Raw genomic sequence first — 72089 nt, 5'->3', positions numbered from 1 at the left:
CAACCCACAGACCTTTGGGACAATCAGTGACCCCCATCTTGACCAGTTTTCTCACCTTAGCAAAGATACAGGTCAAACGGTTCAAGAGTTTTTTTCCCCCTCAACCTTATTGGAATGGAGGTAAGAGAGGAAAAATGAGTGCTAGAGGGCTAAAAATAAAAAATTCTTTCCCAGACCCTGTCAGACCTTGTATAATTGTGATGAGCTGCAGGTGAGAGTGGTCTGCAGGGGGAAAAACCTTTCCCCTTCTTGTCACGACTGACTTGGTTTCGTGCCCTCCATGCCTTCAGGATCTGCTCCATCATTAATGCCTGTGATGAGAAGAACACTGGTTATCTTTGGCTAGTCAGCTGTTTTGTAAACACTTGGGCATGGACCCCTCATACAGGGTCACATTCAAAACAACTGCTCACGTTCTCTTAATATAACATCTGTTATTAAAATGAAAAACAGGACATGCATTTTTAATATCACCACTCCATGTCAAAAAAAAATGTGTAGCAGTGCATGATTTAATGGGATGTCATGCTTTCCACTTCTGCATAAAAAAGATTATAGGTAGTGTAGCATTTCAAATCTCAAGCCAACCAAATTCTCGAAAATGATATTTTCTACATAGCTGTAGGATCGTGATGATTTATGATTCTTGACATGTGCTTCTAATAATCATTCCATGATGTATATTGAAATGTCAGGTTATTTATTGTGTTTTTGAATGAACTTTTATGAAATCATACATCATATAACATACGTGGCATCAGTGTTTTGAATGAATTTAATGATTTAACTCATTCAAAAAGACTCAATCAGAAGGCTGCATCCTATAAGGCTGAATATCTCAGTTGCCATGTCATCAAAACCTGTTGAAGGACGTCTCATATTGAAGGATCCTCGGAAGGCAGTCTTTATTTTGTGTCCTTCCTTTGGCCTATTTTGAAGGATGCATCAGGTGTATCCTTTGTGTCCTTCAGTCACCCACAATCCTTTGCACTCATGCCAATTCACAAAAAAGAATGTGGAAACAGAATCAGCAGTTAGCTCGTTTAATTTCATTAAGTAATGCAAGGCAAAAACAAAATGATTTTTGAGGTGAACGGATTGTGTTTTCTTTTGTTTAGTTGTAAATGAATCACACAATGCTAAACTGTGCATAATGTAAACCACTGGGAAACCACAGACAGTTATTACATGTACTGGACTAATAGAAAATCACTTAATATAAAGATTATTAATATAAAGTATTTTTGAAATTGTAATTCTAATAGCACTTTTGTGCTATGACTGGCCAGGCGTAAACATTTATGACATAGCCATTCATACTTAAAGGCATAGTTCACCCAAAAATGAAAATTGCCTCATTATTTACTCACCCTCAAGTCATCCTAAATGTATATGCCTTTCTTCTTTCAAACAAATACAATCTGTGTTTTTATATTAAAAATGTCCTGGCTCTTCCAAGCTTAATAATGACAGTGAATGGCTGTTGAGATTTTGAAGTCCAATAAAGTGCATCATCCATCATAAAAAAAAAAAAAACAACACATGGCTCTGGGGGGTTAATAAAGGCATTCTGAAATGAACTGATGTGTTTGTGTAATAAAAATACCCATATTTAAAATCCATATTTATGTAAGCTCTGGTGAGAATATGCCAGCCTTGCCAGTCTTTTTTTTTTTTTTTTTTTTTTTTTTTTTTTTTTTTACAGCACAGGAAAACTTGGCTTATATTGAAATCCTCCGACATTTTCATTTTATTTATTTATTTATTTATTTATTGTACTTCTAATTAGGGGCAGAATGTTTTTATTACCATGTCTTGTGTAATAAATTGTGTAATTTATATTAAAAAAGCACTTAAACAACAAAAAGCAGCTGTTTCAGGGTATCTTACTGTATAATCTCATTATCTGTCTAAATTAAGTTACTGTTACTGTAGAAACAAATTACTAGACATTCTAGGACACATGATTATATGTATGGTTAGCATTTTGCACAGTCAATGGCAGACTTTACTTTAAGTCTCAGGGCAAGAATTCAATAAAAAAGAAGTTCAATCATTATTAAGTGATTTAAATCGTAGAGAAAATATTGTCTTTTTGCTCTAGTTCTAAGCAAAGCAATGTTGTGCCTCTCTGCACACTGCAATGTTGCGTTACTGAATGAATTTGCATTTTGTGAATGCGCTTTTTAATCAATGATTCACTGACCCATTCATAAAAACGGTTTCTTACTTAGTTTTTGAATCAATCAGCCGTTTTGAAGTAATTGAATTAATAAATGTGACCCTGGACTACACAACCAGTCATAAGGGTCAATTTTTTGAAACAAAGATTTATACATCATCTGAAAGCTGGATAAATAAGCTTTCCATTGATGTATGGTTTGTTAAGATAAGACAATATTTGACTGAAAATTGCCTTTAAATTTGTCCAAATAAAGTACTTAGCAATGCACATTACTAATCAAAAACTTTTAATATATTTACGGTAGGAAATTTACAAAATATCCTCATGGAACATGATCTTAATATCCTAATGATTTTTGACATAAAAGAAAAATCGATACAATTTTGACCCATACAATGTATTTTTGGCTATTGGCCAAATATACCTATGCTACTTATGACTGGTTTTGTGGTCCAGGGTCACAAATGACAACGACTCAGTCATGAAGACAGTGGCTTACTGCCACCTTCTCACAATTTGAGTCTCACATTTAAAAGTGTCATTCCATTTTTTCTATTTCATATTTCTGTGTTCTAAACTTTATATTTAAAACTTTAATCTCATGATATTATTTATGCAATTTGTAAGTGCAATGTAAATGCATGCAAGAGCTGTTTAGAAATATGTGTAGGCTTTTTTAAAAATGAAGCCACTTAACCTATATAACTTTTAAACTTTTTATTTGAAGGACGTCTGGGCTAAGCCCCAGATATCCACTCACCCTAGAACCGTCCCTGCTTCTAATTAGTGATCGGTGATTTATTTTGCTTTCTCCACTGCACTTCCGCATTTGTAACAGTGTTTGCCTACATCCTACACTGTAAAAAACAATTTGTTGAGTCAACTTAAAATAATTTGTAAACTGGCTGCCTTAAAATTTTAAATTCAGTCAACTCAAGAAAAGTTTATGCAACTTGAAATGTCAAATTATACTAAGTGACAACTTAGATATTTGAGTTGAATCAACTTAAAATTTTAAGGCAGCAGGGTAACAAATTATTTTAAGCTGACTCAACAAATTGTGTTTTTTATTTTTTACAGTCAACCGCTGGAACACCACTCTCTTGTGAACGTGCATAAAGTGGTAAGCGAAAGCTATAGCGACTACAGTTTTGGTTTAAGTTTTAAATATGGATATTTTTCTTACACAAATGCATCGATTTGCTTCAGAAGCCCTTTACTACCCCACAGAGCCATGTGGAATACTTTTATGATAAAAAGATGCACTTTATTGGACTTCAAAATCTCAACAGCCATTCACTGCCATTATAAAGCTTGGAAGAACCATTTTTTAATATAACTCCGATTGTATTAATCTGAAAGAAGAAAGTCGTATACACCTAGGATGATTTGAGGGTAAGTAAATCATGAGAATTTTCATTTTTTAGTAAACTATCCCTAAGAAAATGTCTAATTCTAGTGTATAATGCTGAACAGGACTCTACCTTTAAGCCTCAGAAGGACTAGACTAAGAAGGATGTGTCCTCACAAGGACGCAACCTTCCATTTGAGATGCACCCAGTCACTTGTTACAGATTTCTATCCCTCCACTGAACTGAGATGGCATGAGGCAGAGTAATAAACTCAGAGCAGTAATATACAATCTGAATCAATCACCTCAAAAAAATTATACATGAACACCTAATTCAAAACACTCTTTTGACAAATGTGTTTAAGTGATGTACAGTACCATAAAGCCTAGAAAAAGTTTTATATTTGTTGTCACCATATGGTGGCTACAATTTACATATAAAAATCAACATGATTTTTTGGCCTCATTCTGAAAATACGAACTGGAAAAAAGAGGATTGCGAATACTACAGTGCAACAGTGGCATATGCATCCCTATCTACCAATGCAAGGCATCAAAAAACTTGGAGTGTGAACATGTAGAACCATCTGTACTTGCCTGTGGAAGTGCTTAAAGTCATAATGTGCATTTACATCCTGGATCCCGGGAAACGTCATCTCTATAGCGCTCACTAGAGACTACGCTTTTAATTATGCATGTGTCCACTGCCAACATTTGTTTACACTTCTTTGTAAACAGCAGGTTGACTGAATTTATGAAAATGTGAAACACAAAAATTGCATGCTGCACAAGCTACTCAGTGCCAGACAAGAGCTCCTGTGATTGGCTCCAATCTTAATCAAATGCAGCACTGAAAACCCACAGTAATTTCCAAACTGTCCAGTAAAATCAAATTCAAAAAGCCATAGAAAGTCCAGAGAGACCACATCTAGAGACGGCTTCCCTGCCTTATATTTATTGAAATTTCCCAATTACAGAAAATGTCCTTTTTGCTCATTATGAAGATCTTCCGGACAAAAATTTGGAACACTGTGTGTCCAAATGCTCTGTTGAGAACATTTGAGGCTTTATGACATTTCAAATGGATTACAATATCAAAGATGACAAGACGGGCCCTATTGTTTTTACCACTAAACCAGTGGAATACACTTTGTGTGGTGTCAATTAAATTAAAAATGGAACAACTGTAGCTTCATACATTTGAAGTTACTGTGTGAGGGGAATGGTATCTAGCCAGGAATATAGTTTTCGTCTTTTTTGGTCGGCGAAAGCACAACACAGTTCTAGCAACAGAACTATACTATGTATATGTTCCTTAGAATAACATGGGTTTATCCATTACTATTCCACGATTTTATTGCTAATTTTTGTTTGTAATTTGACTAACATGTTTCACGCCCAAAATAGAATCAGTGACAATTTACAAACATATTTTGAAAAATAACTTGGCTTGTTGTGCACTGGCAAAGCTGCAGATTTTTGGGATGAAATGCTGCATGAATTTGATTGTAGTGGTTTGACTATACAGTTATTACATTATTTATTTGGGGCAAGTGAGTGTGGGGGGAGCCTTCCTTCCAAGCCAGGATAATGAATGGTAAAATAAACACTTTACTCAAGTATATACTTTCATATTGCCTGTCTGCAAAAACAGTTTGTTTCCAATGCATTGAGTTCACAAAACACTGTTATTTCACGCCATTCCAAATGAAAAATCACTTTAAATGGTGATTATATAGCAGTGTTTTGTATATTCTCAAGGATTACTTGCAAGATGGAGCACCTACATTTTTTACCTTGTAGGAGAAGAGACACTGTAGGCTGTAAAACATTTTACACATGCAAGCTTTCCTTATATTTAATTAAATTGCTAAATAGATTCTAATCCAGCAGGGCTCCAGTCATTTACCTATAGTTCCTGCTAATAGCTCTACAAGACTATTGGGCCATACTGAGGGGACAGATGCTATATGTTTGTCACGGATCATGGGGCTGGATTTAGTTCTGCTACTGAGCAGTTTTATTCTCATTCCATAAAGCTACAGAAAATACATTCATTCTCAGCTCGAGGTCACACTGGTGCATGCAGAGTGCATATGGAGGAAAATTTCTATATATGCCACAGGTCCATAAACAGTTCCAAATTCTACATAGTTGTTCCTAACTAAACATAAAAATTATGTTTCCTTAATTAAAATGAAGTATTCAATTTTAGCCATTCAGTAGACAAATATTGTGTAGAATTTATCTATATACAGTACTTTTGATCTTTCATTAAAAAAAAAAAAAAAAAAAAAAAAAAAAAATTTAACCTATAATTGAAGTAAAAAGTGGAGGGGAAACTCTCATTATAAAATAAATGTTTTTCTCTAGTTCACGTTGGCCACAACTATTGGCACCAATTATTGCAACATCCTTTTCCCAAGATAACAGTTTGGAGAACACCTGACAAGAGATCAGAGACCATTCCTTCAAACAGAATCTCTCCAGATTCCCTGTTCCATGCTGGTGCTTTTTCTCTTCAGTTCACCCCACTCATTTTCTATAGGGTTCAGGTGAAAAAACTGGGACGGCCATGACAGAAGCTTCATTTTGTGCTCAGTGAAACATTTTTGTGTTGTTTCTGGATCACTGTCCTGATGAAGATCCAAACACAGCCCATTATAAGATTTCTAACAGAAGCAGTCAAGTTTAGATTATTTTATCTGGTATTTGATAGAATTCATGATGCCATGTACTGTATCTGAACAAGATGTTCAGAACCTCCGGCAGAAAAATAGTCCCACAACATTAAGGATCCAGCAGCATATTTAACCGTAGGCATGGGGTACTTTTATTCCTGTTTGTTGCAAACCCATCTGGTGAGTTTGCTACCAAAAAGCTATTTTTTTTAGTTTCATCTGACCATAGAAGCCAGTCCCATCTGAAGTTCTAGTCACGTCTGACAACTGAATATGCTGGAGTTTGTTTTTGGATGAGCGAGGAGGATTTTTCTTAAAACCTTCCCGAACAACATGTGGTAATGTAAGAGATATTTGATACTTTTTTAGGGCTTCAAGCACGTAACACCGATTTGATCGTGAGCATGGCAAAATTTTCAGGTATTCTGGATTTTTAAAAAAAATTACTTATGCAAACTAATCCTAGTTTTTCGCCCGATCGGAACCAAATCAGTGCAGGAAGATTCTCTGGAGAGTGAATATCAATAATTATCAAAAAAAAAAAAAAAAAAAAAAAAATTGCCACAATTGTCTATAAGGGCATTTGCGTATCTTAAAAAACATGGCCGCCACTCGGTGGGCCTGTTTGACTCATGGCCCCAGAGGTCTGTGAGAAATTAACTGGCCACTGGGGGCCCCCGCGCCCCCCTTAAAGGTCAAGTTAAATTTATTTAATCTTATTTTCTATATAAAGCCAGATAACAACAAGTCATTTAAGGTTACATTTCCTACAGAACAGGTCTATACTTTGTTCTTTTATTAAACAAACTAAATGGTCTTATGTTATTTATCTTATTTACACGATGGCATGTCATTTCTGTCTCTACATGGACGGGCGTCTACAATTTCAATTTAATTTACAATTTAAAAGTATGGTTTAACGCATAACAGAAATATATTACTCTTGTATCACTTTTGTACAGTATAATGTACGTCTCTATATATTTCTATTTCTGACCAGTTAAAAAAAAAAATTAAATGATAAAAAAAATATATATTACAACCAGATTAACCACTTAATAGTAGAAAAAATATATATTTATATATATAATTATTATTACAACTTTTGTAACAGAATATAGACCTCAGTTTGTTTGCTAAAATAAAAGGGTTAAATTTTCATTTGATTAAAAATAAATAAATGTTTAATGCCTTCATTTGATTATCAGAAAAATTAAAACAAAAATTTCTGAAAAAAAAAGAAGATTGTAGGGCCCTATTGTTAAAAATGTTGAAACTGAGAGTTTTGGACTTTTTTTTTTTTTTTCACTGAAATACATGTTTCTGTTGTGTTTTTATATAGAGAGAAAGTACAGAGAAAACAAAAAATACTGTTGGATACCGGCACCCCTGCCCCATCCATCCCCCCTCCCCTCACCACCCCAAAGCTGTGAACCTAGGGGAAACACCATAATATTTCTATGGTAAATTACCTGGGTTTGCCAAAAATGCAAAATTTTTAATTATTTAAATAATTAATTTAGGTGATTACAGGCTTGCTAAATATTGTATTTTTTCATATGTGCTTAAATGCCTTAAAGCGCTTGAACCCCACTGCTTTCAGCTATATTTTTTAGGCTTTCTGACCCCAAGACCTCAATTAATCGCTGCCATTCTCCAGCTGTGAAACTCTCTTCCTCACCGTGCATTAGAATGATATATTAGAATGATATGTCCTCTTTCAGGCAAATTTGTACCATCTATAGTTGATTGGAACTTTTTAATTATTGCCCTGATGGTGGAAATGGGGATTTTCAATGCTTTAGCTCTTTTCTTACAGGCACTTTCTATTTTGTGTAACTCAAAATAGGTTTTACTCCTTGTGATGGATGATAAAGAGAATTTGGCCTTTGTGTTCCTCATATTTATAATCCTGTGGAACAGCAAGTCATGGCTGGACAATTTCATGCTCCTTTTCACCCTGGTGTGCTAAAAAAAAAAAAAAAAATGTGAATATGAATAGGAGTATACTTTAGAGATATTGTACTCATAAGAATTCCTAGGGGTGCCAATACTTATGGCCAACATGCATTGGAGAAAAACAATTTCACAATGTGAGTTCCCCACACTTTCCGTTGGTTTACTTCAATAAATGGTTTGAATTTTGTGATTTTTTTGTTTTTTTTTTGAATGAAAGACCAGTTGGGAAAAATAATAAAGAAAACACTAGGCCTACTGCACAATGTATTACTTCCACAACTGGTAGCATAGCTTTGTCCTCCTCAATGGAAGACAGGAAAGAGAAGCCGTATTTAATTACCATCACAGGGCACAACACCATCTGTGCTCAGACAATGATTGACTCTTAGCCTCGAGTCTCTTCCATCAAACATTCAAAAGCACTCCAATAGCACCAACCAGGCAGACCCCAGTGCACCCATGTCGCCCAAACCGGCTTTCAGACAAAGCTGACCATTATTAATGACACCAGTTATTAACTATTATGGAGACGGAGGAGAAAGTTTAAGGGAGAGTAACATGAGTTCACTCACCATAGCCTCAAAACATTGACTAAACTCCCACCTCATATGATTTCACCTGTCCTGCATTCAGATTGGTGCGGTGTTAAAAGTCATTTCCATTTAGATGGCTCAGGTTATGGTGCATTTGAGAAACAAGATCCTGGTGGAAAGCCAGGATGAATGTGCCTGACGTGTCTGCGCTGGCATGGGCTGACGTACACTGGTTATTCACAGGCAGTGGGTTAATGCATAGCTAGAGAGAGCATAACCGCACATCATGACTTTGAGAGAAAATACACGATCTCTGCTGAATAAAATGGACATGTTTCATACCAGCTCACTCTCCCCCACAGATTAACTGCTCTTGTCAAAGGTTTGGCCGTCTTGCAGGGCTTTCCTCAGAGCCCTATCGCATTCGCAGCTTCAAATGTCACAGTACTGATGTTTTGGTCTTTTGCTTTAAGGGATGAATGAAGTCTTTTTAAATGCTTGGTGTAAACCACGAATAGCGGGTCTATATGTCACTGGCTATTTCATGGCATGTCTTTGAAAAGCTTGTTTACTATGTGTGAATATCTTGTATCATTTTGTGTAACAGGTTTAGCGGAGGATGAATATCAAGGGTTGAAAATGAGTGAAAGAGTCTGACAAATATCCTGAATCAATTAAAAGGTTAGTAAACGGAATTGATGTGTGAGCATGACGCATGAAACATAACCTGTAATATCACCTAGCAATTTCCCAAGACTTCTTAACAGCTCTACGTTGTTCATGTGCTGACCTTTTTAAACGGTAATTAAAACGTACATTCTAGATGCTGATATTGTAGGTTTCGGTTAAAGAATAAATAAATAAATAAACAGTTTGCATTGAATAATATGATTACCAATAACATCCGGCTGGATAACACAACTGCACTGCACAGGTCGAGGACAGGCAGTAAAAGTCACTGCCATTTGAGAGACACTCGCTACCTTCTTTATACAAGCCAGTGGTGTTTGTAGAGAAATACAAGGGGTCACACCAGATTCTCATTTAACCTTGGTATTAGAGTAGCATGGCTCAGTTTAAACCACTCTTAATCCTAACTCCCAGTGTGTGTTTACATAAAGATGAAGGCATCTCCTCAGCTGGCTTAGTGTGCTTTCAGGAGGTGGTCCAAACCTTGTCCTTCTGCCCTCTAATCTTCCCTCAGGTAAATGCAACTCTCCTAAGCCATGTAAAGCAGCCTGTTATCTGCTCAATTGTTTTACATTTCTACCCACATACTAATACAGGTTTAAGAACATCCTTCTCTTTGTTTTAATGACACCAATGGTATTGACATTCCATTGCTGTTCCGTGCCCCAGAGTGGGGATTGCGTTGCTATTGCACTTGACTTTGATGAGTTCAGACACAACACCATTAAAAGACAGACCAAAAAAGTGGAGTGTGGGCATTTAAGTGATGTGCTTATCAGTGGTTGGATTGCTTGTTTTTATTATCAGTCTGAAAGTGCACTGAAGTTGAGGGAAAGTTCCGGCAAATGTGCAAAAAAGTAAGCTAGTTCAAATTTCTCCCATGACCTATTAAGGTTAATGCATTTTTACAACAAACAACTCTTTCTGAAAAATTTTACATTATCTCATAAAATGATGAATCATTCTCTACTGCTTAACTGTTTCTAATTTTTATAAACTCTTATGCATTTTTCATTACAGTCTCTTTATGATGAATCACTTTGCATTTTAAAGGAATAAAGTGAGTATTTGCTTTATTGGCCAAACCTGAAAAAAATGGCACCATCTGGTAAAAAAAAAAAAAATTTTGAAGCCTTGCCAACAGAATGAAAGTCAATTAACAAAAATAGCATAATTTTACAGTTGAATGGCACTGTGATTAAAAATAGCCGTTTTAATGGGTTTCAATGGGGACATTTTTGTCCAAACGGTGCTGAGTGTAACATTTTTTTGTACCTAGTGCAAAATATATTTATTAAAGGAAATGGAGGTGAAATGGTAAAATTCCAATAAAAATACACACCTGTGCCAAAATGTATGCAGCTCACAATAACACGGGTGAAATGATCACAAAAAACAAGACTGAAAAGGAGAAAAATGTCCAAAAGGTTGCACAAGGGTTAAACATTACAATTCCCCCAATCTGGACTACAAGTGACAGATATTCTCTATAAATGCATTTACAATGCAAAATTTAAAATGCATATATAATTTTATAAGATTAATGTTTTATTTTTTTTTTAAACATACAATTAAGCCACGTTGGGAAAAATGCAATGATACTTTTAAATATGAGACCAAACCACCAGTACATGGCGGCACATGACTGTGAACCACTCAGTCTTTCATTGAACCGATTAGTTCAAACAGCAGATTCATTCAGAAACAAGGCAAGAATGAATTTCGGAATCACTGACTCACTTGATTTAATCAAAAATGTGGATTCATTCAGTAACAAAACACTACTGTGTTGCTTGGAGACATGCAGCAGTTCTGCTGTGGCTTTGATTGGAACTATTTTCATCAACGAAACTGAGCAAAAACAGTCAGTATTGTGTCTAAAATATAAGTCACATAATATTAACTTCTTGTTTGTATAAAATCAGTGTCACATTGCAATCGTTTTGATATTCAAGGAAACGGTGTGCAATGTTGCTTACCTAAACCATACATATTATAAATCGGAATCGGCCCGCTCCGAGCCGTTCATGCGGAAAACTAGCTAATTCCAGTCCCTGGACTTTTACACAAACAGCATATAAAATAACCCATAGCAGATCTATACAGGTGGAGCTGAGGAGGTGGAGGATTTCAGAGAAACTCTGAAAGCGTGCCGCATAATGCTCCAGTGAATGCTAACCAGCCATTTAAATGTAAAGCAGCAAGCATATTGGCTGTGTATGCAACATGAACCAATCAGCTTGGGCCAAGTATTTTATCGCTGTGAATATCAGCAGTTTGTGTTGAGGACCCATCAGCCTGAGCCATCTAGTGTTTCAAGACAGAACTTGGCATTTATCGTTGTTGAGGTGAACAGGGTTTTTTTTTAGGGCTGCACGATTTGGGAAAATTCTCATATTGTGATTATTGAGGTCAATATTGCGATACGCGATTGCGATTATACTAAATGGTATTGTGAATCAACTTGATGGGTTTTTAAGGAAAATGCACACACAGATTAGTGATAATGCTGAAATGTGTATTTGTAAAACTAGATATGGTTTCAAATAAATTATTTTCACAAAATGAAATAGCATTTGCATTAATGTAAACTTATTTTCTCAAAAGTAAAGCTAAATTAAATAAAAAAATATATAAAAACATACACATTTTCACAAAAATAAGAAAATTTTAAACATTTTGTCCAAACAAACGGATATTTATGAAGAATGTAACATATACTCTGTGTAAACTGAAAGGAAACTGGATATGTTTTTGGTCGATCGGATCACAAGTGGACAATGGAGACACAGTCCTTTACACCTGGCGTTTTAATCCGTCTCTTCTGTCCATTTTCGACCACTTCTGACCACATTCCTGCATTTACATACATTACAAACTCAACTGACTGGCGTCTCTCCTGTATGATTTCATGTCAGACATTAGTATGTCTGTATTATTCTCTTCAGACATTAGAACGTTTGACCTCCTTTTTTACAAATATAAATTAAAACAGTATAAATAAAAATAGTCTAAACAAAAAATAGCTGTATTAAGTGCAAACAATAGTGCAGCCATAATCAAAGTAGGCTAGGCTACTCTCTCAATATTCAAAGTGCAAATAGAGACCAATTTTTTCAAGCATGATACAGAGCTATGGACAACTACACAACCAATTATAGGATACATACAATTAATAATATATATATATATATATATATATATATATATATATATATATATATATATATATATATATATATATATATATATATATATATGTTATGTAGCCTAATTTGCGTGCACTGTGGAACCGCTCTCTAAAAGCGAGTATTAAAATTGCTTTTGAAGGCGCGTGCGCGTTTTACTTCCGTTTTCCTTTTAAGGATCGTGCGAATTCTCAGCGGTGCTGAGCGTGCTTTTTCTACAATACAAGACATTAATTTAACAAACGAATTTGAAAGTGAGGGGGACACAAACGGGATTTTGAAAAGTGGATGTGGTCAAAAGTGGACAAGCTGAAAACGTTTTACACCCCTATTTACACCTGTACTTAGCATTGTCCACTTGTGATCAGATTGACGCATCAGAAAACGCATGTTAATACCAGGTGTAAACAGGGCCTCTAATTCTTGCACAGTACCTCTCTCTGGTCAATAGCAGTAATCTTAAATCCAAAATATCGCCATATTATTTTTTTTTGGCTACCAGATCAGTGTCGATCTCCTCGGCATCCATCCACGCTGCGCACACAAGTGAACACACACACGCGCACGCCACACGTGCACTGCCTATCCACAAGTTTCCGGTGGGTGCTACAGTAAAAAAGAACGTGGGTACAACTTCCGGTGAGGCGGCGGACGTAGTATACCAATGGTATTTTGTGTGCTAATTAGCGAAGAGGCTAAGTGTTTCTTAGACCATTGTTTACTTTGTAAAGATGCACACCTTTATGAGAGATGTCATTACATTCTTATGGACAACATATGCTTTTCGAATTTGTGTTCCCACATCATTAGCCAATTTGGATCGCTAAATCTTGAATGACTGTCAGCTAGTGAAATGACATTTGAACTGAGACATCAGAGCTTGTGTTAAAGGGCATGCCAGATGAAGCCTCGATTCGAGGCTTGTTAACGTAGAAAACCCTTTCGTAGAAACCTCCCTTTCTGTCATGTGCGTGATTCACTTGGCGTGTCTTAATGTTCAACCCCCAGATCTTACTTTGCGAGTACATTTTCATTGCATTTTAAATACCCAGTCTATGAACAAATATGAAGAATACAAATTATTTGAGAAATATTAAATATATGCCATATACGTGATATACGTGTACATTACTCTTCTATTACATCATATTGATTGTCGTACTGGCATTTAATGGCACTGTTCAATGGGTAAATTAATTTATCAGAGTCAGAAATTCAACAAACCAGCACACACACAGTTAGGCTTTTATTTGTGCATATAACATGGATCTTCTTCCGACGGAGTTCACAGGCTTTTGGCTGCTTTATTTTTTACTAACCACCAGATTGCGCTGTTTTCGACACTCTCGACGCTTTGAATATTTTCCCGAAATAGTCAGGGAAAAGTCTCGGTGCTTCACGAGGCTTCATTTACCCGTCACTCCTGTCAACTGTTTAATGAATGAGTGTCCCATCCCGCTTGTTTACTTTGAACCGGAAGACACTCCCACTTTTGATGCAAGGCCTCATGGGGCGTAGGAAACTTGTGGATACTGAGAGACTGTCAGATTTTTTGTTTTAATCTTTTTTGTATGTTTGTGTTGTTAGCGGTACGGAAAATCAGCAAACTGTCTCAGAAAGTAGGTGTTCTCAAGTCCACACTTATTTAATATAATCGCAACATTTTGCCGTCATATAATCGCACAGGCTGACATCGCGATTGCGATAGGATTAATCGTGCAGCACTAGTTTTTTTATTTCCTAATTTGTCATTGGATGAACGTCAAGCTGCATAATTTGAGAGGAAAATATAATTGGGTCGTTCCATGTCAAAATCAAACAAATTTCAAAAACTTAAAAAAATGGCTCAAAGTTTTGATTTTGCTAATATTATTTTCTGAAGAAAGACAGACATGTATAGTGATGAAATCTTCAAAATATTAAATGTTGTGGATGAATACTGAGTAATCCACTATTTTGTAGAGAGGGTCAAAATGACAATTTTTCAGAGCCAAATTACAGGGGGGCTAAAAAAGGACTTCAGAAAGATGGCAGCATCATAACGTTATTATTACACAGAGATTGGTAGGTCCGTTGGTAAAACTGACTTTAGCAATCTTTGTGGCACAATGTGCCAAAATGGGGAAACAGCACTTTTCAAAAATATGATTTGCAAAAATATGATAGTTATTTTCTTTTAAAGAGGAATGCCTAAAGAACAAATAATGTTTAAACTAGAATTTTAACTTGCTTCCTTTTTGTCGAGACAACTGCATTGAACATACCCAAGATAAGAGAATAAATAAACAAAAGATAAATAAATAAATATGAAATAATAAGAACAAATGAGTGTTTAAGAAAGACAACAATTAATAATGACTTTAACTGTAACATTACAGTACTAATATTTATGGCTGTCTTAACTTCTTTCTTTCAAATGTTACACTATCAAGCTTTTATTTTGGCAGAAGACCACAGCCTTAAAAAATAGCTTTTCTTGAGTTGACAATAGCCAGTTTATAAGCATATGTCATTTCAAGTTTTGGAAGGTGGTTAAGCATGTGTTACGTTTTCAAGTGCACATTCTAAGTCTAATCTCAGAAGATGCAGAAAAGCAAACTGAGCCACACTCCACACACTTATTTATTACAATTGCAGATATGATAATCACTCTAAGCCATATTGGATTTTCAGTTTTATTTTGATTAATCATGCAGCCCTAGAGAAAGCATCTGAATAATGAAAATATTTTTAAAAAAAATCATTCTAGCATTAAAAGTTGCCGATTACTAACGACATGATGCAATCTACAAAAATTACCCTCTGAAGCATTTTTACATGCAAGAAAACCAATTCCTTGTCAAATCAAAATAACATTTGACTGCCACTAACAACACATCTTACAAATACCCAGTACAATGCAACAGAAATATTAAAGCAACCAGCAAAATGTTTGCTTATAGTAGACTAAAGAAATATGAAAGTGTATGTAAACTGAGGTGGTTTTCTCTTCAACTGAGGTGCAAATTAGAAAAGTAAATTGTATAAATGCCAAGCACATGCATACTAAGTGTTGGAGTTTGAAACTTGCCCACAATTGATACTACAGTTATGTTTTTCTAGGGTGCTTTGCCCTGCTCAGAGAGTGCAAATGACTGCATTAAGGCCATAATCAGGACAATAGAATGATTAAACACTTACATTTTAAAGAGCGGATTCTGGAGATGAGGCCCTGGGGAATACAAAGTGCATTTAACACATTAATCTGTAAGATGGGAAGAACAAGTGCAAGAAAAGAAACAGAGACACTGACATCATACACGAGTAGTATGCGATGCGGAATACGCAGACGGAATCCAGTCATAAAAACTGAATTTACTGAATAACGCAGAATGTCATAGAATTTGTCAAAGTTTGAATGGATTAATCAAAAGTAGGTCATTACACTTAAATCAAACCGCAATATGGACTAGTATCTGTAAATATTACGCCATAAAAATACCATTTAATGTGAACCCTGCATGTTCTGCGTGTCTCTTATTTTAATGAATGGAGCAGACAAGCTGTTTTGTTTACTACACACACAAGCACACAATGATTTCAGCATTTGACTCTTCCATTTTAGGAAAACTAGCGTCATATCATGTACACACAGAAATGTAAAGGTAGACACAGTAACCAGTCAAATAAAGTCCGGTTTAACTTGAAGACACTGTGCCAGAAATATATTACTACTTGTCACGCTTCAGGCAGGAACAGGCGAACAACGACGTAGTGAAACGAACAGTCTTTAATAATCCACAAGGAAACACGGGAAACACAGGAACACAGGGTGGTAACATTAAGGTCTGACAAAGTTGGAGGGTATAACACAAATTAAATAGACAGACTGATTAACACACACACAGGTGCAGACAATGAGGGAGAGACCAAAACACACAGAGCTGCAGGGGGAATTGATGGGAGAGACCAACTAAAACGTTCAGGGGTGTGACATTACCTCCCCCTCCCGGAAGGCGCGTCCTCGCGCCAACAAACATGGAAAACAAAATGTACAAAGTCTTAGGAGGGGGCTTCGGCGGAGGACGGACTCCCGGGAGGAGGGCAAAAGATGGAGTCCAGGGTGATGGCGGAATAGTCCATGGAGGTGATGACGGAGGGAGAAGCCAAGGAGGTGACCGGAAGGGGCTGGAGCAGGAGGAGCCAGGTGAAACCCAGACCGCAGCCATGATGGAATCCCACGGTGGAGCCATGGTGGAGGAAAGGCTGACGACTCCATGGGGCCGACCGACGGAGGTGGAGCAGGTGGTGGTAGAGCCCGAGGCGGAGACGGAGAGCCGATGATCCTTGGCGACACCGAGGATCTGGAGGGTCCAGGCGCAGCCCAAGGCTCTGGCAACCAAGGCGGAGACGGAGATCCGGAGATCCGGAGGTCCACGGCGGAGCCGGAGCGACAGAGGACCGAGGCTGTGCCCGCGGGAGGGAGGAGGTCCACAGAGCCGGTGGGACGGAGCGACGAGGCGCAGCCAGAGGAGTATAGGATGATGGAGCCCGGTGGAGCTGGTGGACCGACGGGCAACGGTGGAGACGAGGGAGCTGAGAGCCGGGGTGGAGCCGCAGGGTCGGAGGGCCGAGGCGGAGTCCAGGACTCTGAGGCTGGAGGCAACGATGAGGGATCCTCCAACCATGACACCGATGGAGACTGGCAGACCCGCGGCGAACCCACCGCACAGATGGTGTGCAGAGGTGCTGACAGGAAGCAGAGGTGACTGAGGGAGGGTGGGTGGGAAATCCAAACAGGCTGACAGCTCAATATTCAAGTCCATAACATTATGACCCAGGTCCATATTAAGCTCACCCTCAGGGGCGGTGCAGTGGGTGGTGCTGTCCTCAGCATCCTCATGCCCCACTGATACTCCACCGTCGCAGGCATTGTGGCCGGCTCTCGCACCTGGTCAGACGTACATTCCTTTCGTTCAGCGGCGATCGCTTGCTCTGTCGCTCCAGTTGGCGATGGCTCCTTGGTCGCGCTGGTAACGTGGGATCCGTCTGCAGTGGGCTCGGGCTCGTGCTCCGCGTGTCGGGGTGGTGGCTGGCTGGGTTCTGGGTCCGGAGTGGCACTAGCGAGATTCTCCATGGAGCAGGCGGAGAACAAGGGTTTGTTTCTCGCCAGTGTCCACTCCACAAACGCGGCGAAATCCGCTCGAGGGCCGTCCTCGGACGACGTCCGGGTAGCTGGTGGTGTTAGCTACTAGCTGGAACATGACGGTAAATCCCTCGAGCGGTAGATCCCCCTGCTTCAGCCGAAGGAGGATGAATTCCGGACGGAGTAGGGGATCCATGGGGGAAACACAACGGAACCAAAAGACTGGAAAAAACGAGAAACAAAACGGGGGGGAACTTGCAAAAAAACAACTGTTTCGGTCAGACCTTCTGTCACGCTTTAGGCAGGAACAGGCGAACAACAACGTAGTGAAACGAACAGTCTTTAATAATCCACAAGGAAACACGGGAAACACAGGGTGGTAACATTAAGGTCTGACAAAGTAGGAGGGTAACACACACATTAAATAGACAGACTGATTAACACACACACAGGTGCAGACAATGAGGGAGAGACCAAAACACACAGAGCTGCAGGGGGAATTGATGGGAGAGACCAACTAAAACGTCCAGGGGTGTGACACTACTATTACTACTAAAATGAAACAAACATTATTTTTTCGGGTATAATCACACAACATTTCTTTCTTAATTTTAATAGTAAAGTCCCCTTTTTTTGCCACCCAAAAAAAGTTTGCTTAAATTTCAGTAATTAAAAGATAAATGAAATTAATGTTTTATGCTTTCATTTGATAATCAGAACATTTTAAATACACAACACAGAATTTCTGAGGGTAAAAAAAAAAAAAAAAAAAAAAAAAAAAAAAAAAAACTTTCATAAGACTATTTTAAGAATAAATTTGAATACATTAATTATGCATTCAAATGATTAGACATGCTAAACCACAGAATTTGATAACAATAAAACATATGGTGAGAAAAAATAAAACATTTCATAGGGCCCTAAACATGTCATTTTTGTTAAACCTTTATTAAACTGATGTGAAATCGTATAAGTTTTATGATTTTAATTAATTAGGTATGCTCTTTGATTAATAAAATTTAATTTGACCATTAAAAAAGACGGTTAAAAAATTAAAACAGAAAAAATATAACATAGGGCCCTAACTGAGTGACCCTGGCAATAACATGCTGCTATATAGATGTCATTTTTTTGGATTCACTGACAGGAAATATATGAGGGGTTAGATGCATTGAATGCAAGTGATATCATGAGGTAATTTTATACAGCCTACTGTAACATGTATATCCTATCAAAAATGATTTGGCTTGCACTGGCATGTTCCAAGTCGGAATGAGCTTTCAAACCACGTGAAATTATGTGAAAAACCTTTGGCTGTATTCTGGCATCCTCCACCGCACTCAAGTATATCTCAACCTGACAGGAAAGTGAAGCATGATGCTGCATGTAGGTGTGGAGCAATAGGACCCTTTTCGATCTCCTCCATGCCAGTCCTAGAATCCCTGTCGAGCATTTCCTGTAAAATCAATAACCCACGCTGTCCGTCAGGAGCTTGATGGACGGCCGCTCAGAACAGAGGGCTGTTCTCCACAAGCACGGAAACTCTCTAACTGGGCTTAAGGCTATTTTTTAACACTCCATTTGTCCCTACAACATGTGTAAGGATACCGCAGTGTCATGAATAATTTATGCATTCTTAGCACCTAGTGACTGACACTGTGGGGGAGAAAAGCATGGCCTTGAAGGAAATTCATTTCGTCTTTTTGTTTTCAAAGTTTACAGTCCTCTCGGTACTTTGCAGGAATCTTACTCTTTGTGAATGTCAAAACGAACTTGAATCAGATTAAACACACCTACACCACACACGCCTACAGTCTTGACAGTCTGATTGGCTTGCGGATTAGAACAGAGGCATTGCACTTTAATGTCATTTTTCTCTCTTTCAGACTTTTGACACAAACCTTCTAGTCCCCATTTGCTACTTATTCTGGCCAGGAACCACCAAAGAGACCATATAACTGGCATGTAATCTGTCAGCAATGTAACACAGTCTTTTTTTTTTTTTTTTTTTTTTTTTTTACATTGCAATTGGTTTAGATGTTCAGCTGTTAGAGCCTGCTGGTAAATGTAGTAACTACTTCATACTACTATTTTACACTATTATATAGTACCATTAAGTGTTTTCTTTTTCCATTGAAGGCCATTCAAATGAAGCTGTTCTGATGAGGGGAAAAAATAGCAAGCAATATATAAAACACATTAATTTAGATTAATTAATAATTTTGTTAAATGTTCTAGATCCAGTCTTAAGTAATATGATTTCTGAAGTACAAGCTGATAAGTGGTGCTGAAAATCTGTTTTTGAATAACTACAATTTTAGGGCCCTATAAATTCGGTTTTATTTTTTTCCCCAAATTCCGTTTTATTACTTTTTTCCACATTCAGTTTTTCCGTTTTAATTTTTCTAGATTCCATTTTTAATAGTTAAATGTTATTAAATCACAAAGCATGCCTAATTAATTAAAATCATGAAACCTATACAATTTAACATAAATTTATTAAAAGTTAATAAAAATTAAATTTTCATGGTCCTATGAAATGTTTTTCTCATGTTTTGTTTCACTGTTACCAAATTCTGTTTAAGCATGTCGAATTATTTGAATGCATAAAAACAACTGAACTTATTTAAATGTATTTTTACAATAACCCTAAGAATATGTATTTTTAGTGTATTTTAATTTTTCTGGCATAAAACAATGAATTTATGCTAAACAAATTAAAATTGAAACATGGAAGAAATATTGTTTGATTATAGAAAAAAGTTTGAATAATTGTAGCAGCAGTAGTAGCAGTAGTAGAAGTGTTACATACATTCTACTGTACAACAGTTATATATTTCTAACAATTTCTTCAAGTTAAACCAAACTTTTATTTTGACAGGTTGCAATTAGGACCTTTAAGTTACACTGACCTACTTTTGAAAAATTTACTTTGACAAACTTTGTCAAATACTGGAATATACAGTAAATTCAATGTTTATGATTGGATTTCGCTATTCTGTCTGCATTTTCCGTATTGCGGAAATCATTGGGCCCTACAAATTAAAATAAATTAAACAGAAAACAGTTATATAACATGGGAATAGTATTTCAAAATATTATTATTTTACTGTATTTTTGAAATATAATGCAGCCTTGGTGAGTGCAAGAACTTCTTTCAACTTTTGAGTTTACATATATTTTTTTATGACAAGGACACATCTACATCTAATATATTTTAACTTATAATATATACATATATAGAGAGAGACAGAATGACAAGATTTGCATACATCAGGTTTATTTTAGTAATTATTAATAATATATTTTATTAATTAATAAAGCATCTTTAACATATTGAATATAGACATTACAGGGCTATATATGACATATAGAACAATTAGGGATTGTATTTCAAGCCAAAACTTTGTCTATACCATGACATAAAACTTGGGCACCAAATTTCATAGCAGCCTGCCAATCAAATTAGAGCTTGCCATTTTTGTGCTCAATATACATCACTGTGGGTGGTGAGAACAGGGTGTGAAACACAAGAAAAACACCTATAATTCAAGTCGATAGGTATTTTCATGGGATTCATGAGAAGAGAATAAATAGGTGTTAGGTACATTGGCTCAGCGTTCATCCTGTTGTTTCTCTTTGTTCTCCAGAGCACCACGCTCACGCTTTCACGCTTGAGTTCAGGAAAATCCTATGGATTCACAGCAAAAGCGCTCAATTCACACACCTGGCATTCAATTCAAAGAGTTTTCTTGAATGCTCAAAGGAACAAGGAAATGAAAGCAGCCCAACTTCAGACATAAATGTTCTCTACAAGACTGCCAATGAGAATAGTCATTCTTAGCAAATCAACCAGGCTAAATATAAACACATGTAATATTCAGACATGTTGCCACTGCTGCACCATAAGACACACACTCTCCTTGTGCACATTTCATTATAATTTAATTCGTGTAGCTCTACTCATAACATGTTTAATGGTAACTGAAGACAGAGATATATAGGACAACATGAGCATCACACAAAATAATTTCTCTTTGAAGAACAAGAATATAAAATCTGCATTAAAGTACCAAAATAAATCCCAATTACCACCAGTTTGAGTAGAAAGGGGTTTGTAGTTCTTCTGACATATGAATTCTTGTCAGCCTCAGCCTTAAAAAGAAAAGAAAAGAAAAGAAAAGAAAAGAAAAGAAAAGAAAAGAAAAGAAAAGAAAAGAAAAGAAAAAAAAAACACCTGTAATGAGTAACGCTGCTGCATTTGAGAATGCTGTGTCTGCCACCAGGTGGCCAAACTGCTCTCTGCATATGACACCTTTTCAAGTCATTTACTATTCAACCTGCCTGTGAATGCAGTTCTACTCCTCCATTAACTCAGAGCCAAGAGCAATGCAGGTGAAAAAAACAAAAAAAACAAAGGATGGAGTACGAACAGGCACATAGCTCAATAAATAATGTGAAACATGAACTTGCTTTTTACAGTAGATGCCCTAAGAAAAAAAAATTCTGTATATTTATATATACATACATATACATACATACATATACATATATATTTATATATACACACACATACACATATATATACACATACATATACATACATATATATACACATACACACACACACATATATATACACACATATACTCTTTAATTTCTGTTCAGAAGTTTGGGATCAGTAAGATTTTAAATGTTTTTAAAGAGGTTTCTTGTACTCATCAAGGCTGTGTTTATTTGATCAAAAATACAGAGAAAAAAAATAATATTGAGAAATATTATTACGATGTAAAAATGTTTTTTTCTATTTTATTCGTGTGACCAAAGCTGAAATTTCAGCATCATTACTCTAGTATTCAGTGCCACATGATGCTTCAGAAATCATTCTAATATACTGATTTATCATCAGTGCTGGAAACAGCTGCTTAATATTTTTTAGAACCTGTGACACTTTTCTGGATTCTTTGATGAATAAAAAGTTAAAAAGAACAGCATTATTTCAAATAGAAATCTTTTCTAACAATACACTACCGTTCAAAACCATTTATTTAGCAAGGATGTGTTAAATTGATAAAAAAAAAGTGATAGCAAAGACCTATACTGATAGAAAACATTTATATTTTGAATAAATGCTGTTCTTTTTACCTTTTTATTCATCAAAGAATCCTGAAAAAGGAAACACAGGTTGCAAAAAATATTTGGCAGCTAAACTGTTTTAAACATAGCTCATTCTAATAATAAATCAGCATAACAGAATGATTTCTGGAGCATCATGTGACACTTAAGACTGGAGTAATGACTGATGAAAATTCAGCTTGCATTACAGGAATAAATTCTAATTTAAAGTATATTAAAATAGAAACCATTATTTATATTGCTATAACATTTTGCAATATTACAGTTTTTTTTCTGTATTTTTGATCAAATAAATGCAACCTTGATGAGCATAAGAGAAGTCTTACTGATCCCATACTTTTGAACGGCAGTGTATATAGTAGTATTTCATTTTAAAACATTATACAATATTATAATAGTGTTCATATTGCACATTTGTGTGCATATTTCAATTGCTTTAATAACTCTTATGATTACTATAGTTTCTATACTATACTACTATACTATTGAACTATAGTCTCAATACAATCAAATGATCACAATAATCTCATGAATTCTGCTCAGTCTCTAAAGTACAATAAAAGAGTCTTATTTAACTGATCTATTTATAAAAAAAAAAAAAAATGAATAGAATACTTCTTATGGTACTTTTGCTTGACGTATTTTTTTTTCAGAGCTGGAACGTTTCATATGGATGAACATCCCACTGAAGAGTGTTCAGGGGTTTGCTAATGTCTTAAGGGAGGCTAAAATGTCTATTTCCCACATATTAAAGTCCTTTCACATTTTGTCCCTTGCTGGCTGGGGAAATGCTGACCTAGCACTCCTCTAGCAGGAGCAGATGTCAACACACTCCTCTCTCCTCTCCTCACCATTGGTCCTTTTCTAATTAAGCTGTGCCCATTTAAGCATCCTTGTCATAAAGAACCGCTTGCATGAGCAAAACACATAAGCCTCGTCACTTGTAGGAATGGGCCTGTAAAGTGCTTTGATTAGTTATTTAAAGTGCCTGTAGTTTAATTAAAATTACCTAGCAATTAGCAGCAGTGGCTTCACTTTTAAGCGTACCTCCGTCATCTTCAATTCATTAACCGGTCTTAATAATCATAATTGTGTCAGTAGTGCTGCAGTCCATGTAAACATATGGTTCGCAATGAGCACTGATCAGGACATCCAACGTGCACCTCATTCAAGCAAACATAAAGTAAGACAACAACAGAGTTATGGATACTGTGCGATTAATAGGGCGTGCCCATTTAAATGAGGTACTCATTAAATTGATAGATTACTCCTTAACATGTCCCTTGCTGAAAATAATGATCAGCTATCTGGTCCGCAGACCACGCTTGACTGCTGATGAGTTGGCGTCTCCGAAGGGTTTCATCTGTCATAAAAGCATGAATTACTGGATTGCATGATGAGTGATTACTGGGCACAATGTGTCAGAGCAGAGGAAAAAAAGAGACTGAATACACGAAGAGAACAAAAACTTCTATCCACTTATTATGACTCAATGAAGTTTTAAAGAGAAAACACACTCATGCATACACACACAATCTTTCAGCCTTGGCAGATGAACAACGAAGCTTGTAACGCTAGCTACTTACCTGACTGGAGAGATAATGCAAAATCGTCTATGTGACATTATAAAATGCCATTTCTCTGGTACACTGTGCACTGTAAGACTATGGCTTATTTCTAGGGCTGAAAATATAGATAATGTTTCACAATTTTTCTTCTGCTGCAAATATACTATTAGTAACCAGTAATCACCCTAGTTCCCTATAGTAAAACAAGTCACAATTAAAACGAGATACATGTTTAAAAGTTATTTATAATACCTGTATAGTACTTTAAAATTACTACTATATTGCATTAATGGAAATATAAAATATATTAAGTCTTGTTTTCTATGACAGATATACACTACCAGTCAAAAGTTTTTGAACAGTAAGTTTTTTAATGTTTTTTTTGAGAAGTGCTTAACAAGCCTGCATTTATTTGATCCAAAGTACAGCAAAAACAGTAACAGTAACAGAAATATTTTTACTATTTAAAACATTTGTTATTTGAATATTTTTATTTGAATATATTTTAAAATGTAATTTATTCCTGCAATTTTAAAGCTGATTATTATTATTATTATTATTATTATTATTATTATTATTATTATTATGTTAAAAAAAGCTGAGTAGAAGTATACATCTTTTGTAACAAATGTGTTTATCATCACTTTTGATTAAAACATCCTTGCTAAAATTCTAAAAAATAAAAAAAAATACTCAACTGTTTACTCAACTGTATTATGATGGTAATAATAATAATAACAATAATAATAATAATAATAATAATAATAATGTTTCTGGAACAGCAAATCAGCATATTCAAATGATTTCTGAAGGATCATGTGACACAAAGACTGGAGTAATGCTGAAAATTTAGGTTTGAACACAGGAATAAATTACGTTTTAAAATATATCCAAATAGAAAGTAGTTATTTAAACAGTAAAAATATTTCACAATATTACTGCTTTTGGTGTATTTTGGAACAAATAAGTGCAGGTTGGGGGGGGCTTGAAAACATATTTAGGAATTTTTCACACTTATGTCACAAAATATGTGAATGTTATTGCATTACATTAAATATCAAACCAAGTGTCATCTGCAAACAAATCAAGCTAGACTTTTACTCAAGACTTGTGCAGCTATTATTTATGACTATCAATCAAATTTCTTGTGCAGCATTTTGCTTGGAAATATGGATCAAGATTCTGTTTAATATTCTGTTATCTAATGCATCCATGAAATCCATTTATCATTAATTGTTACTGAAAGGAACAGTTCGCCTGAAATGAAAATTAGCAGAAAATTTACTCACCCTCAGGCCATCCAAGATTTGGAGATATTTTGGAAGAAATGTTATTATGAATTCATATTTTGGATAGAGGCAGTGGTTTAAAGTTATTACACCTTAATGATGGAGTTTTTTGATGTTTTTATGAGCTATTGACGCATGATGGCACCCATTCACTCCACTGGTGAGCAAATTAAATGCTTCATTTCTCCAAACCTGTTCTGATTAGGAAACAAACTCATTTACATCCAGTATGACCTGAGGGTGAGACAATTATCAGACAGTTTTTACTTTTCGGTGAACTATTCATTTAAGCTTACTCTTAAAAAACTTGTATATACATGTACTTCTTACTAGCATACATATGCCTACACCGCAAAACGTAGACCAAAATTAAGCATGAATTTCAATATCTTCAATAAATCGGAGTAAATGATCTGCCATTAGAGCACTGACCTCTGTTCAAACGATCAGCGTCCGAATATGAAAGTCACTTGCAGGTCTGCCTCGCTAATCACCAATACATGTCATGCATTTCCCAGATTTCATGCTTTGAAAAGCAGCGTGTTTCTAAAGAATAGGCCTCCTCATTGTCTCACAGCAATTACCGAAATCCACAATGGCACACGTTCGGCCGCTTTTATGTGTGCTTTTCCTCTAGCGTGCTGTTCGGTTCTCCCTTTCAATCACATTCATCCCACACGGCCTCCAGCTTTCCAGATGAGCCCTATTCCCATTCCACCACTTAAACATAATCAAAGGCATTACGCAAATCCATGAAAGACCTCTAATTCACAGCAAGGCCATAATCACGGTCTACCCTCTTTATTTTGCATGACACTTTTTCTGAAAGACTGCTCCATGTAATCAAGAGGGTTCTAATTTTGACACAATTCTTTTCTCTGTCCCTATTGAAGGAGTCAGCACTAAAGAGAATATTCTTGTTCACCTGACAGCTTTCTTTTTGTGTTTCTTGAGATCACTGATACAGCTTTGTGCTTTTTTGAATATGTGCTAATGGATTAGACCTTAAATGATAAAAGTGCACTTTTTGAGACTGGCTTACTGGCTTTCCATTTTTGGTGGGTTCACAGTTGCCATGTTTTATTGCATGCATTCTCTATGGTTCAGTCACTCTGTCTCCTGGCAGTGTAAAGGAGATCAATCAAAGCTTGTTGTGAGGGTGCTGAACTGCCTTTGGCTCATTTTGCTCATCCAAATGCATCCTATTACACATAATGTGTCCTCTACATTTTTACTGCCGAACTCTCTGCCTCTTCTCTCATTACGCTCAACCCTAACAAACTAGCTCTCCTTCATCTCAGAAATAATTTAATCTACTAACTAACGTCTGATAATGATGGATTGCAGTAAATATTATCAGCAGCATCACTCTTGTATTGCCATATCCCACGTTCTTGAATATGTTGGTGTGAACTTTTCAATTATTTTAAATTATGTTCCAGGAGGATGAAAATTGTAGCCTACCTCACCCATTTGTCTGTATGATGTATGGGTTTGATAAAGCAATCAAATTGTCAGTGCTGTCGCTAACTTTTACCAGTAGAGGGTGCGACACAGCAGAAACCACAATAGGGCTGTATACGTTTTATTTTATTCAATTTCCGTTTCATTTTTTAATGTCAGGAAAGCCTAGGCAATATCGTAAAATGAAAATTACAATAAAGCAGTAATGGCTAGTAGCCTCAGGTGGTCGTAATAACCTTCTTCACATCTGCTGAGTTTTCCATATTCATAATGGACACTACAGGAATGAAGAGACGTAACTTGATTAAACTATGGATAATTTTAGCCGGCTCCTGGTAGGAAATCACATACAACAGTAATGGCTTCACGCTGCATTTGTCCACTTCACCAGTCCAAGGGATATAGATAATATACAGTACAATAACAATAAATCTGTTCTTGGTGGAATTTATATTGCAGTTATACTGTTAAATGTAAATTCATAATGAAAGTGTTGTAAAATGAGTGAGCTTTACAGCTTCTATTAATAAATTCAATGAAAATCCTTGTCATTTTTTTTTCAGAAAAGCTTACAGACTTTTTTTGTAGTAGAGAGAAAATAGTCTCCCCTGATAAACGGTTATCAAATAATGTTTATCAAATATAGACTATAAAGTATATCCCTGTGCAACTTATCTTTGCATAAACGTAGGGCAGCCAAGTATTGCAATTTAAAATCCTTTTATCCAACTAATATACTGTAAACTGAATATATCAGCCAAAATTTCTCAGTCTTTTTGTTAAATTGCGAATTTCCCTCGAGCTACTTTGACAGATAAATGAAACTGAATAAATGAACAGAAATGTGCAAGCAATGATCATTCTGTTCACACTGTTAGGAACTCTTCCTTTTACAGAAGCAATTCTGTATTTAATTGTAATACACATGATATATAACATTTAACTTGTTATATATCACATGCATTACAGTTGAGCAATTGTGTGTATTACATTTGGTATAGTATAGTGTATTTTTATTTAATGCCATGTCAGCATCTTAGGCTATTTTCATGGCAAAAACAAGTATAGCAAATACAATAAAAACCAGCAAACAAACGAACACAAGTTATACTACACAAGAAAACTTTTTCTGGCAAAATTATACTAAATAACTCTTTAAGTGCGTTCACTTCATAAAAGAGTTTTCTACACACATTAAAAGCAGGACAGACCAATAAAATATGTCACAAAAGAAAATCTTGCAAAACATACACTGAGTAGGGTCTTGTATTATTATGTACATTTGGTCATATGTGTACTGTAAATCTAAAATATATAATGTCAAAGAATGCACATTTTATATACAAAAATGCCTTCGTTTACACATTGTATGTTTTGAGGGGGGCATGTTATTACCTAGTCACGTTTGAAAAAAAATCCCTGTTCTGGAAAATATATCGCCTTCATTTAAATAAAGCAGTGCGCTTTCGTAGCTCTCGCATTTTTAGCAGTTAGATTGAGCATTTCGGTTGTATTTACTATAAGCAGCTCTATTAGTCAGGATTTGAAGCTGTAATGTATACTGTAATATCTCTGTGGCTCAGCCGTTCTCTGAGTTTATGATAATTCGCTCTGCTAACAAGCACATGTTAATGCCTGACAGGTTAATGACTGTGTGTTTAGGTGATAAGTGTTTGTTTACAGTGTGACATCCACCAGCGATTCCTTAGCGTCTGTTCTCTAACAAACAGAAAATGACTTCTCTGGAAGTACCATTTCAGAAGATAACTGCATTGCAGATGTGTCAGGCTCTTCAGCTCAGCCGGGGGTGTGAAATCCAAAGTAATTGGGATCTGAAGGATTCGGATACCTCTTTCTGTCCCCGAGAGTTTATTCAAGGAGGGTGTCAATGACTCATAGCATCTACGGACACAATATAATGTCTATTTGTGAACTGCAAATCATTCAGATATCTGTGAAATTGAAAAGCTATGAAAAAGCAAGTGTATGTTAGACTGGATGGTGAATGTGTGAATAAAAACAGAATGTCTGCATTAGATGTCATTCAGACGAGATCTAATTTTTATTTTATGAACAGGGAATAAATAATATACCATTGCCAGCAGAGGGCAATAGCGTGTAAAGAAAGTAAATAGGGCAGAGATTTTTTCACAAACCCCCAGAAGCCAATTATGTCCACCTCAAACCTTGAAGATGTCACCTTGATTTAATATGGCCTCTTAATGGTAAATAACCCAATTTGAAATATTTTTATTCAGAATTAAATCCAACATTTTTACATATAAACTCTTAACAATGTAGATTCCAAAGGGGTGTTTTTGCAGTAATGCCTTAAAAGAACGATTTTTGGTTCCCCAAAGAATCTTTCAGAAACTATTCTGAAGAATTTTTAAAAAACTGAACCTTTTTCGACTATAAATCTGCCAAACAAACAGTACAAAAACATGAATTCCATAGACAATGAACCCGTCATTGAAGAAGAGACACAATTTCTTTATTCTTACACCCTACTTAAAAAAAAAAAAAAAAATCAGAAAGAAATTAAAGTTAAATTTCTATTTTGTACTTTCAGTTTTAATAACTGCACCTATTACAGTAGTTAAAGTGACCTAAAAGAGTTCTAATACTCATAACGGCTAAAAAGTTCAGGGCCAGTATCATTTTTCTGAATGAAATGAATACTTTTATTTAGCAAGGATGAATTCAATGTATCAAAAGTGACAGTTAAGACCTTCGGAACACAAATTAAGATATTTATCATGAAATCTGAGAGCTTTCTCACCCTGCATGCAGCAGCAAAACTACCATGTTCAAGGCCCAGAAAGGTAGTAAGGACATTGTTAAAATAGTCCATGTGACATCAGTGGTTCAAACATAATTTTATGAAACAACGAGAATAATGACTTTATTCAACTATTTATTTTCTTCCCTGTCAGTCTTCGATGTGCAATTTGTGTTCCAAAGAAGAACGAAGGTCTTGCGGGTTTGGATCGCCAGGGTGACAGTGATTAATGATGGAATTTTCATTTTTGGCTGAACTCTCCCTTTAAAAAACAATATTAAATTTGAAAACAGTTATCGTAATTATATTTCACAATAAGACTATTTACTGTCTTTTTTAATCAAATAAATGCAGCCAGGGTGAACAAAGGGGACTTCTTTCAAGAATACTAAATATTCTTATGACCCCAAACTTTTGAAGTGTTTGCAACCTAGATTGCGTCATCTGCATCTGTAGCATAGTACCATCAACTACCAGCAAGGGCAAAAAGCTAACAAACCTACAGTATATTTGACCTCCTGCTAACACCTTGACCCAACTATTCTACTCAAACACATGCAATCATTATAGGTTACAAGGATATAGTTAAAAGCTCATAACATGTAAACTGTCAGTCAGTGATGTAGCTGTCAGACAAAATCCAGGTGTACACAGAAGACAAAGGACAACCCAATCCTGCGAATTACCAATGTACATATGAAATCTGGCCATGACAGGAAAGGGTCAGGGCTCTTCGAATCACTGTCAGTCTAGCATTTTCCCTCAGGTTTAATTAGAAACTCTTCTCTCAGTATCCAACATAGCTGGCACTTGCACAACCCAGCAGGAGACAGAAAATATGATCAATACGCATAATACCAGAACTGCTCAAGTTCTATGACCTGAACCTGACCATGAAATCTGTCACAGTCTGTACATGTACTGTAGCTTAGATGTTTCCATTGCCTCATCCTACACTGTGAACGATTCAGCAGACCATATTTTCACATATACGACACAAAAAGCCATATAAATAATGAAATAACCAAATATACTGCCAAGAACCTTATTGCTTAGAAGCACAACATTCGAATTTATCTCTCCAGCAGCAATCCTTCAAAGCATAAACAGCATTATTGTAATAGTATTATCAATATGTCAGCTATTGATTACACAAACGTCATGAGAAAACTCTGCTTTCCTGCCCCATGATTATGTGGTTGTCTCAGAGCGGAGAAAATAAATTACATTTTCACCACTGAGCTTTTTGTTCAGAGCTGCACTTCATTCTTGTCACGGAGCGATGGGCCCCTGAATCAAGTCCCATTTTCAATCCAACAAAAGCTCTATTCTCTCTAGGCTAGCAGAGTGATGCTGTTACCGCCAAGTCACATTTAGTGGAAAACAATATACGACGTTCTGATTAAGACAAAAGCTTGGGCTTAGACTCAGTGCATTGGGTTAATAAAGGTATTGACCCACACAATGGGAAAAAAGCTCTTGAGGCCTTTTAGGCCTTTACTGCACTGTCCTTCTCAAATTTAAGGGAACACATAAGAAGAATGTTTAAAGAATCTTCACATTCTTAACATACAACAGTTCAGAATATCCACAGCACATAAAATCCACAACAGAAGTACATATGAATCCTGTGCTATATAGGTCTGTCTAGTTATTAATGATATTCAGTTAATATTACTTGCATATTTTGTGCAAGAAAAGCAGTATAATTTACCATGCATAACCTCAATATCAGTCACTTGCTACACTTGCTACTACAGTTTCTCTAAGATGATCGCTCTACCAGTAGGCCTACTTTATTTGCTGTAAAAATATACACAATAAAACACTTTAATTATAAAGATGAGAAGTTCTCCTAAATAGCTCATTGTGTACTCACCATTATGTTGCTCCAAATATGTTGTTTTCACCCGTGAAACACGAGGCTAAGGGATGAGAGGAAGGTGACTGTCCCAAAAGCACATAAAAGTAGTCCATTAGATTTGCATGCTATATTTCATGTCATCTGAAGGCATTAATAACTTTGTATCCAAAACAGATTGATATTTAAGTAGTTGCTCACTCAAAATCTTGCCCTTCGTCTATTTAAATCTAGTGCGCAATAAAGCGTTTGTTTGTTTACATATGTAAACGCTGTGAACGCGTGTGAGTCCATAAGAGCGGGCACGGGCATTTTTACATTTTATAAGTCTGGCTTCCGGTCTCATGTACAAAACAGCTTTTTGCCGCTTGATATTGCAAGTTGGTAAGTCTTACCGTATTATTTTAATTTATTATTTTAATTATGAACACACTGGTTTGTAGTGCAAAGTTTTACCGTTTACTGCACATTGTTGTTATTCTCATTATTTTCCAAAAGCGGCTAAACCGGATCTCGCCCACAGACTTACTGAAGAATAAGGAACACGGAGCTCAACAATTATGGGTAATCTTTTACCTCAGCCACTCTTTAGATTGTAAATTGTAGTTCTATAACCTGTATTTGTTATTATTAGTGTCTTACATTTCCACAAAAAAGAAATCAATATTAACATTTTTGATGGGACTTAATTAACTGTAAATACTGTGGATGATCAATAGAACCTTGTAAGCTTTCAAGCCAAACTTGGGTTTTTATGTTTTGCATTAAATAACTTTTAATACTGAAGGGGTTCCGTGGACAGTTCTCAGTCTTTTATGTGCTCCTATGGTATTTTATACTTGAAGAAAGTAAATAAACAAATAAACACTAAATAAATCTAATAATAAATAGACCTCAATTATTTTCATGCATCACAATTATATAACTACGTTTTAAATACTGACACCAAAACTATTGAATTGTTCATTTAATTACATACAGTACATAACTACTGTTTATGATAAATTGAAGATCATTATCTCATTTTCTGATTTTGAAATTTCTCTTAGTTTTGTGTATGATACATGTTTCTGTTGTTGACCAGATTATTTCATTTACATCACACAATATGTTTCTCAATCTTTGTAAGGAAAAAATGCTATGAATGTTGCATCCACTCACATGCCTCAATATCTCTGCAAGCCTCTTCTAATGCTTTGAGAATGCAACGTAACATTTTAACCCAAGTGCAACATTTAAGACAATTCAAAATCCACAATTTTTAATTTAATAGACAATCAGGAAAACAGTGACAAAATGTAAGAAAACAAAACACCTATAAAGAATGGCTCATCCAATGCAGTTTCCAGCTCACACTGATTTGAAAAGGCATTAGACAAACCGCAGATTTATAAAAACACTCAATAGGTTAACTAGGCACAGGTGTGGAACAAGAAGGTTGACAGGGGATAAATGCACATTAAAAAAAAGACAATTAAACTGGACAGAATTGACATGAATGAGATTAATATTGACCATGGACCCATCTGGCTCTGTCAGGACCTGGATCAGGATCAGCCAGATTAGGGTCAGGTGTTGGGTTCGGCATAAACACAAGAGGAGTTTTAATTAAATAAAAAGAAATTGTGCCATATAGTCACACACACACACACATGTTTGTTTTTGTGAATTGTGGGGACTTTCCATAGACTTCTATAGATTTTATACTGACCAAACGATATTGTCTATCCCCTAACCCAAGCCTAACCCTAAACCTAGCCCTCACAGAAGACATGTTTGCATCGTTACACTTTCAGATAAACATCATTTACTATTTTTAATCATTTTTTAACATTGTGGGGACCGCAAATTTCAGGTTTTACTATCCTTGTGGGGACATTTGGTCCCCACAATGTAGCACAAACAAGTACACACACACACGTTGTGTTTCAATTTATGGGGACATTCCATAGGTGCAATGGTTTTTATACTGTACAAACCCTATTTTTTATCACCCTACACCTACCTTACATCTAAACCTAGCCCTCACAGGAGACTGTGCACACTTTTCCTTGTTTCCTCATGGGGACCTCACAAATGTCCCTGCAAGGTCAAAATTTACTGGTATTACTATCCTTGTGGGGACATTTGGTCCCCATAATGTGATAAATACCAGGTGCGCACACACACACACACAATTAATTCAAAATAAATAGATTAAAATTCAAAATAAGACCCCTTATGACAGTCATAACATGTTTATTTTTAACGGTGTCTCAACAGTCTTGTGTTTCAGTCTTGTTTTTGTTTAGACATAAATATAAATCTATTCATATATATTTGTTGTCTTTTTTCTTGCTTACAGTGGCATGACATTTATTCTCAATATATTCCTGAATAATATGTAAGCTTTACAGTATATATTTAACCACTGTTTCAGTTCTAGACTCAATATGCCAAAATGACATGTTTTTGCTCACATTAACAATAAAGTTTGAGTGGGATTTTTTTGCATTTTGATTTGGCTGCAGAAAAAAAAAGGCTTTCACTATGCACTAATAGACTGATGAATCACATTCTACTGTGGGCTGAAAAGTATTGATCTAGAGGTGGAAAGGGGATGTGTGTCACTGCCCTTTCATGTTGCTCATGCTCAAAATGAATCATACAGTACACGTTCTTTTTAGTTTCGGGGTATGTGTTATACCAAATCAACAGAAACACTACTGCAGAAGAAAAACAAAAAGCAGAGAGTGGCTTAACATTCCACTGGGCTCTGAATGAATGAAGGACTGAGAGGAAAATACAGGCACATTCTGTTCCTTAAATTCTGAATCAAATAGTTTAGGGCTCTTGCTGTGTATCCATGCCAACATGTTTCTATTCTTCTGGGTTACTAGGCTCTTAGCCATCTCGAAAGACTCATCCACTGAGCAAGTTAAATGAAGTACAAACTATATAACATGCAACTTTACCTATCCCTGTTCTGCCACAAGTATAAGTTAACTTAAGTTAACAAAGGCAGTAAGTTATTGAATGAGATCAGATTTTAGTGAAGTCGACACAGTTTATTCAAATTACACAATTAAAAACTTTTCCAAATTTTTCCAAGTCTATCTTTAGCATGTCAGCATGTTCTTAGTACTACAACCATTCTATATAAAAATATTTGTAAAAATGTACAGGTTAAATTCAGAACAGCAAAACTACTGTTACGCCACAAAGATAACACGCAGAAGTAGTGCTAACATGATGGTCTAGTAGTACGTCTCTCTTTCCACCCATCCTGCAATTAAAAGATAAAACATATTATTTTTAGTTGTAAAATATAAAATGATGCACTCATACAGTACTCAGACATACATTTGTATACTATTAAATTAAATTCTAGAAAACAATACAATTGGTTAGAACAAGGCTGCTTTTTCATGTTTACCTCCGGGATTGCGTCTAAGGATGAGCTTTCTGATTTCATCATAAATAAAGATGAGAAGAGAGTATGGCAAGGCACAGAACCACCAGTTGATCCTACAGATAGAGCACAGCGATTAAACCAAAGAAGCAGCCAAGAAAAAAACTGCATATTTTATTTCAAACAATTAAATTTGATCCTACTTGAGTGGGTACATTCGGAGAGCCACATCCATGCCAGGGCAATAAGACAAGAAAGCCGCCAGTGCTGTTTCCTCAAACAATCCAAAGATCAGGATTTTGTTCCTTGTAGGACAAAAACGCAGTAAACAGACAATAAATAACAGAAAATCTCCTCATAAAACATGGCTTACGCTCATTTAGAGCTCATTTTGTTCTTCCAGACTCACTTCATTCCCTGCTGGAAGACGGAATTACGCCTGGTCTTGCAGATAATCAGATCGGCCCACTGCACGATCACAATGCTGGCGAAGAACGCTGTGTGGCACGTGAACTCCACGATCTTTCTCTGTTCATATGTCTGAGAAAACATTATATTGTTTTGGTATAACAATAATCACTTTTCATAATTAAAATGAGGGTTTTGAACCTTTTAGTTGATGCCTGTTAGCTTTGAGGTGAATCTAAATGTTTATGCACACCTAAATAGTGACTACATTCAATTTTGCCAATATACACTACCGGCCATAAGTCAGTAAGATTGCTTTTAAAGAAATTAGTACTTTTATTCAGCAAGAATTTATTAAATTTTATCAAAAGTGTCAGTAAAGACATTTATAATGTTCCAAAAGGTTTTTAGTTTAAATAAATGCTGTTCTTTGAAAGAATTCTGAAAAAAAGTGTCACAGTTTTTTCAAAAATATTAAGCAGCACAACACTGATAATATATATATTTTTTTCTTTCAAATCAGCATATTAGAAATGATTTCTGAAGGATAATGTGACACTAAAGACTGGAGTACTGGCTGGTGAAAATTCAGCTTTGACATCACTGGAATAATTTACATTTTTAAATTGCAATAAAATGTAACAATATAACTGTTTTTACTATATTTTAAATCAAATAAATACAGCCTTGGTGAACATGAGAAGAGACTTCTTTAAAAACATTATTACCCATTACAAACTTTTGAACAATTTTGTATGCATTTTAAAGGACTTTCTCTTTTGATAAAATACAACATAGCACTAAACATATTTTTAGTCCAAAACAATGCTGTCTAGAATAAATATATCCCTCCCCTTGACTAGCATGTAGCAAATTGTGACGTAATTCATAATACCTACCCATTGTTGCCCATAACTGTCCTCCAGGTCATTATTATACTTGTCATCCCAATGTACACGAATTCCTAGTAGTCTTGATGGTAAAAAGCCATTTTCAGCAAGAATGACAAAGTATGTGAAAAATCCAGCGAGAGCCTGAATCATACCTGTAGAATGAGATAAAATCCTCCATTAAAATGTTTTTGAAATTGAAATTTTTACTTTTTGACATGAGAAGCATTTACATGATAATGAGATTCACAACACACTAATTTAGCACCTGATTGAATACCATTAAAAATGACAGTCTTCTGTGTTGTCTAGGAAATTTACTTGCAATTTTACCATTTTTAATCGCCATGCGGTATCATTTACAGTTGAGGTCAAAAGTTTATACCCCCCTTTCATAATCTGGAAAATGTTTGTTTAGTACTGACCTGAATAAGATATTTCACATCAAAGATGTTTACATATAGTATACAGGAAAAAAATTATAGTTGAATTTATAAAAATTACCATGTTCAAAGTTTACATCCTTAATACTGTGTTGTTATCTGAATGATCCACAGCTGTTTTTTCTTTTTCTTCTGTTTGGTGATAGTTGTTCATGAGTCCCTTGTTTGTGTGCATTTTTCTTATTTTGTCTAAATACCATATTTTTCAATTTGTACTGCCCTTCAGAGGCTACAGAAGCTAGTTACATGTTTCCCAGAAGACAAAATAAGTTAAATTTACCCTGATCTTCAATTGCATCGTTTTTCCTTCTGGAGCATCAGTGAGCGTTTGAACCTTCTGTAATAGTTGCATGTGAGTCCCTCAGTTGTCCTCAGTGTCAAAAGTTAGGTCTCAAAACCATACAGTCATTGTTGGAAAGGGTTCAAATACACAAAAATGCTGGAAAACCAAAGAATTTGTGGGACCTGTAGGGTTTTTCTGAAGAACAGCAGGCAGTTTAACTGTTCAGGACAAACAAGAGACTCATGAACAACTATCACTAAACAAAATAAAAAACAATCAAGGGGATGTAAACTTTTGAACGAGGTCATTTTTTTTATAAATCCAACTAATTACTTTTTATTATATGTAAACATTTTTTATGTGAAATATCTTATTCAGGTCAGTACTAAATAAACAATAACATTCATTTTGTATGATCCCTCTTATTTTGGTAACATAATTAACATTTTGAAGATTTGAAAAGGGGATGTAAACTTTTGACTTCAGCTGTATCAGCTGGAACAAAGCCACAAAATACCACCTACCTATCTGTCCATATGCAATGCTAATAAGTCTTTCATTCACCAAGTTGTCTGTTTTAGGGTTTCTGGGCTGTCTCTTCATAATATCACTTTCAGCAGCCTCGTATGCCAGAGAAATAGCAGGGACCTTAAAAAAACAAATCAAAATGATTAACTGCCAGCTCTTGTAGAGAAAAAGTAGAAAATGCAAGTGTGAAAACGAAAATAACCCAGTGTGTTGTGCACTGACCATGTCTGTTCCCAGGTCAATACACAGAATGGTAACAGTTCCTAGAGGCAAGGGGATGTTGGCGATAATGAAGAACAGGAAGGGTGTGATCTCAGGGATGTTACTGGTCAGGGTGTAAGCAATGGACTTCTTCAAGTTGTCAAAGATCAGACGACCTAGTGTGGAAAGAAAACTCTAACAAAGGAACCCACAACATTGAGAGAATATGAAAAAAAGGTACGTACCTTCTTCTACACCTGTGACAATTGAGGCAAAGTTGTCATCCAGGAGGATCATGTCAGCAGCCTGTTTGGACACGTCTGAGCCAGCAATGCCCATAGCAACACCGATATCTGCCTTCTTCAGTGCTGGAGAATCATTCACACCATCCCCTGTTACAGCCACTATGGCTCCCTGGAAAAGAAAGGTTTTCTTTTAATTGACTCTGAGGTTTTTTAAAACTGGGGACCAAGAGGTGCATAGGGTCCTCATAATTGTGAGATAAAAAGTCCCAATAATCTTTTTTCATTTTTATTCAGTGGTGGAAACAGGCTTCCATAAATGACAGTCTTCAATGTCACAAGATCCTTCAGAAATCAGTATAATATGATTTGGTGCTAAAGGAACATTTCTTATTTTTTCAGTGATGCAAACAGTGCTGCTTAATATGTTGGTGAAAACTGTAATACTTGTTTAAGGACTGAATAAAAGTGTCAATTTCTTTCAAAAACTTCTCTAATGTACACAAAAATACTTTGTTGCCTTTTAATTTTAGAAAGGGGATTCCTCACAAGGGGGATCATATTTGGCAATCTTTGGCATCAAAAAGTTTGATAACTGCTGTTCTAAACTGTCTAATTGATTAACGTATTATTTAGGTACATTCAGAAGTTCAATCATTACCTGTCGCTGACAACCCTCTACAATAATCAGTTTTTGCTGTGGTGACGTTCTAGCAAAAACAATTTCTGTGTGGTGCTTCAGAATGTCATCTAGATGTTCACATGAGAGGTCCTTCAGGTCTCCACCGTGAACCACACAGGCCTTTGCATCTCTGAAAAAAGAAGTTTATTGGATTCAAGATTAGATATCAAGGAAAGTTAGAGTGACGTTTTTAGTAAAAGCATCACATTACCTGGGATTGACCTCATTGACAGGGATATTCAAGCGAGCAGCAATGTCTTCCACAGTCTCATTACCCTCAGAAATAATCCCAACACCCTTTGCTATGGCTTTGGCAGTGATTGGATGGTCACCGGTTACCATGATAACCTAACAGTTGAGACATGTATGTGTAAACTATAACTATATAATCATTTCAGCTCATTGTAATGAATCAGTTAGGAATTACCTTGATTCCTGCACTTCTGCATTTGCCCACAGCATCAGGTACAGCAGCACGTGGAGGGTCGATCATTGACATCAGACCCACAAAGCACAGATTCTCAGTAGGAAAATTCACATCATCAGTATCAAACTGGAAACCTTCCGGAAACTGTTCGTCAGGGAGGTAGAAATGACAGAATCCTGTTGGAGAATAATATGAATGATCATTCCACAGGTGAACTCACAACTTTTATTTGAAGAAGCAGCTTTTTCTCTTTTACCTAAAACTCTTTCTCCAAGGCCCCCGAGTTCCAGATAAGCATTCTGAAAGGCTTCTTTCATTTCATCATCCAAAGGTTGCTCCTTCCCTTGGATCAATATAGTAGCACAGCGGTCCAGGATTCTCTCTGGGGCTCCTTTCATCACCAGCAGGTGTTTCGACTCTGTGCCACCATTTGGGTTCATGTGCACCGACAGCTACCAATGCAAGCATTAAATCATTTCAGATAATGATGAGATGTATTTTATTAGTAATATTAGGGCTGTCAATTTAACATGTTATTTAATGACACATTTTACATTTTTGATTTGGAATTCTTTATTGACCGATATAAGTAGAGATGCAAGATCCTAAATCCAGTACCTGATATTTGTTTGTAGAGTTGAAAGGGATTTCTGCCACTTTGGAGTACTTGTCTCTCATTTCTTTCACTGATCCACAGCAAAGCTCAATGCACTTCAGCAGAGCAGATTCAGACGCATCTCCAGCAACATCTCTCTAAACATTTAAACACAGAAGTGAGATATTTACTAGAAAATGTTACAAACAATAAACAATATCCAAAATGAAGAGGTGCTATATATATGATATACACATATACACATTTTTTTTTTTTTTTTGCTTTTCAATTTTCATTGGGGTCATTATATACACTACCAGTCAAAAGTTTTTGAACAGTAAGATTTTTAATGTTTTTTGAAACATGAATTTGAAAATCGGAGTATTTTTTAATGTAAGAAGTCTCTTCTGTTCACCGAGCCTGCATTTATTTGATCCAAAATACAGCAAAACAGTAAAATTTTGAAATATTTTTAATATTTTAAATAACTGTTTTCTGTTTGAATATATTTTAAAATGTAATTTTCTCCTGTGATTTTAAGGCTGAATTTTTAGCATCATTATTCCAGTCACATGATCCTTCAGAAATTATGTTGTAACATTATAAATGTCTTTATCATCACCTTTGATCAATTTATAAATTTATTTTTTGATCAAAATAAATTACATTTTAATATATATTCGAATAGAATTTTAAACTGTAAAAATATTTCAAAATTTTACTGTTTTGTTGTACTTTGGATCAAATAAAGAAGAAACTTCTTTTAAAAAACTTTTAAAAATCTTACTGTTCAAAAACTTTTGACTGGTAGTATACAACACAAACTGCTCTGCTTTTTTTAAAAAAGCAGACCTCCACCAAAAGTCATTGTCCTGTGCACTGACTTACAAAGTCCCACCCTGTAATTATAACTGCTGTGCATCAAATCAAAAACTAACCTTCAGAATTGGCACATCTGTCTGTTCCGCCAGGAACACAGCCCTGTTGCAGAGCCCAGCAACACGAGCCAATGATGCCCAGGTGGCCGAGCTGCGGTCAAAGGAGGTCCCGCTCTGATTCTCTGTGGTGTCAGCCTCGTGGATCTGGTTATCAAACCACATGTGGGCTACGGTCATGCGATTCTGCGTTAATGTGCCAGTTTTATCGGAACAGATGGTTGAGGTTGAGCCCAGAGTTTCCACAGCCTCAAGGTTCTTAACCAAACAGTTTTTCTTAGCCATGCGTTTAGCTGTGAGGGTGAGACAAACCTAAAGAACGAGAAACAGCGAGTGGGTGTCATGCAAATATTAGGGCCTGATCTTCAAACAAAGTAAGTTTAAACTAACTAACCGTGACGGTAGCAAGAAGACCTTCAGGCACATTGGCCACAATGATGCCAATAAGAAAGATAACAGCTTCCAGCCAGGAGTAACCAAGAACAAGAGACAGAACAAAGAAAGAGACACCCAGGAAAACAGCCACGCCTGTGATGATGTGAATGAAGTGCTCAATCTCAATGGAGATGGGTGTGCGCCCAACCTCTAGTCCAGATGCAAGTGTTGCGATTCTGCCCATTACAGTACGGTCTCCAGTGCTGATGACGATGCCACGTGCAGTACCTATGTGCAAATATTGCACGAAACATTTAAATTTAAATATATATACACATACAGTCAAACCAAAATTTATTCAGACACCTTCTAAATTTTTCACAATATCACAGTTTATTCGCTATAGTTTATAAAAAGTTAATAAAATATGACAAGAACTCAGAGTTAAACTGTATCAGAACAAATTCATCTTGATAATGTCAGATAAATTTGATAGAAAGGTATGTAATGGATTACATTCAATCAAAAATTCAGACAACTGTTAGTATGACAATATTTACACAACTACCAATACTTTGTTGACCAATTACCAAGCAATACTTCATTTTTTTTAGTCTGTGGTGTAAAAAGGTCACATTAGCAATTAAAGAAAAAACACTTAAGGCAAACATGGTCAGGTCAAAAATTTTTGGGTATAATACGTCACAGTTTACTTCATTTTGCTAGCCTCACTTACATAAAGGAACTATAGCCTCCTGCACCCACTATAACATAGAAAATATCAAAAATTATATCTGGTGTCTAAATATCTGGAATGCGATTTTTAATGGGGGACCCCTCTCTAGTTTTGGGCTAGTGTTGAGTAGCAATTAAGTGGATTTTGTTGTGAAAACCTGGCAACCCTGTTAAGTAGCACAACTGTTTTTAACATTGATAATAAGAAGAAATGTTTTTCGAGCACCAAATCGGCCTGTTAGAATGATTTCTGAAGGATCATGTAACACTGAAGACTGAAGTAATGCCTAACGAATATTTAGCTTTGCATAATGAGTACTATCAAAAGTATAAATGTAAAATCATTTTATTGAATTTAATGATGATGAAATCTTAACAATTATGAAAATATAAATGAAACACTTTACTGAACATAGTGAATGAGAATATAAAATACCTTCTACACAGTTGGTGGAGAAGAAAGCAATATTCCTTGTCTCTAGAGGATTATCATTTGAGAAATCCGGGGACCGTGTCTGAGGCTCAGATTCTCCAGTCAGAGAGGAGTTATCCACCTTAAAACAGCCAATTTAAAAGCTATTTTTACATAATGCCACTGCCACACACAGGAAATGTGTCATTCACACTACATTGATCACGTTGGATAAGAAATAGTGGCTCATAATAACCTTGCAGCCGTGTGAGGCTATGATTCTCAGGTCAGCAGGGATCCTGTCACCACCTTTTACCTCCACCAGATCACCAACCACTACGTCTTCAGCGTTAATATGCTTCTTCTCACCATCACGGACAACCAATGCTTGCTAGATAGGAAAAAGTTTATAATCTGACACATAAAAATATAAAACTACACATATGTATATTCATTTATTAGGTTTAAAGACAAATTGAATGGCAAAATATTTACCTGCGGAACCAAATTCTTAAAAGAGTCCATAATTTTTGAGCTCTTAGCCTCTTGATAGTATGAGAAACACCCAGTGATGATCACCACAGCTGATAGCACAACTCCCAAGTACAGCTGCATTGCACAGAAGGATAAACAACACTAGATATAAAATATCCAAGAAGCAGAACACACATTTAATTTTTTTTCAGCATTCCCTCTCACATTGTCATTAGCTGGCTCATCATCCATTGCCGCCTGAATGCCATACGCAAGAAAGCAGAGAACGGCACCAGTCCACAACAGCATGGAGAAACCTCCAAACATCTGCTTACAGAACTTCACCCACTCTGGGGTGGTTGGAGGTGGAGTGAGGGCATTAGGACCATCCCGGGCCAGAATCTCCGCTGCACGAGCGCTTGTGAGACCCTGGTGAAGTCAAAGAGAAGGCTATGTTAGTTATTGATCACTAGACATTTATAGAAGTTTTGCACTTAAGTCACGGTTTTGTCAGTTACCCGGATGTGCAGCCATACTGGAGATACTCAGATGTAAACAGCAGCATTGATTGCAGGGTTAATGTACTAATGTAAGAAGGAAAAGGCACAAACCTTCCTGACCAGATAAGAACAAACATGAATGTTGTCAAGATTATTGTCCTAGAAATCCTGCTTCAATTTGGCCAACCACAAACACCTTTCTTAGACAGTTTTTTGCACTCTTTTCCTTGATTTGTTATAACTTTTATCAGTCTATAGTACTCCAAATGTTTTTCCCAGTCTGATCGATTAGTGAAGCCCACAACATGAATATTTAACCGTTTTCAGCAATCAGCAATCAGCCTACATTCAGTGCCGCCAATATGGCTGATTGACGATGCATTGTGAAAACACTCTATTAAGAGTCATTTTATAAAAAAAGTTCATGAACTTACTCTGCTCAAATCTGTACCATATTTGCGGTGGAGCTCTTCCAAAGTTAGTTTGTGATCATCCTGAAATAGAATTTATATAGAAAAATTCAGTCTTGGAAAAATGATCAACATATACCATACTGAACAACACTAAGTAAAGCCTCACCAAATCCACTTCCTTTTTCAGCTCATCCATATCTTTCTCCTTCTTCTTGTTTTTGTTCTTTTTCTTTCCTCCTTGCTCTGACGTTGCCGCCAACTCGTACTGGTCCCGTCCATCCTGAAATAGATGTTTGAAACATCAAATAACAACTCTGTCAAATAACAAGGCTGTGACAATTGTTTACAGAGTCATATTGAGGAAAATGAAACCCCCCCCCCAAAAATGAAAATTCTATCACTCATGGTGTTTCAAACAGTATGACTTTCTTTCTTCTATGGAACATAAAAGAAGAAATTCTAAAGACTGTGCTGCTCATTCTTTTTCATGCAGTTACTAAGCTTTCTGAAGTTTTCAAGCTTCTAAAAAGGTTCAAAAGCACCATATAAGTGGTCCATACAGTTTGTATGCTACACTTTCCAAGGTATCACTTTTATGACACCTTAAAGTCTGTAAAGTTAAAAAAAATAAAGCAGTGTAAAATGAAACCTATGCACTAAATGCATGTTTTTTCCATGTTTCCAGTCACGTATTACTTTGTATCTCACATGGTGAAGATGAGGGCAAGCCCAACTATCTGATTACCAAAACATATTCAGATTACTGCCAACCTCCTGAGTTGAGTCTTTGGTGTATTTCGAAGGGATCAGCTTTCTCTTGACATGATCTGCTACATGGAATGAACACGTCTAATAATGTTCTGTGGCACGTGGCCAATCTCTACTAGGTACATGGTAGCAACCATGTCATCTTGGCCTCTATCCAATGAAAAGAAATAAGCAGAAGCAACAAAGCCTTTTCCCTCAGTACATTTCATTTCCCAAAGAGAGCACGAGTAGGCAAAGGTGGGAGTATCATAAGTTTATCTCAGAATTTCTGTGAGGGTCACACATCCGCAAACTCACAACAGACAAACACCCACACAAAGACTTGTGCTCATGTTTTATTCAGCCATCCAGTCAACCAGAGTTCACTGCAATTGTTGCCTCAGGCAAACATGTTATGCCACCTGTGACAGGAGCAACTGTTTGTTAGAATGAAAAATGGATTTAAGGATGTTTTTCCAAATTAGATCTGATTTCATTGTATGACCTCAAACAAAGTCACAGCAGTGTAAACAATGCAAATTAACACAGTTGTTAGGTTGTACAGCAAAAGAACCTTTGAGTCTACATTGTAAAAATTGGTGCGGCACATTAGGAGGCAAAAAGTACCTGCATGTTGACATCCTCTATCCTTATTGGAAAGGATTAGGAAAGTTTTGTGGTAATTCATGTGAACTGACCTAGATAAAGCACACCATGTTCTTAAGAGGAGGAGAGAAAACTCCAAAACAACAACCTGTGCCTCTAGAACTAGCTTTAAGATGTAAGGAAAATAAAGTAGAAAGCTGCTTGCAAAACAGTGCAAGCACAGGTTTAAATCATGATTTCACACTGAGTGTGCAAATAAGGCCATAAATAGTGATGAATAGTAATGAGTACTGCATGTACTGCACACAGGTCATACTACAGCCTGCTACACTCCCACTTGTCAGTTAAACTGAATATAAAATGCAATGCTAGAATAAGAAACAATAAACCAGTCCATATGGGCAACAACACCATTACACAAAATAAAATCTGAAACACACATAAAACTTTTTCTTTTTACTCTCATTTAAAAACAAAAATAATACATACTTTTGGGTCTCACTGTACATAAATTAAATACACCCATATGCATGAGTGTGTGTTTGTGTGCAGTCATACATTTTATATAAAACATCAGTATAATCTTTCTGAAAATATCCATAAGCGCATCTCCTTTAACATTAATACGCTTCAAATTAAACAAGTATAGTTATTGAAACATAAAACATATTTTACTTACCCCAACTCCCATTTTTGCTTGTGAACGGCGGCTGTGCTACTTTACGTTCACTTTCAAAGCCCTTTGCAAGTGTGTGGAGCAGAGCATCAGATCACCAGCGGCTCTGCTGCAGCTCAATTCATATGTGAGTCTCAGTCACACGTTTGTGTAGAAACTCAACAACCAATAGGAAGCGAGTAAATTCTTTGTGCAGCCTGTGTGTGTGCACAACAGAAGGAAAGTGTAAATCTAAGGATTGTAGCCCCTGAGCGACAACGTTCTGTTTGCCGATGCATTTTTATTAGCTACTCTGAATAATTATCAATATGGCAATGACAAAATCAACTTTGACTTGAATAAACCAAAAAATTAACCAAAAATGTTATATTTCATTTTTGTTTATATTACTATAGCCTGTAAACACAGATTGACCGTTTGGAATGATTTTTTTTTTAAATGTTTTTGAAAGAAAATACAGTAATATTAAATAATTATTTAAAAATATCAAAATGTAATTTATTCCTGCCATAGCAAAGCTGAATTTTCAGCAGCCATTAACCCAGTATTCAGTGCCACATGATCCTTCAGAAATCATTCTAATGTTGATTTTATGTTATGTTCATTAGGTGCATTAATAAATCTTAATTATTTCAACTTAATTAACTTTTGAGTAACACAGCATCATAATCTTATTAGAAGAATACAATTATTTTAATTATTATTTTAATCATTTTAAATGTATTTTATGCTGCACAAAAATAAATCTACATTACAGAAGTATAAAGAAGTGTATGAGTATTAACAGTAAAAAAAAAAAAAAAACACACCTTTTTTTCCTTTACTTTTTTTAACATAAATCTTCCCCTCTGTTCAAATGAATCATTTAAAAAAAACATGAAAAAAATCTAATATATTTTTCATAATCATTTGCTTTTTTCCTCCCTTGCATGTTTTACACTGCTTGTGAGGAAACCATGACAATGTGGGAAACCAAAAACAGCGCCAGGAAACCTCAAGTGGCTAAAAGATAATACAATCCTGGTGCTGAGCTCTACTGTTGAGCCAAAGAGGAGTTGCTGATGAGTCTTGGACTTGTCCTATATTATTATAAGTATTATGCAACACCAGAATTGTTAGCTTATGTCTAAATACCATTGCATTTTAAAGCCGTTGCTCTGTAAATCTGAATGCTTAACATGGGGTCTTAGAACCTATTATGCAAGAGCTTCGGTGGTAATCTGCGTATATAGCTAAGCCGCGCTTTACTGACACCAAACATTCTTAAACGCCTGAGAAATATCAGTCACACACAGGAGAAAGATCTGCGGATGGTGTGAAGCCAGGCCATTTTAATGGGCTTTCCAATTTCATTTGATGCATTGCTTTTATTTTGTGTGTAAGCCTGTGATTACAAACGGTTATATCACTCGAGCCTCTGTTTGGTGTTTTATCTGTTTATGCCAGAAGGACACAGATGCTACCTTAGACAAATGTATTGTAATTCTCCCCTTTCAGTCCCTTTGATCTGATACAAATCCATTAAAGGTATTTCTCTCGTTGGGCCATTTCAAAGACCCGCACTGTTTTCTCTTGATCTCCGTCCAGCTCGCATTCACCCTCTTCCCATTTCAGATGTCCATAGAAGTCCAAATATAGACCGCACGCACCTTTTTAACCAGCTCAGGTACTCTTTCTTATAATGGCTCCTATTGTAAACAAACACAAATGTGTCACGCTATAGACGAGGCTTCAGATAACGCCATCCATACCTGTACTGAGATACAATGGCCACTGTAACGGTTCTGTAGGTTGATGGTGAGGAAGATTTTATTAACAGATGGCTACAACAGTGCCTGGAAAAAAGGAAGCAATGTGCTGGAGTCTGTCTACCAGTGTGGTGAAGAGGCAAAGACAAAGCTGCAGAGAGAAGAGGGAGAAGCAGATGGACTTTCCACCCCCCTCCAGAAAGAGGAGTGCAGAGGACTTCTCGGCTTTTTTCTCTTTGCAAATAAAGTCTATCATCTGAAATCAAGACCAAAGGCTCTGAGTGTGGTTCTTCAGCAGAACGGGCAAGAACCACCGCTATTTAATTAAACTAGGGAAAGGTACAACTGAATCGTCAACAAGAATGCGGAGTTCTTATGAAGAAGACTCTAACAGACAAAAATAGGGCTAATAAAATACAAATATTGGTCACTCCATTTTGTTTAATGTCATTTTCTAGGACTAGATTACATAAGCATAATATGTCTGCAAAGTTCCAAAATTATGAAATTACAAATGTTGTCATCACTGGGGGTAACAAGATAGAAATTATTTTTGCCATGGATCCTAGATCATGTGGAGATCTCCAATCCTCTTTTTAGATAGCATGACTAAAATTCAGAGTAGACAAACATGTGACATTTGAGAAATTACAATCGGCTTCCTTAATTGCACAGTACCTGAGCTAATTATTCCAAACAAAATAATTTATTAAATTTTGTTGAAAAAAGAGGTTGCACAAAAGTAAAAATTGATTTTAGCCTAAGAGTGGGGTGTGAAAGGGTGTGAAAACGTGTGAATGATGGTGTGCAATGGTGTGACATGGAGTGAAAGAAGATGTCTGACGAGACACTGAGGCAAATCAATTAAATTGCCAAAACAGCTGTATACAAAAATTGAAATGTGGGCCCACAGGGCAGATTATGCCCTTAAAATGACCCTGGATGAATTGGTTAAGTTTCCTGGTCAGCACCTAAATTATTGTTGTGGCGGAAAGGAAAACAGTGCCACACTTGCGCAGCGTATTACATGGGAAGGCAAAGCAAGGATGCTTACTCTGTCCACCCCACAGCTAACTTTCTTTTCCAGCATCCCAGGATGGAGCTGATTCTGTGTCAAAAGGATAAATATTGTCTTTCTGATTGTTAACATTAATAAAGTGGGTTGAGTGTTTTCCAGGGTAAAAAGCCTATGCTATTGAACAAAATAGACCAAAAAATTTTATCCAGTGATAAAGGGACTAAATTTATAAAACAAAAAGAAAACTTGTTGAGAATAACATTGAAATTAATCAAAAATAGTAAGGATGAAAACAATTTAATAAAGCCAAATTCTTTATTATAGAAAATGGGTATTAACCCTGCTCTTTATGTTAATACAATGGATTGCAAACAGATGTATGAGAAGCCAAAAAGGGGCCAGGACAGCCCTCAACCCACTTGACATTTCTACAGGTCTCACCGAAAAGGACGACTGGCCAGATGAAAAAATGAACATGCCTGATATCACTAACCAAAACTCTGAAAGTTTCCATTTACAGGCAACAGCAGTTCTATCAAGGCCAGGGAAGGTTTGCCCCACCAGTGTATGCAGTTATGATCTCAAGGGGAATATCACATTGATCAGCAAAACGGGTCCACATCTCTCTCCCTAAAACATGCCAACTAGCTTCAACAACCCTACACAGCATGGAGTGAGGGATTAAGGGCGTGCTAGTAACGACCCTCCCTTGCCAACGAGGGAAAGACCATTGCAACGACTCGCAAAGAGTCACCCTGGTGAAGATGGAAAAAGGGGGAAGGAAATGTGGAGCCAACAAGAAGGGAGAACACGAGAAAGAAAGACAGAATTAGAGAATGAAGAAGACATGTAAAACTGTGTCATGAAAGAACTTTTAATATTAGAAGGAGTAGGGAGGCAGGATATTTTACTTCTCCTCTGAAGAAAAATGTATATGTGGGGGAAAGATGCCCATGGTTTTGACTGTTGTGCGAAAGGGGGAAGTGACAAGGAAAGTTAAGCAACAAGAGTCTTGGTCACCACACTTAAATGCAAAGGTAGAGGATTTTTTGGTCCACATGGGAGACTTATGATAAATATAGGGTCAGAAAGGGAATAATAGCTCAATCTCGACTACAACTGAACCAGGATTGTATGAAAAACAACATAGGAATGTTGAAGAGAATTATGACATGTAGGAAAATGATACCAAGCTAAATGTTTTATGGGAAACAGCACAAACAATTAATGATATGAGTGGGCAACTTTCACAACCGCTAAGCTAAAAGACTGCCTATTCTGTTCTAAAACACTGATGAGCCAAGTGATAGTAGTCCCTAATCCATTCAGTTATGAACACTGTGCTGAATTCAACAGAAACTTTTGTCATTTGGAGAAAGTCTTCAGACCTCATTGTCCAGCTGAGTGTCTAGGCTCCCTGAGCAATGCTAAACAAAAACCCTTCTATAAGCATATACCTCGATTGAGAGCTAAATGTAGAAGCTTAGATCTAACTGAAGATTTGAAAATACAAGTTGATCAAGTAGAGATTCCACTATGGTACACCATAGACTACAGTAAAGAATATGAGTGCTTTGTTAAACCCACAGGGGTGGTAAATGTGGGACAATTCAAAGAGAAATGCAGTGTCATTTGGAATTTAGATACAGCAATATTTCGAAATGTTGATGATTCTAGAGATTTTCCACCCCTTCGGGCATCAGGAATGAGGAAAGGAGAACAAATATGGCCAGCTAAAACCTGTAAAAATCAAACTATATCATTACCTAATACAGATCTATATAAAGACCAAACTATAGCATTAGCCGATTTCTTTTGGATATGCGGAAAAAGAAAACTTTTATCTGCCTTACCTCTAGGGCGGAGAGGAAAATGCACTAGGGTACAATTAATGCAAGAACTCCATATAATAGAAGCAAAGTTCCTTGATTATTACGCCGGAATGAGACATACCGGCCTAGAAAATTGCAACTTTTCATTTTCCGTCGGTCTTAGTACACGATGTAACTACAGAAGTGTCAGGTTATAAGTAGGAAAAATATCGAAACCATTTGGTCATTTTTGAGTCGAGATGCTAACGGTCTAATCAGATTCAATGATCTATGCTAAGCTAAGCTAAAAGCGCTACCACCAGACCCGGAGATCGGCTGAATGGATTCGAAAACGTTAAAACTCAACAGTTTTACATGAAAAACATCCCGTGAGTAATTTAGAGCGATGTGATAGAAAAATTCTAAAGCAAATTTGAGATTACATAAAAAGTCAAAGCAAAGGCGCAAATTAGCACTGGGCAATGCGATTGGCGCAAATGTGTAATATTGCCGCTTCCACGTAAGTTGAAAAATTTCAACTCGAGGTGAAAATTCACATTATCGCGTAAGCCAATCAGTGAAGAACTTATTCACACATCCAGTTTGATTAACGTCTGGTTGTATTAGAAAATGTCAGAAAGTATTATGCGATGATTTCTTTTGCACTAGCAACATGAAAACCATCCCGTGAGTAATCTAGAGTGATAACACAATGAGAATATTTGCTTCGTATTTGGTGTGGACACAGCATGATGATGTGTGCACACCAAAAGCAAATTTAACTGTTTGCATTAGAGTACATAAAAAGTCAACACAAAGATGCTGGTCTTTTGCGTAAACTGAAAAATGTCAAGACGCATTGTTGTGCAAGCCAGTCAGCAAAGAACTTCTTTACATGTCTAGTCTGACACATCAGGTTGTATCAGAAAATGGAGGAAAACATAACTCGATTTTATTCACACGAGTGATATGAAAAATGTCCCGCAAGTAATCTAGATTGATAATATGATGAGAATATTCGCTGTGTGTTTGGTATGCACACATCATCACGTTAATAAAAAAACTAGAGCGGAAAATGTGCATGGCATGTTGTCAGCAAGACAATCAGTGAAGAACTTAACGTAAGCATTATGCGATGATTTCATTCACAGGAGTGACATGAAAAACATCCCACGAGTAATCTAGATCAGTAACGCAATGAGATTGCATCTTCTTTTATGTTCTACAGAACAAAGTCAATCAGGTTTAGAAAAACACGTGGGTGAGGAACTGATGAGAGAATATTCATTTATAGATAAACTACCCCTTATTATTAACTATTAAGTACAGTATTATCTTAATATCAGATGTTTCACCTAAAATACATAGGAAAAAAATAAAAATAAGACACAGTAAAAGTATATAGCTACACAATTATTACAATCTCTCTGATAATTTGGTCTTGGAAGAATCTGAAGAGAAATGTTTGAGTTTAGGCTATATGGAAATCTCTGAGTTTTTATTACAGACTGACACACATTGTCATCTAAAATTCATGAAAAGGAATATTCTGCTTAAAAACAAGGCAAAAACAAAGTCTCTTTCAACATGGGCTGGGTTTCCCAAAGCACTAACTTTACTGTCATACTCCAGTTATCATACTCCTTTCTTACTCCCTTAGTTTCTGTCTGTCTTTGCGTATTTGTAACTGTCAGTCTATATCTGTGTCAGCGGCAGACACTTCATCTTCACGTCAGTCCCGTTGTCACGCAAGCCCTTCTCTCTCCTTTCCTCTGCCCACAACCAAACTCCATGCGTTTCTCTCTATCAGCGCACCTGTCACCGCTGTCTGTCTGTCTCTCAGACTGTGCCACTCAATCTTGTCTTGATGCTGAACATCTTCGATTGAAGCTGTTTGATGTTAGCTCTGTCTCCAGCTCTAAAAGATGCAACAGATTTGGAAGTATCTCAAACACGGAATGTAATAGTCCAAATTTTTTTCACATTAAAGGAATAGTTCCACCAAAACTGAGAATTGGGTTGGATTTACCTTTTGTCTTACATTTTACATTGCTGTTTTTTTTGCCATGAAAGAAATTTTAAGATTCAAGAATATTCACATACATATTTTTCATACAATGAGAGATTATTGCAACCACAAGCTGTCAAGCTAAAAAAATATATATATTTTTATTTTTTTTGATTTTTATCAAATTTGAGATTACATAAAAAGTCAAAGCAAAGGCGCAAATTAGCACTGGGCAATGCGATTGGCGCAAATGTGTAATATTGCCGCTTCCACGTAAGTTGAAAAATTTCAACTCGAGGTGAAAATTCACATTATCGCGTAAGCCAATCAGTGAAGAACTTATTCACACATCCAGTTTGATTAACGTCTGGTTGTATTAGAAAATGTCAGAAAGTATTATGCGATGATTTCTTTTGCACTAGCAACATGAAAACCATCCCGTGAGTAATCTAGAGTGATAACACAATGAGAACATTAAAGGAATAGTTCCACCAAAACTGAGAATTGGGTTGGATTTACCTTTTGTCTTACATTTTACATTGCTGTTTTTTTTGCCATGAAAGAAATTTTAAGATTCAAGAATATTCACATACATATTTTTCATACAATGAGAGATTATTGCAACCACAAGCTGTCAAGCTAAAAAAATATATATATTTTTATTTTTTTTATTTTATGGAGCTTTTATAGTATTATGTCTCACTTTTTATTAAAAGCAGTCCATGTGAATAGTGCACTATATTTCAAATCCCTTTACAGCAAAAAATATTTCGAGATATATTATTAAATTGACTTATAATTAAACATATGAATAACAAACATATATTTCGACTCACCCAATATTTAAACATATTAATGTTGTCCAAAATAAAAAAAAAAAAAAAAACATTTTGCATTTACCCAAAATTAATTTTAAGATTTTATATTTAAGGAATTATTTCAGTTTTAAGACATTTACCAAATAAATATTTTTCAGTTTGATTGTAGCGCTTCTAAAAAATATTTTTTTTTTTGTTCAACATAAATAATATATTTATGTTATTTTAAAGTCAGAAATGTCCTTTCGTTCACCTTGCAGTACATTTTGTAATACATTTTGGTATTTTAAGTTTTAAATAAATTGTATTTTTAATATAAAAGTAGTAAAATATAGTGCTTTTTAGAGTGAGCATTATAAACTGTCATTGTATAGCTCTATATGAAAATCAAAATGACAACATACAGGTTTGAATTGACATATTCACATACATATTTTTCATACAATGAGAGATTATTGCAACCACAAGCTGTCAAGCTTAAAAAAAAATATCTGTGTCATAGGAATCACTAATGGACTATGAAATTTTTATGGAGCTTTTATAGTATTACGTCTCACTTTTTATTAAAAGCAGTCCATGCGAATAGTGCACTATATTTCAAATCCCTTTACAGCAAAAAATATTTTGAGATAAATTGACTTATAATTAAACATATGAATAACAAACATGTATTTTGACTCATATATTTTTCGCCAATATTTAAACATATTAATGTTGTCCAAAATATATTTCAAAAAAATACATTTTGCATTTACCCAAAATTAATTTTAAGATTTTATATTTAAGGGATTTTTTTTTTTTTTTTTTGGTTTTAAGACATTTACCAAATGAATATTTTCATAATATATATTTCAGTTTGATTGTAGAACTTCTAAAAATAGTTATATTTCTATGCAAATATTTTTTTGCCCAGTTTTATATTTTTGTTCAACATAAATAACATATTTATGTTATTTTACAGTCAGAAATGTCCTTTCTTTCACCTTGCAGTACATTTTGTAATACATCTTGCCATTTTAAGTTTTAAAAAAATGTTATTTTTAATATAAAAGTAGTAAAATATAGTGCTTTTTAGAGTGAGCATTATAAATTGTCATTGTATGGATTTATATGAAAATCAAAATGACAACATACAGGTTTTTGACATGAGAGTGATTAAATAATGACAAAATGTTCATTTTTGGGTGAACCATTCTACTGTTTGGTAGCTAAAGTAGATATCTTGCATAAGTTGCAATGTTTATACTACATCTGTTAGACTAAAAGGAGTGGAAAGTATATTTGAATTTGACAAGTTTATGGGAAACGGGGCTATTCCTCAAGCCTTAACATAATAACTCCTGCCACCCAGATGACAGAATGTCCAGGGAAAGCTGTCTCACACTGAAACCATTATGCCATCGTCCCAGCAGGATGTTACGCACAATTGTCCCTTTTCAAAGCCAGCGTGAAAGAAAGCGTGTAACAAAGAGTGAAAGAGAGGGTCACTATGTTTACCGCCATCCAAGAGAATGTTCCCTCAGTCATTTACTGAGGCAGTGGCAGGGCTCTCCTCTTTTTGAGTGCCCTCGTTGAACTCGACCTACCTCAAGGCTAATTCATGTTTAATAGTACGATGCAAAACGTAACTGATTTTTATTGGATGCCAGTGTAATCGCAGTAATCAGACTACTGGACTAGGATAGCAAGAGAGAGAGGGAGAGAAAAAGAAACAGTGAAAAAGGGACAGAGGAAAGATGAGGGTCTCACAGTCTATTGCGATGCATGAGCAGACGCCTGGCACCCAAAACAAAGAGCCGCTTGTTTCTCGAAATTCACTGCGAGTAAAAAAGACTGCATTAAAACACATGGCACAACATATAAACACAACTAAAGGAGCTATACGCACAGGCCCAAAGGGCAGAACTTTCCTACATGGTTGAAAGAGAAGAGTGAGGAAGTTCAGAAGTGTTAGGAAGATGAATGTTAAATGTATCCTGGATAAGGTTATTAATGATTGGAATTGAAATTAAGAACATTTCAATACTGATTTATATCATGTATTTTAACCACGAGGCTAAAGTTTGTAGTTAGCATTTGAAGTAAACCCCTGCTGCTAGCTATTTTGTTTTTAGTCAGTAGCTAAAACAAGATGACGTCAATTTGCACATCTCTATAACAGAAATGTCCTTCTGAATGAAAGATTACAGCACAGCTAAAGATGAAGGAGACATATGAAAAATATGAAGCAACAGATAGATGATGGAGCTGTTTGATGTAGGAATATGATACTAAGAAAAACTTGATGTTTTGAAGATGCAAAACTCACAAATCTGACATTCTACAATTCTGTCACCTCAGGGAGATAAAACATATTCAATTTGTGCTGAGAAAAGCTAGACTATAGCTTTTCTTTTTTCAGAAAAGCTCCCGGCATCAGTTCTCCACATACTTACCCTGCATTTCCACTTCAATGATGGATTTCTTCACAGAAGAGACACAGAAAACAATGCTTCAAGCTGGATGTTGGATGTCACTCAATACTTCATGAAATTTTCTGGGTGGCTGTTGGATATATTGATGGATATGGACAGTTATTGTCAGGTTGCAGCACCCTGTATGTTGGTAGGTATGTTTTGATGCTGGGATGCTGGTTAGGTATGTTTTGATGCTGATTTAAACTGGTCCTTTGCTGGTTTATGCTGGTCCTTGACCAGCATAAACCAGCAAAGGACCAGCAAACCAGCTAAGGACCAGCATAAACCAGCTAAGGACCATCTTAAACCAGCATCAAAACATACCTAACCAGCATCCCAGCATAAAAACATACCTACCAGCATATGCTGTTTTTTTCACCAGGGAGGAGCTCCTAAAGGGGGGTTTGGCTCTTTAAACTGTAAATATAAACTTGTGTTGACAATGTCAGATAAACAAACTCAAGAAGGCTTGATATGAGCATGCAGCATTTACAATGATTAAAAAACACCACCAAGAATAAAAAAAGCCCAGCTAATGAATAAGTTCATAGCCTTTCCACTGTCTATCTACCTTACTTACATCCTTTTTCAAGATGTGTGTATTTAATTCATTTATTTGTTCTAGGCTTGTATTGGAGATTTGTTTTAACACATTACTTGGTCTATTTCATTTATGTTATGGGTTGTTATTGTTTTGCTGAATGTCTGTTTCAAACCCCCTACGAAAACGAAATATTTCCTCCCCCCACTCAATTCTATATGTTGGCGAGGGGGCCGGCTTCACGTGTTTGCCTGGGGGTCCTCAGCACCAGCCTTACACCCACTCTAAGCGTGCGCTAGCGCCTCATTCCCAGGGTGTGCACGTGTAAACCGGTTGCCAGTCCATGTCGGTAACCGGATGCTGCTTCGCGGCACAACTGAAGCAGCAGACACGTCAAGTCTTCGTGGGAATTGCGTTTGGCGTACGCAACCCGCGAAGTCTTAAGCACAGACTGGCCGAGTGAAGCTTCACGCAGAAACTTCACTCGACTGTCGGTACTGAACTTACCTTTCCGTCCTGCACTTACAGAGACACTGAGCTCCAAAGAGAATTCTAGTGATACAAGTCTGAAGGCGCGAATCTTTAGAACGCGTGACGTGATGTGACTGAGACTGGCTTTGTGAACTTGACAGTTTAGGCACGCAGAACATAGATTTTCTTTCTGTAAGACTGTAATGTCCATTCGTAAGTTTAATGGGTCTTGCTTTCGGTCTCATCCGTGTCCAACTATTTTCAGCTGTACAAAACAACTCATTTAGCTGCTTGATATTACAAATTGGTGTGTCTAACCATATTATTTTAATGTATTACCTTAATTATGAGCACACTGGTTTAGTGCAAACAGTTACCGCTTTACTGCACATTGTTTTTCTTCTCTTTATTTCCCTATAGAGTGTTTTCGCAATGCGTCATCAATCGGCCATATTGGCGGCACTAAACCTAAACAATGCCACTGAACCAAACGAAACTTGCATATTTAGCTGATTATTGCTGCTGAATATGATCAGTTATTGTCATGTTTTGGGTTGTATTAATTGGTCGGACCAGGAAAAACATTTGCAGAACTATAGACTGGCAAAAGTTCTAACAAATGAAGGAAAAGGGTGCAAAAACAGAAGAAAAGCATTTGTGGTTGGCCAAACTTAACCAGGCTTTCCAAGGCAAGAGTCTTGACAACATTTGTGTTTGTTCTTATCATTTCTGGTCAGGTAGGTGAAATATTAAGATAATGTCAACTGCTTGTACGTATCTTTACACCTATTAACTTTAGTTTATCAAAATATTACACACTTTTCGCTTACTAAGTGCTTTTCTATATGATTGAGCAGCTTCCACACATTTTTTCCGTGGTTTAGACCACATAACTTAGCAGAACAACATATTCAGTACATTAACTGTGCAATCAAAGCTGCTGTTTACATGTATATGTAAATGAAATTTTGTAAGCGTAAGCCTTTCTTTAGCATTTTTCTTGCCGATTTAAAACTCTGTGCATGATTTCTGACTCTTTTAATAAGAACGCTGTAAAAACTGTCAATCTGTGCAAAAGGTACATTATTGTCTTGCTCCCTGGCTGTGGCTTAATGTCATTCTACTTCATCTGTTTATAATAAGATTAAGGATTAAAGATAAGGGCTACTATGCTTGTTCATGTTCCACTCAGATTGCGTGCACAAAAAACGTCCTGTCAATAGCGGATTCAGTTCTCTTTCGCGGCTTATTGCGCTTTTAATATTTCTTTTTAATATCAAGCACATCTTGCTTTTTTACTTTCTCATTTATCTAGGTTACTTTATTAATAATTTCAAACTGTCCTGCCCACTGTGTTTTGAAGCTACAGGAATACTTTTGTGCGCAAAGAAAACAAAAATAATGACTTTATTCAACAATTTCTTCTCTTTCTGTTTCAGTCTTTGATGTGTGTTCACGACATACCACATAAACTATTTTAATGATTCTTATTTAGGTCCAGTCACTATTTTATATTTTATTATTCTGAACTGGATGTTTTTGCTGCAGAAAGCTGAACTCTAGTGATGTGTATAATTTTTATCGATCATTTCTTGGTAAAGGGTGAGAGACCTAGCTTGCCACAATGATTTCTGTCAAAGAGCCAGGTGTGGTAGGTTCCCGACTGCTGAGTGGAAGAGTTCAAGCCGCACACTATTAAATCTGATTCCAGTGACGTTAAGTATGAACATGTTGCTGCATTAAAGGAATAATTCACTAAAAATGTAAAATTGTGTCTCGTTCAAACTTCTACACTTGCAGATTTGCTTTGATGGTGTTTTGTGTCACTTTCTGGTCACTATATGATATTTCTATTCTGCAAAGAGCAGTGTGAACATAACTCCTTTTAAGTTTAATGACTCACAGGTTTATAATGACCGAATTCATCTTTGGGTGAACAAGCCTATGCCTTCTTCCTGGAAATAATAGTTCTTTATTACTTGTGGTATTACCTAGTCATGTTTAATATGGATATTTAGAGCTCTTATAACACATGTTGCTGTAATCACAGTGCCCTCTGCTGGATTAGAATAGAATTAAGCGTTCCTGTAGTATGTTATGAGACCTCAGCATGTACTCAAATATCTTATTTGAACATACCATCCTTGTCCAAAAAGGCATTGATCATGTAAACATAAAATAAAAATATAAAATAAAAATGCATTTCTGATGAGAAAATATGCAATTTAATTATTGAACTTTTATCAAGTCAATCAAACAAAGTTTACAACCTACTGTAAAAAACTGACATCATAATTCTGGTGAAAATTTCAGGATGAGACACACATAAGAAGGAAATACATGCATACTTACCTAAGCCAACCACAGCCTACTACCATGATCATCTCATCAATATGATGCAGTCAAAACAGAGCACAGCTAACATAGATCTATGCCATCTAACCCACAGAGGAAGCTTCTAATGAACGTATGTTCCTGGGTTGTCCAGGAAACTATCGATCTTTTTTGCCACGTCATCAAGCTCATTAGTATTGCTATATTTCAGGAGATTGTGGGATCGTACAAAGTAATGCCGGAGATAATGCTGGCTAACACACTTGTGTAGCTTTTGCACCAGCCGTAATACACATCCTCTGAAGTCTCTCCAGTCCCTGGTGCAGGGGTACTTCTCACATGTCCAGAAAAGCAGTGTCTAGATGATGTAAGGACAGGGGGAAAGCGTGTAAGCTTGACTTTGTGTACAAGCAGTATGATGTTTCAAAAGTCATATTAACATAAATCAGACAAGAAGTGACAGGAAAGCGGTAGAGGGCTTTTTTGTTTGGGCTGGTACCTGTAGGTGGTAGGCAGTGATGACGGGTTTGCTTCCAGGGCACCAGACGTCCTCCTTGAGCTGTCTGACCACCCGATAACACTTCCTGCGGCAGCCGCCGTCCTCATCTATATTGCTCAACAGCACCTGCTCTGCCCGTGAGAATGACAGCAGCCAGTGGTAGTTTGATGTGGCCATTAGATTGAATCCGAACGACTGCAGGGGATTTAGTAGATTAATCACTACTATACTGTATGTAAACAGTAATCAGGCTATTTTCTGTTTACTAGTTAATAACTGAAATATAGCTAATAATAATATAATATTAAAATGTTTATATGAAAATATTTAGAATTATTATAGCACACACACACACCGGTCAAAGGTTTTAAATAATAATAATAATAATAATAATAATAATTAAAGATTGTTTTCAATTGTTTTTTAAAATCTCAAAATGTATTTATTTGATGAAAAATACAGTAAAAACAGTAATATTGTGAAATATGATTGCAATTTAAAAATATAGCTGCAAGCAGCAATTAAGGGGACAAGCACAACAGAGGTAAAATGAAGAGCTAAGAAGCTTTCTTTAATTTCTCAGTAAAGACCAAGGTTCTCCTGGGTTGGTGACCCCTGTTAAAGACATTTGTTGATATAGCATTTTACTACAAATCTCAAAATGGCCTATGCCCAAAAAGGCTGACATAGTGAAATTAGCTATCGTTTGAATGTTCAGTCTTATGATTTTTGGCCAAAAAGTTATAAGCAATGTCAATATTTGATATCTTTTGACCAGTAGGTGGCGCTGTGCCAAAACTACTTATGTGCCCTCTGGTCATGCTTGTTATAACACATACCAGGTTTGATCAGAATCCACCAAAGCTTTGCGGAGATATGTCAGTTTTTGCACAAACTTTGTCAAATTCATTAACACGCTTTACATAAAGGGTTTAGCGTATCAAAAAGCTTTTGATGACATTTTGCTAGAATACTCTTGAGATGATCTGAGCCAATTTTGGTGAAAATTAGACAAAGCGTTTAGGACAAATTCGAAAATCTTTGCTTTTAGACCTTAAGTTTAAAAATTATTAGCAGAAACATGAGTGCAAATTTGGCCTGTTGGTGGCGCTAGAGAGTTTGAGTTGGAGACTCCAAATTTGCTGTGGTTAATGATGAGACTGTCCTCTATTTGTGTGCCAAATTTCATAACTGTTCTGCAAGCGGTTCAATGGGCTGCCATAGACTTCCAGAGTAAAAGAAGAAGAAAACTAACGGATACAATAGGTGTCTAAACAACTTCGGTTTTCTATTTTAGTACATTGTAAATGTAATTTTTCCTGTAATTGTAAAGCTATTACTCCAGCCTTTAGGGTCACATGATCCTTCAGAAATTATTCTAATATGCTTATTTGGTGCTCAGTTGATGTCAGTTATTATTGGTGCGCAATTAATAATGACTTATTAACTTATTATGAATTTATTAATGTGAAATGCTAAAAACAGCTTGCTGCTTATTATTTATGTTTTTCAGGATTATTGACTATAAAGTTCAAGGGAGCATGTAGCCCATTAGAATTAAAAGTGTATTTATTTGAAATAGAAACCTTTTGCATCATTATAAATGTCTTAATTGTTACTTAATTGTTACAAATTTTGAATTGTAGTGTTTCATAAGCAGCACAACAAGAAATGTTTCTGAAATACCAAATAAGCAAATTAGAATGATTTCTGAAGGATCATGTAACACTGAAGACAGTTAAATAATCAAAATAATGTACAGTAAATTAATAATAAAGTAATGAACACTCAGTTTTGCCATGACATGAATAAATTACATTTTAAAGTTTATTAAAATAGACTACAATTCTTTTAAATATAATAATATTTCACAATATTACACAGTATAATATTTTTCACAATATAAAAAAGAAGAAGAAAAACAACCCTTAAATTCCTATGTATATAGACCCACTGACCTTAATACAGCGAGCGCGCTCTGTGGAGGGCCATCTTCGAAAGAGCCGGGGCCACCTAGCTCTCTTTGGCCAGTAGTTCATTAGCTCCACTGTAGGAACCAATTCCACCTCAATTTGAGCCTCTGATGTTTCCACAGCAACACGCACCACTGACCCAACTGATTCCAGAATACTCACCTTACCTGTCAAAGAAAGTCAGTAAGAAAGTTAAAACAAAAGAAATGCTGCATAAGCTGTTACACTTTTTGTGTAGTTCACATTTACGCTTGCCCATGTTGAGTCTGCTGTCAAATGAGGATTTTTAAAACGGATTTTTCACCCGAAAATGAAAATTCTATCATTAATTATTCACCGTAATGTTGTTCCAAACCCGTAAAACCTTTGCTCTTCAGAATGCAAATTAAGATATTTTTGATGAAATCTAAGAGCTTTCTGACCCTGCATAGACAGCAACGCAACTGACACATTCAAGGCTCAGAAAGGTAGTAAGCACATTGATAAAATAGTCCATGTGACATCAGTGGTGCAACCTTATTTTTATAAAGCTACAAGAATGCCTTTTGTGTGCAAAGAAAACAAAATGAACAACTTCATTCAACAATTTCTTCTCTTCTGTGTGATTCTTTGACACATGTTCACGTGAGTACCATGACATAGTGAGCAATTAATGATAGAATTTTCATTTTTTGGGTGAACTATCCCTTTAAGCACTAGTGTATCAATCTGTAATCCCAGAATTTGTGATTATTTACCAGACAAGAAGTGAAAAATGAATCGGAAAATAGATGGAAATCGAATTTAGAAAATTCTTCTCTCTTGTTCTGTTTGAGTAAACAAGTGGACACTATAAAAATTCTAACTTGTTAGTCCGCAGGTCTTTATGGATGCCTCAAGATGCTCTCTGAAGACGTTCACCACCTTGGCTGGCACAATATCACCCTCCATGGTCATGCGGGCATCATGCCACTCCTGACTCGGATTGACGAAACTCTCCAGCTCCAGCCACTGGTGGAGTTTCTCTGGCTCACGGACTGGTGAGAGGAGGCGAGACCCGCTTAGCGTGTAGTAACGCCACTGACGTGTTCGCCTCTCCTTATAGCCCATCAGACCCTGTAGGGGCACCGAAATCAGGAATAGAGTTGGAGTAAGCACCTGCAGAAATGAACAAAAAATCTATCAGTATATACACAAATCAATGCAAAAAAAAAACAGCTGTACAGTTTTACCATTACAGTTTTACTATATATATGTATGTATATATGCGTTTGCGTGTGTATAGCAATAATGGTCCATGCATATACTGCAGTATACTGAAAAATATTTTAGTTTTCTAAGCTGACATTTCTGTTGCTTACTTGGATGGCGGGGTTGTATGTGCATCTTCCCCGAAGTAATGCAGACCATTTTGACACTAAGGCTGGCTGGTCCTAAATCGGATTGTGGACACCAGAGGAATTGCAATGTTACTAAAGCAGCCATTATTTAAAATGCAGTTATTCATCATATAACAGACAACAGGCCTACATGAAGTATTACTTTGAGGCTGGTATTATGAACTCCAGAGTTTGCAATGGACTGGAAACGAGTATCCTTTGAGCTGACCTCAGCTGTAAGATCTTTTATGATTTTCTGCACATCTTCTACAGACTTTGAAACCTGACGATGCCTGAGATCCACCTGACAATAACACATTTTACCACAATTAACACAGCAGAACAAAATAAGCTTTCTGTAAACAAGTCAAACCAATGACCCATTTCTTTTGGCTTTAGGAATAAAATAAATTAAGCACCATGAATCAGTTAAAGTTAATACTTTCGTCCAGTTTAGATCTCTGTACCCATGACAGCATAAATAGGTCACCTGATTTTGCAAATAGTTGTCCAGATCTTCATCTGTGAAGTTGGTCATTTTGCAGTCTATCCTGAAAAGCAGTGTTCTCTTCGAACGCTATTTTTAAGCCTTCTTTCCAGCTGCAAAGCTTGATGTGAGGTCTTTGTGGCCCTTTTTTCGGTTCTTTTGTGTCCCCGTGTACGTGTGACACAGATTGTGCGATGGGAAAAGCACTTCAGCAGAGACCCATTGATCTCACAATATTGATTTCTGAGATGCTAAAAAGCTCTCATGGTCCTCTGGGCAAATGAGTTCACCAATTGCTTACTCACATGACAGATCACACTCATAGAGAAATCTGAATGTAAACATCTGTTTTGTTTTAATCTAGTAAACTTGATAGTGGAAAACACACTATTGGGGACCTATTGGAGTCCAAAAATCTGAGAGCAACCTGGATTTTAAACAATTAAACAAAGAGAAAAGCCTGGAAAAAACTATTCTGGAAAATAAAGATGGTTTAAAAATATATATATATATAAAAACATTAATTAAGGAGTTCATAGAGTGCTATTACCACAAAATATGGACAAACAAAAGACCTCTCAGTATGTCATAAATTCATTCACCACAAATCTCTACATGTGCTTAAATTGGATGGCTTCTAAAACAGTTCAGTTTAGGAAAGGTCATGTGAACACAATATGGAAAAATCTTGCAATCCACCCATTTGAAGGCCACCCATTAACTCACATTAACCTTCTGCAGTCAATGATGGAGAGAATGTGAACTAATGTCTTTTGGGTCGGGCTAATTAATTACAATACCAATTCATTAACATCATAAATATCACTTATTTATGCAATTAGATGAAAAAACTATGAACTATGCTAAAAAAAACACCTGAAAACCAACCAATCTTACTGGTAGACAGTCTCACAAAAAAGCCAGACTTGTGTAAAAGAGAATAACAGCAGATGTGTGTTGCACAGTCATTTTCAAAATTCAATTTCAAAATGTATTTTTAAGAAAAAGGAGGCCCAAGTCTTAAATATCCTTTTCAAAGCAATTGCGCTTTGTCGCCATCTAAAGGACAAAGTCTATACTGCGTTTTGCCCTGAAAACGGTGACTACATTTCCCCGCATTCTGTTCGACATTAATATAACAACAAACCCCAGTGCACACATTCAAAACGGTGTCATTCAAAACGCAAAGACATGCTGACCTAACTCACTTTGCAGTGGAGAAATCCGAGCAAAATTAGTGAGGTATGCCCTTGCTATATATTTTTGTGCGATTTATTTAGGCTGCATTATCATACGATCATGTAACGTGTTCATGTTTGACATGTAGGCTAGTTTTGAAGATTAGCTTTTATGCTACTACAAACATGACAATAACACCGGAGTACTTTGTGGGCATATCATCAAATACATCTATCGTAATCATCGAGAAACATTATAGCATTATAACATAAGCAAAAATCTAGCATGTCCTAAACCTACATGAAATGTAAATAAACGAGCCCTAATTTGATTGACAGTTTCTCCGCCAAAATAAAAGCTCAATGGTTTAACTTTTGAAAACGCCACACTTTTAGAAAAAAGGCACAAAACTAGTGACTGGAGCGTTACAAATATATAGCATTTAGGTGCTAATATGTACCTTTAAATAAGGTACAAAGGTGTCCAGGTGAAAAGGTACCGCCCCAGTGACAACTTTCATAGTGTTGATTTACACTACCAGTCAAAAGTTTTTGAACAGTAAGTTTTTAAATGTTTTTTAATGTCTCTTCTGCTCACCTTGCCTGCAATTTTTATATACTTGTTTTCTATTTGAATACGTTTTAAAATGTAATTTATTACTGTGATTTCAAAGCTGAATTTTTAGCATCATCACTCGTCACATGATCCTTCAGAAATCATTCTAATATTATGATTTGCTGCTCAAAAAAACATTTATTATTATTATGTTGAAAACAGCTGAGTAGATTTTTTTCAGGTTTCCTTGATGAATAGTAGGCTAAGTTCAGAAGAACAGCATTTATCTTAACATTGTAATCTTTTGTAACATTATAAATGTCTTTATCATCACTTTTGGTCCATTTAAAGCATCCTTGCTAAATAAAAATGATACTGACTCCATGCTTTTGAATGATATAGTCTATAATACTACGAAAGCTTTTTATTTTAGATAAATGGTCATCTTTGAATCTTTCCGTTCATCAAAGAATCCTGATTTTTTTTTTTTTTTACTGAACTGTTTTAAATATTGATGATAATAATAATAATAATAATAATAATAATAATTAATATTATTATTATTATTATTAACAACAACAACAACATTAAATATGTTTAATAATAATGTTTCTTGAACAGCAAATCAGCATATTATAATGATTTCTGATTCTGAAGGACCATGTGACACTGATGACTGGAGTAATAATGCTGGAAAATGTAGCTTTGATCACAGGAATATATTACATTTTGAAATATATTCAATAGAAAGCAGCTATTTCAAATAGTAAATATATTTCACAATATTTGCTTTTGCTGTATTTTAGACCAAATAAATGCAGGCTTGGTGAACAGAGACTTAAAAAAAAACAATCTTGCTGTTCAAACACTTTTGACTGGTAGTGTATATATAATATTTAGTGTTGTAATTTTTGAAAAAAGTTATTGCTATTTTCCGAAATACTAGATTTTTAAAATGAATCTTTCTTTCTTGGAGCTTAAAAAAAATAAATTGTCTCTAAAATATTAAAAGTATTAGCTAGTAAAAATAGCACTTTAATATTTTTAAAGCATTACAGGTTTCAAAACAATGTTTGACAAGTTTAAAATTCTAAACCTAAAAAAATGATAAAACTGTATAGGACATTTACTGGTGTTTGGGTTAATTTCTTTTTAAAGTAGTTAAGTTCATACACAGGAGTCAGTCATTCAAATGTTTTGGTGACACTGTATACTGAAAAGCAGTTTTTAAACTTAATTTAGCTTTATTTTGTAATTTCCTAATATTTACTTTCCATTTGCAAATAGGTACAATGAGCTGCTTGGTGTTGTTACGGTTGCACAACTGCGACTTCCGCAGATTTCTTCCTCTGTACTGTTCCCTTAACCTGCGAGCTCTCAGTTCTGGAGCTGTCAGCCGCAGATTGAGAGAGAGTTACCGTATACTGCAGTTGCCTGATGATGGAGCCAGCGACCCTGCAGAGATCAAGGAAGCTTACCTACGCATGGCCAAGCTCTACCATCCAGACTCCGGCGCTCCCACGGCAGACGCCGCTCTGTTTTCCCAGATAGAGGAGGCCTATCGGGCTGTTCTTGCCCACCTTGCCCGGCAGAAGTCAGCTTCACAGTACACCCAATCAATGGAGGAAGAAGAGGAAGATAAAATTAAAAGCAATGCTCCTCAACACCGTCATTACCTCAGTTTTGAAGGCATTGGTTCTGGGACTCCAAGCCAAAGAGAACGACAGTACCGACAGTTTCGTGTGGACCGTGCCACCGACCAGGTCCTGGAGTATCGACGGAAGGAGATGGAGAAAGCGGCAGCGGACGAAGGAGCAATGGTGACGCGAGATGCACGTTTGCGCAGCAAGCAGATCAAAATCACTCAGGCGGTGGAGAGACTGGTTGAGGACCTCATCCAGGAGTCGATGGCCCGTGGAGACTTTAAGAACCTCAGTGGGACCGGCAAACCGCTCAACAAGTTTGATTATAACCCGTATATGGACCCCATGACGCACAACCTCAATAGAATCCTTATAGACAACGGTTACCAGCCTGAATGGATCGTGGCACAGAAGGAAATCAGGGAAACCATTGCTAAAATGAGGGAGAGGTTACAGGAGGTCAGGGCCAGGCTGGGAGAACCCATGAGACACTCAGAAACCCTTCAGTGGAAGGAGCACTGTGCTGCGTTTGCTGATGAACTGGGGAAACTCAACAAGAAAGTAGACAATTTTAACCTGATTGTGCCTCTCATGAGCAGGCAGATGGTACATTACAGCCTGAAGAGAGAGCTGGAGAAAATACTGAAAACTGATCAGCTGCTCAGACAGGAGCAGGAACGAGAGAAAGAAAGGAAGCAAAAGGAGCAGATGGAGACCGCAAGAACATCTCAGAACACCAGACAAGGACTCATCACATGGATGCAGAATCTTCTTAAATGAGGATACAATAAAATGCACAGTTGTATTTCACCTGTTGGCCTATTATTGGTGTGATTAAGATGATTTTGCTCCTTCCTTGTTTTTATTATGACTGTAATACAGTATGAAACAATCATTGTCTTGTTTTATTCAAAACTAGCAGAAAATTAAATGCAATAAATACTACCATGGTGATGTATAACTACTTTTCAATCTATCCATCTATTCACAGATATATTAAAAATATTATTTTTATTACATTTTTATGAATTTTTTATTTTTGTATTACATAACAAAATATTCTGATTTTTTTTTTATTTCTGTTTTAATATATTTTTAAATGTAATTGATTCCTGTGATGGCAAAGCTGATTTTCAGCAGTCATTACTCCAGTATTTAGTGTCATTCAAAAAAAGAGTTATGCTGATTAATATATAGATATATGTGCTAAATAAAAATATTTTATTTATTTTTATTAATTTTGGGGTGAAATAGATCTTTAATAATAATTATTAATATGAACAAATTAAGTAAATTATTTAGCAGATAAATATTAATGTAATATGCTCAAAGAATCATTTATTATTATCAATTAAAAAAAAGAGTTGTACTGCTGTGCTAAATAAAAATAATAATTAAAAAAATATATATATATTTTTTTTATTTTGGGGGTGAAATAGATCTTTATTATTAATTATCAATTTGAACAAATTAAGTAAATTATTTGGCAGATAAATATTAATGTAATATGTTCATAATGCTCAATGATCATTTATTATTATCAATTTTAAAAAAAGAGTTGTGCTGCTTCATATACAGATATATATGCTAGAAAAAAAATAATTTAAAAAAAAAACTTTATTTATTTTTTATTTTGGGGGTGAAATAGACCTTTAATATTAATTATTAATATGAACAAATTAATTAAATGATTTGGTAGATAATAATACTGAAATATGCTCAAGAATTATTTATTATTATTAATTCAAAATAAAAAAGTTGTACTGCTTAATATATAGATATGTGCGCTAAATAAAAATAGTACAAAAATATTTTATTTTATTTATCGTTTTAATTTTGGGGTGAAACAAATCTTTAATATTAATTATTAACATAAATTAATTAAATTATTTGGCAGATAAATATTAATATATTATTAATTTAAAAAAATAGTTGTACTGCTTAATATAGATGTGCTAAATACAAAATAGTACAAAAATATTTTATTTATTGTTTTAATGTTGGGGTAAAATAAATCTTTAATATTAATTATTAATATTAACTAATTAAATTATTTGGCAGATAAATATTAATGCAATATGCTCAAAATACTCAAGAATCATTTATTATTACCATTAAAAAAAAAGAAAAAAAGTTGTACATGTAAAAAAACGTTTATGTTTTTTTACATGTTGGATGAAGTAATATATAGTGACTAGTAATTTTGTCCACAGTCTCTAGAGGGCAGAGTAATTATTTTGTTTCTGTAGTTGTCAGGAAAGCTTACCTCATTGTCATGCCAGTCATTCATGATCAAGCATGTAAGATATTTTTGGAAAATCCTATTAGACTTCTCAAACATTCCATGACCTTACAAATGCCAGTTTAATGTGATCTTTTTATGACAACAAATGGCAACAGGGTTAGCACACTGATCCAACAAAATCACACAACTGTTCAAGGTTGGTGTTTGTTGGGACATTGTGAACTAGCCTTACGACTGCAGCTGCGATGAACCTGTGGCATTTATAAAACAAAATTGACTGTAGAATTAAATTGTTTATCTTTTATTGTGGAGGTAATGAACAGGCTACTTTCATTGAATGAACAACAGTGACATTTGAATTTAATGAAGCAGAAAATCTAGGCAGTAATTTAGGCCTGCTCCTGCTCTCTTCCACTGTACCCCGGAAGGTGTCCAAGAGTAGCTGGGTTGCTGATGACCATAGGAGATGCTATACTAGCCCAGTCTTTAGCTATATACTGATGATATGGATCCTGAGAGTTCTCCACCTTCTTTGAGCGAATATAGCTGAACATGATGCCAAAGGTAAAGAAACTGAAGAGTCCCACCATCAGACAGATGTAGATCATGCCGTGACCTTTATCTTGGACTGGAGCCCCACTCAAATGCACAGGTGGATGATGTGGTGGCACATATGGAGCTGCTCCCACCACCCACGTCTCATTGATGTAGTGCTGCAACCAGGACACCAACAGAGCATGGACATCTGTGAAGTTCTGCTCCAGCATTCTTCCCACTGTTGATATAGACACTAAACTCAATATATACTCAATATATGGAATCCATTGTATGTTTTTTATTTATTTATTTTCATTATTTGGTTCATTTATCTTTAGGAATACATATATATATATACAGTGCCTTGCGAAAGTATTCATACCCCCTTCATTTTTTTCACATTTTGTTATTTTGCGGTCTTATGTTAATTTTCTTTAAATTCCTTTTTTCCCACATCAATCTACATTTCATACACCATGAAAACAAAGCACAAAACAGGTTTGTAACCAAAATTTATTAGAAATAAAAAACTGAAATTTGCATAAGTGATTCAGTTGCATAAGTATTCATACCCTTTTCTGGGACACTTGAAATTTAGCTCAGGAGCACTCATGTTGCTTGTAGATGTTACTATACTTCGAGCAGAGTTAAACTGTGGCAAATTCATTTGAATGAGTGTGATTTGGAAAGGCACGCACATCTCAAAAAAGGTCTAACAGCTGAAAATGCATATCAGAGCAAAAACCAAGCCCTGAGGTCAAAATAACTGCCTGTAGAGCTCTGAAACAGGCTTGTATCAAGACACAGATCTTTGGAAGAGTTTAGAAGAAAAAAAATCTGGTGTATTGAAGGTTCACAGAAGCATGTAGCCTCCATTAACCATAATGGTTGAAGCTTGAAACAACTAGGACTCTTCCTCGAGCTGGCCCCTGGCCAAACTGAGCAATTGATGGAGAAGGGCTTGGTTATACTGGTGATCAAGAATCTGACTGTCACATAATCATATATGCAGATGGGAGAAACTTACAGGAGGGCAACCATCACTACAACACTCCACCGAGCCTCTTTATGGCGGTGTGGCCAAACTCAGTGCTCTCCTTAGTGAAGACACATGAAAACCCACTTGGAATTTGCAATAAAGCACCTTAAAGACTCTTAGATTGTGAGAAACAAGATTCTCTGGTCTCATGAACCTCAATTCCAAGCATCATGTATGAAGGAAACTAGGCACTGCTCATCACCTGCAAAGTAGCATCCTAAAAGTAAAGTGTGCTGGTAGCAGCCTCATGCTGTGGGGTTGTTTTTCAGTGGCAGGGACTGAAGGATGCATTAGAGTAGAAGGAAAGCTCAAAAATGTTGAGATAGCCTTAATGAAAACCCAGTCTAGCGCATTCAGAACCTTAGACTGGGCAGAGGGTTCACCTTCTAACAGGACAATGACCCTAAGCACACAGCAAGAGTGACTTATAGACAACTCTGTCAACGTCCTTGAGTTGCCCAGCTGGAGCCTTGGCTTGAATGCAATCAAATATTTCTGGAGAAACCTGAAATGTCTGCCAGCCCCCATCCAAGCTAACAGAGCTTGACAGGTGAAGAGGTGAGGAGAAGAATGGCAGATATTTGCCAAATGCAGATGTGCAAAGCTTGTCGCATCATCCCAAAGAGACTTGAGGCTGTAAAGGTGTTTCAACTAAGTACTGAGTTAAGGGTATGAATACTTATGCAATGTACTTATTTTAGTGTTTCATTTGAAAAGTTGTCACAAATCAGTTTTTTGCTTTGTTATTATGGTGTATGGAGTGTAGATTGATGTGGGGAAAAAAGTAATTTAAAGCAGTTTAACATAAAATGTGAAAAAAACAAAAAAACAAAAAACAAATGGAGTATGAATACTTTCGCAATGCACTGTATATATTGCCAAATATATACAATCAATAAACCATTTTAACACACTTGACTGAATTTGGTTCTCATCATCTTAATATTTTATATCTGAATGCTAATACAATTTTATTAATTTGTAAACATATATACACAGTGTTAAAGTACTTTTTCAAAATAAATGCATTAATTTATTTTTTAATTAATGGAATTTACCAGGAAAAGGTACAGAATTTGACATACTTTGGATGAATAAATCAAAAGTAGGTTAGGAAACTTAAATCTAAACATGATAAGGACTAGTGTCTGTGAATATTAAGCTGCAAAAATACTATTTAAATAAAGTAAAATGTAAATACACAACACAGTATTTCTGAATGAATAAAAAATATATATTTTTTATATATAAAATGAATTAATTAGAGATGATTTTAACTATTAAAATCAAATGAAACCATTAAAATGGAATCCAGAAAATTAATGGACAACACCAAATTCGGTAAAAATGAAAGTGTATTTTACGTTTTTTGTGGAAAAATTAAAACGGAAAAAACAGCATTTGGAAAAAAATGAAACAGATTCCATAGGGCGCTACATTGAAGGTATTTATACTATTACAAAATATTTCAAAATAAATGACGTTTTTTTCATCGTCAAAGCAAAGCAGTCCAGTATACAATAGAAATACACAAACTGATACTAATATTTAAGCAACTAAGAAAGGTATATAATATAAACTAAACATAATAGAC

At 35.8% G+C, this 72089-nt stretch overlaps 4 protein-coding genes across 4 annotated transcripts; 1 reads left to right on the top strand and 3 right to left on the bottom strand.

The window, feature by feature from the left end:
- Positions 1 to 33056: 33056 nt before the first annotated feature.
- atp1a1b (ATPase Na+/K+ transporting subunit alpha 1b) lies at positions 33057 to 45927 on the bottom strand. The gene is made up of 22 exons (XM_051119362.1): positions 45779 to 45927; positions 43913 to 44026; positions 43768 to 43827; positions 43059 to 43262; positions 42855 to 42968; positions 42616 to 42750; positions 42384 to 42501; positions 41232 to 41500; positions 40841 to 41149; positions 39926 to 40060; positions 39564 to 39759; positions 39308 to 39483; positions 39092 to 39228; positions 38860 to 39010; positions 38202 to 38370; positions 37978 to 38132; positions 37752 to 37875; positions 36511 to 36656; positions 35613 to 35743; positions 35407 to 35508; positions 35228 to 35319; positions 33057 to 35077 (listed from the first exon to the last, which is right to left on the bottom strand). The coding sequence occupies exons 1-22, from the start codon at positions 45788 to 45790 to the stop codon at positions 35049 to 35051; spliced, it is 3078 nt and encodes a 1025-aa protein (XP_050975319.1). The 5' UTR covers positions 45791 to 45927; the 3' UTR covers positions 33057 to 35048.
- A 10064-nt stretch (positions 45928 to 55991) lies between these two features.
- mab21l3 (mab-21-like 3) lies at positions 55992 to 63348 on the bottom strand. Its single transcript, XM_051119142.1, has 8 exons — positions 63301 to 63348; positions 62974 to 63114; positions 62793 to 62864; positions 62298 to 62589; positions 61438 to 61619; positions 59480 to 59674; positions 58999 to 59338; positions 55992 to 56051 (listed from the first exon to the last, which is right to left on the bottom strand). Exons 1-7 carry the CDS (start codon positions 63346 to 63348, stop codon positions 59105 to 59107), a joined length of 1164 nt encoding a protein of 387 aa, XP_050975099.1. The 3' UTR covers positions 55992 to 56051; positions 58999 to 59104.
- Positions 63349 to 64422: 1074 nt separating this feature from the next.
- Positions 64423 to 67613, top strand: dnajc28 (DnaJ (Hsp40) homolog, subfamily C, member 28). Its single transcript, XM_051119365.1, has 2 exons — positions 64423 to 64539; positions 66319 to 67613. Exon 2 carries the CDS (start codon positions 66324 to 66326, stop codon positions 67452 to 67454), a length of 1131 nt encoding a protein of 376 aa, XP_050975322.1. The 5' UTR covers positions 64423 to 64539; positions 66319 to 66323; the 3' UTR covers positions 67455 to 67613.
- A 1629-nt stretch (positions 67614 to 69242) lies between these two features.
- Positions 69243 to 70546, bottom strand: LOC127170981 (uncharacterized). The gene has a single exon (XM_051119368.1). The coding sequence runs from the start codon at positions 69684 to 69686 to the stop codon at positions 69309 to 69311; it is 378 nt and encodes a 125-aa protein (XP_050975325.1). The 5' UTR covers positions 69687 to 70546; the 3' UTR covers positions 69243 to 69308.
- Positions 70547 to 72089: the final 1543 nt, after the last annotated feature.

Source organism: Labeo rohita, chromosome 9 (assembly GCF_022985175.1).
Source record: "Labeo rohita strain BAU-BD-2019 chromosome 9, IGBB_LRoh.1.0, whole genome shotgun sequence".
NCBI lineage: Eukaryota > Metazoa > Chordata > Actinopteri > Cypriniformes > Cyprinidae > Labeo > Labeo rohita.
The sequence above is the reverse complement of the archived record's forward strand: the minus strand, read 5'-3'. Positions and strand labels throughout refer to the sequence as shown.

Excerpts from the sequence above, each read along its gene's own strand:
- mab21l3 (XM_051119142.1), bottom strand. The coding sequence starts at position 63,348 with ATGACCAACTTCACAGATGAAGATCTGGACAACTATTTGCAAAATCAG. Across the intron at positions 59,675-61,437 it reads AGCGCGCTCGCTGTATTAAG|TCGTTCGGATTCAATCTAAT; the intron begins GTCAGTGGGTCT and ends AATCCCCTGCAG. Across the intron at positions 59,339-59,479 it reads TCACTGCCTACCACCTACAG|ACACTGCTTTTCTGGACATG; the intron begins GTACCAGCCCAA and ends TACATCATCTAG.
- atp1a1b (XM_051119362.1), bottom strand. Across the intron at positions 39,484-39,563 it reads CCTTGGAGAAAGAGTTTTAG|GATTCTGTCATTTCTACCTC; the intron begins GTAAAAGAGAAA and ends ATTCTCCAACAG. Across the intron at positions 35,078-35,227 it reads CCTTAGACGCAATCCCGGAG|GATGGGTGGAAAGAGAGACG; the intron begins GTAAACATGAAA and ends TTTTAATTGCAG.
- LOC127170981 (XM_051119368.1), bottom strand. The coding sequence starts at position 69,686 with ATGCTGGAGCAGAACTTCACAGATGTCCATGCTCTGTTGGTGTCCTGG.
- dnajc28 (XM_051119365.1), top strand. The coding sequence starts at position 66,324 with ATGAGCTGCTTGGTGTTGTTACGGTTGCACAACTGCGACTTCCGCAGA.